This window comes from Astyanax mexicanus, chromosome 5, assembly GCF_023375975.1.
Source record: "Astyanax mexicanus isolate ESR-SI-001 chromosome 5, AstMex3_surface, whole genome shotgun sequence".
Classification (NCBI taxonomy): Eukaryota; Metazoa; Chordata; class Actinopteri; order Characiformes; family Acestrorhamphidae; genus Astyanax; species Astyanax mexicanus.
The window spans coordinates 20414828-20486916 of NC_064412.1; the positions used below are offsets into that span (position 1 = coordinate 20414828).

Genomic DNA, 72089 nt, shown 5'->3' on the forward strand with positions numbered 1-72089 from the left:
AGGTAACCCACAATGACGGTGAGTTATGGTTTGGGGAAACCCCCATTATGCAAATAAGAGTATAAGGGTCCAATAGGAAAGCTGTAACTTTTGTGAAACTACTACAAAACGCTAGAATGTTTTTGTCTGTCTTATCTGTTCAATTAAGGAAACATTCTCTTAAAATATGTAATAAACTCTACCCAAACAAAGTAAAAGCACATTGTTTTACAGCCAATAAGTGGGTTAAATCTTCTGCATGTGGTAGATTTATGTGCTTTTGTCTGGTGTTCAGTCTTAAAACAAATCTGTAAATTCTTGAGAAACTTCTATTTATTCTTGCTCTCAAATATTACATATGTTTTATATATATATATAAGTGGCATCTATTTTCATAGGGCATTGCATTCTACAGTTTTACACTGGAACATTAAAAAGTTACTTAGCAATTGGTTACAGTGTGTTTGAAGCCATCCAAGAGTAGAAACTTTAACACTCTAAGTGTTTTTTGTATAATTGTACAGGAACGCAATGCACTTTATGACATATTATACTTTATACTTACCAAAAATCACCAAAAGTTCTTTATACTTTTATGTAATATTTTATATACCGATTTATTTCACTAATTCTTTTCTTCTTGCTGATTATGATGCTGCCCAGCACTAAAATCTACTTAAATCCAATACATATGCAAATTCTATACATTTATCTTTTACCAAATTGGTTTCATATTGTTGAAAATATTTAAATAGTAGGATAAGAAAGTCAGAGTCAAAGACCATCATGGATTAAAATGATATTTGCCATTTTCCATAACGTTCTGATAGATGAAAGAAAGAAGCTGCTATGAATTGATTATTCAGACTTTATATCAGTGTGGACACTCATGTGAAGAGCATTCAAACACTACAGAAAAGCTCTGGACTTACGACAACCCTGACCAGGAAGAAGGAGATAAGAGGTTAAATGAATAAATGAATTTGAAGTAAGCAAATTCTGGAAATGTTAATTAAAAAAAAAGAAAGAAAGAAGGAATGCTCTCATATTGGTAGTAGTCTCTAACGTGCACTGCACTGCAGGAAATTAGCATGGCTGCATACAGAATGCCTATCATTTAATTTATCTTATGCACTGTAAAATATTCCAATAGGAATCAATAATTATATACAATCCTCAACTCCCTGTTCGTTTGTGTAAGATGGCCTTATTTCGTCAGGAAATGATAACAGAGCCTGAAGACAGAAAAGTAGTGCATTAATACCCCCCCAGCCCCCACCCCTACAAATCGTAGGAAAATGAAAACTGTCTCTCACATCATGCAGCACATGTTATTTCATTTTCTTTCACTGTGGGGTTATTTCAATATATCTGCTAAAAGGAAGCTAGATTGCTGCTTGAGTTTTATTAATTTAGTGATATGATGGAAATGATTATAGGCCCACTGTAAAAAGGCCTTCCCTCAGGAGCGAAACAGAAGATGGGAGTGGGAACGGTGGATAATAAAAATTAAATTAGTCACATGTAAGTGACAATGTGCATATTTTCTAAATATGTGATTCCACTGGTAAATAATACACCAATTAAGGACAAAGTTATGACAGCTCTTTGTTTCTACAACCATTAATATGTTTTTAGCACCACTAATTTTCTAGTTATATAATTTTAGTTTGTTAACTAAAGACTGTAGTCCTGTAGTGGCGACTGGTATAGGTGAACCTTTGGGAACCTTGGCAAATGGTTGGGCCTCCAACATCAGATGGGACGATGCATCAGTTGGAGTATTGACGGTCGTATTTTAAGGTGATGTTTCATTTTATTTCATTTTATTTACTGCATTTATCTGACCCTCTCATCCAGAGCAAATTACAGTGGTGGGCCAATGTAGTGTTAGAAGTCTTGCCCAAGGACTCCTATTGGTGTAGAGCAGTACAGTCATCCAAAGCGGGAACTGAACCCTAGTTTTCCACATAACGGGGTAGCTCACTGGCAGGTAGTGGTGTTATCCACTGCACCACACCAACCACTTCTGTTCAAAGTTGTCCGAACGATGTGGGAAGTCAGCAAGGGCTCCCTGTCGGTGGGCGTGACTGGCTGAAGAAGCTAGCCTGCACCCAAATCAGTAAGATATGCGACAGGCCAGCATCACCCCTGAAGACACCCTGAGAACCAAATGGCGGGACTTAACGTGAGGAAAAAGCAGAAGATGAAGAATTAAAGAATGTAGTCCTGTATCTGTTTCTCTGCATATTTTACAATCATTCCCTCTATTCTTTAATAATTAGGACCCCATAGGACCACCACAGAACAGGTATCATTTGGGCATTCAGTCATTCTCAGAACTACACTGACATTAGTGGACATGGTGGTGGTGTAGTGTTAGAGATTATTGTGTTGGTATGAAACTGTGAATCACACAGTGTCACTGCTAGTGTCACTGCTAGACACATAATAGCCCAACAACAGTGTTGGTAAGTGTGGAAAGTGTTGTTTAAAGTTGTTCTCGCTTATATGAGCTTCGCTGTCCAGATGATGTAAACCTGAGAAATATTACATATCTTACACCGTCTACACCTTGCAGGACTAAAACAGCAGATTATTTAAGGAACCACAATGTTTTATAAAGCAATGTATTCCTCTGCATGGAGGAGAATGTAGAAATAATTCACAGTAAAACTTTTTTTTTGTCTTTAACAATGTCCAATAACATTGTTGTACTTAACTTTCAAAAACGGACACAATCAAACTTCATAAATCTACTTCCCTAATCATTGAAATGAGTAGCTGAGGGGAATAATGCACTAATCCAGCAGCAGAGGAAGTATGAAAAAACACAAGCAACAAGAAATACATTCAAGAAAGTCTCAGAAAGTCAAACACCTCTGTAAAAAACACACATAAGGCTTACAAATGTGTGTGTAAACTAATGAGCCCTTAGAGTAGGAGCAGGGTAGGTGCGAAGGCTTTGAGTAGGTGGTGACATGGTGAAGCTGGAGTCGGTGTACGCTCAGGAATAATTCAGAGCTTTGCGAAAGCTTCCAGGAACAAGAACTGATCTTGAGAGTTTTTTTTTTATTTTACATAATTAGAAATGTTCTAGTAAATCCACTAGCATGTGTTCACAAGTTTATTAGCACCATCTCACCCAATATTTTCTTCAAAATCAAGAGGAGAACCAGCCCTCCATTGCTACAGTAACAGCTGAAAGTACTTGATTACATTTATAGCCACAAGAGCACCATAACGCTGAACAGAGGTTAAACCAAGACCTTTTTAAAATTCATTTACAGTCATTTACAGTCATCCACAGCACATTCTCGCCCATAGCTTCAGTAAGACGTGACCAGTTCTCATCATCTCATCTCATTACTGTGCCTAAACATATAGTCCAACATGTTATTCAACATATGCTTTGAATGAATAAAATATTTTAAACTATTTCTAATTGCTGCAATACATTCTAATAATCTGTACATTTTCACAAACTGTAACCAAGCCTGGCAGTTTCATAGAGAGATCTATATATTACACTGTACACCCAGAAGTTGTTTGAACTCAAATAAATTTCGTCTGTTTTACATAAAATTGGATATTTCTAAACATTACTAAACTATTTTGAGTTAGTTGAACATTCATGGGCACATATACACTTAAACTGAGATCTTGAGTTGAATCAACTTATAATAATTGAGTTTTGTCTGTTGCCATTAACAGCTTATTTTCCACTGGCTTCTGTCACAATCTATTTGCATACTGGGTGTGTCCAACCGTTTCTGACATTCACCATCAGTGTGTAGTGATTCCCCCGGGGCTACCTTAGGTAAACTTGTAAATTGCATGTTATTTAATAGGTGAGTGAAGCCGGAAAGAAAACTAAACACAAGTTCCGGAAAATATTAATTTTAAGTGTATATGTATTTGTTAAGTTCACTGTACTTAAAAGTTATATTACATGAACTTAAAATGTATTAGGCAATCGTTTACAACAAAAGTTTTGAGTTTAGTCAACTTATCGGGTTTTACAGTATAGATAGATAGATAGATAGATAGATAGATAGATAGATAGATAGATAGATAGATAGATAGATAGATAGATAGATAGATAGAAGGGTGTACTTTCTATACAAGGTAAAGAACTATCTGTAAACAGAGCAGTGTAGTAGATGTTGCTAACAATCGTTATGAATTAAGGTTTTTGTACAACTTAAATACTACAGAAATTTGGGAACACTTAACCTGATAAGTTCAAACTAACTCAAAAATAATGATTTGAGATACACACTTAGATCATTTGTATAAGATCAACTTTTGGATATAGTTTTAGTTACGGTGGATTGATTGAGTTGAGTTATACACTGACAGTAGTGATTAATTTCAGTAAAATATGGTAACCTTTTGGGTGTGTCTTATTTTAATGAGTAAAACAACTTTCCTATTGGCTATTGCCCCCATTTATTTGCCTACTGGGTGTCACCCCCACCTTTACTCACCATCCATGAGCAGCTATTCCCCCCAGGTTGCCTTCCCCTTGCTGTAGTGTTTGTTTATAAAATGTTACAGCTGTTTGGTAGGTTAAACTATTGAAGGTTAAAAGAGCAAGTAGTTTTTATTTTCTGCTGCAGAAATAGATCTTGTGTTTGCTGTATGTTGCTACCATACCTGTTACATGGTAGATTTTAAGTCTTATTGTATTTCAGTAAGTTGTGTTCTTAGTTCTGGTCACATTTTTAATCCAGCTTCCAGTCCTGGATATTGTTCTTGCTGAAATTGAAAGGAACAGTTCATGTATTTGATTGGTCAGTTAGCACCACACCTACCAAATTATACAAATTCAGGACTGGATCCTGGATTAAAAGTCCAGATTTAAAAGAGTTCTTTAAGTAATGTTAACATCAATTAAATACAGTTTCCATTAAGTAGTCTGTACTTACTTCAGAGTTTTATTTAAGATCAAATAGTTTATGTTTTTAACACTTAAATTGAAACACTTAAAACACATTTTTTGAATTGCATTATTGTGAACTGTTAACTTGAAAACAATCAGTTAATTAGGTTGAGCTGAATGAAGGTAACTGTGTTCATTCAACTTGTTAACTTGATTTAGTAAAATGAAATAATTCAGTTATGTGTTACCAATTAAAGCAATTTATATAAGTTGGTTCAACAATTCTCCTTTTTTAGTGCAAGTTTGTAAATATGATTTCAGGAATATGATTGCTGAAAATGTGTTAGTGTAATGTAATCAGTTAGTCAGGAAGCGTGTTTCTGCCATGGATTGTGTGCACAGTTCACTTCAGGTCATGCCACATCGTCTTTGTAGTGTTAAGGTCAGGACTCTTACTTGGTCGTTACGAAATACTGTTAGATCTTCTTTTTAAAACATTCTTTATCTTATTTACTTGGGTGCTTTGGGTCATTGTCTAGTTGCATCATTGTTGCAGCTCTTCAGCTTGAGGTCATGGACGGCTGAGTAAAACTAAAAACACTGGAGGTTCTTGCAGGCTTTTCAATCATTAGTTTTTTTTCTGGCATACTGGCAAGATCTGCTTCATGGAGTGTCATTGTTCATAGCACTTATAGTTGAAATGGTTGTTACCAATGTCTGGCACTCTGCAGGACAAGATGTGAATTTAAATATGAATTTAATGTTCTGTGAGAATTGCAAAATAATGTAGCATTTTAAAACTAGCTTATAGTGTCCTGCTGATCCTCGCTAATTAGATATCTTGGTAAGGTAAGAAATCCAATCCCATTTTTTATGAAGTTTTATACATTTTTTTTGCATACGCTATATGTGTCCAAAAGTTTATGGTGATCCTTTGTAATGAATGCATGTTGCTACTTTACGTCAGCACACACTGAAAAAAATATGAAATAACCATGTAATTGATTTAAAGTGCCTTTTTATGGTGGTCTAATGTTTTTTTTTTATTTCTGGTTCAAACCTGTTTTTTTTCAGTTTGCCTGAAAGCAAATCCATTCCCTATTAAAACAACTTCAAATACATAATTTAACTCAAATAAATAATTTACTTTATTTCAGAGGTTATGAAATTACATTTCCTGTCAGTCACACAGTCTCACACTCTTCCCATTGGTTCCTGTCACCACTATTACACATAAAAGGCGGGATCTCCCTCACCATCATTGTGAAGTTGTTCCCCTCAGGGTATCTTCTCTTAGCTACTGAGGTAAGATTTGTATAATGACTGAATGCTTGTATGCAGTGTTGTAGGCTGTACGAGCAAGTTACCGGTTTTGTAGTTGTGCGATTTCACAGTAATGCTGCTTTTGTGTTGAGTTGAAATTTATTTTTTTTTTATTTATTTAATGTTAAGTCATATTGAATTATTCTAGCAATTAAATATTTGTTTGGAAAGAAAGTTTATAAAATAAAGTAACAGAATAAAAAAAAATAATTTAATTTGTTTAATCAAATCTTAAAATATACATGGCTGTAATAGAAATTAATAGATTTTTCCAGATTAAAAAATAGTGTATTTAAAATGTACATTAATTATATATTTTTTTTATTTGTTTTAAAGAACTTTTTGATACTTGGGTTAAATAATATAAAGATTGATTTTAAATTATTAATTTAAAAAAATATTAGATTCTAATTAAATCATAAATATAAGTTATATATTTGGATGTAACAAATTAGAGTCATTTTTTTAGGTTGGTCCAAAGTGTCTTTTTTTTTAGACATCTTGTTTATTCCCTCTGAGGACATGTTGCCAGTTGAATAGGACTCTCTGGAGCAGCTAAACATGAACCTGTTGGCACTGTGCCTAATACCAGATACAGGCTAGAGTTGTATAAAGCCCCCTGCACTGAGCCGAGGAGCACTCCAACCGTTTCCTCTGTAATAATGGTGCTCCATCCAATTACTCTGAGATGCGTTGGGGAGTTGGGGTGAGGTGGGCTGGTGATCATACAATATCCTGACCTCATTAATACTGATGTTGCTGAAAGCAATCAAATCCAAGCAATACTTAAGAATATAGTAGAAGGTCTTTCCTGGACACGAAATATTTTTATTCCAACATAAGAAAGACAGACTCTATTTTAATATCCTTGATTTCAGTGATTGATTCAGTACTTTTGTCCATATTGTGAAGTTTTATTAAAGGAGAGCAGGGCGAAGTGTTACCAAAACCTTTTTTCGTATTAAAGTATTAAATATTTTTCCCAGGGAAGCAAGCTAAAAGACATGATGGCACAAGATTTTGTCTGTTTTTTGTATTTTTTTTTTAAGTCAGGACTTTAAGTCACGATCAGTGTGTGATTAGCTTTTTTTTTTTTAACCTCTCTTAATTTCAACATATACTACAATCATGGCAACATATACTTTTACAAAGACCTATTACAGTAGAACAGGAGTGAAAAATAAACCAGTAAATTAAGCGTAACTATAGTGAAATGTTAGAGGTCAGCAATTGTGTCAATGTGGGTAACATGCCTTTATTTCCCTGGAGTGGGAGATCCATTAACCAACATTAGAAATGGCTCCTAAAAGAAAATTTAGATTGGGGGTTATTGAATTTAATAATAAGCTAGCCGGTAAGCCAACTTAGCAGCCAGGCTCAACTCTGCAGCTGGGATTAATCAATTGCATTGCAGGAATAAAGTGAGCTCTCTGGCTTTTAAAATGTGTCTTAATCACTCAATATTGATATATATACATATATTTTAATACGTAATAAAAAAAATAAAGATGTTTCAATATCTCATGTGCATGTGTTTTATATATATATATATATATATATATATATATATATATATATATATATATATATATATATGTGTGTGTGTGTGTGTGTGTGTGTCAAAGGTATTCCCATTCATTACTAGAAGTAAAAGTATAGCTACTAGGGTTTTAAATACTTTTGTAGGAGTTCAAGTATCAACTCAAGCTTTTTACTCAAGTAAAAATGTTAAAGTACTGGTTTAAAAATGACTTAATCTAAAATAATAATGATAATCTAAAAGCTATAATGTCCATATTACAATTATTAAAATTTAAATGTTTATGTTGAAAAATGTGGGATGCACTAATCTTCCTGTTTCTGCAGTATATTTACCCATTCAAAATTAATGCATTTTATTACAGTGTAAATATATTCAATCATTTTCATACTAGGCTACATACATCTGCTATGTCATTGGTGGAGTGTGACATGACATATGCAGGTGTGATGGATAACATGTATGAACCAATAGGATGTCGGAATGGTGTATGTTTATACTCCCCTCCAACCACAATCAGATTCACTCTATCTGGATGGAGAGATTTATCTGGATAGAAAAGAAAAGAAGCCGGAATTAAAACAAGCAGAAATAAAAAAAATAAGCTGAAATAAAATAGAAGTAACACAGCTATTTTTTTAAATGTAAGGAATGAAAGTTCAGATAATTGTGTGAAAATGTTAAGAGTAGAAGTAAAGGTTGTCGGAAAAATAATTAAGTAAGGTAATGAAGTATTTGTACTTTGTTACATGAAACCTCTGTTTAAAGGCCATCAGAATCCTAAGCCTAGCCCTATTTTGAGTATTAAACTGAATTGGCACTCTGTGTTAATTCAGCACTTCCTGTAAAAATTTTCCCCATTACTTCCTATACGCTCCCAATTTATATACAAAAAATCAATATACAGTTGATTTATCTTTATCTGTGCCTAATTATGATGACAAGCATATGTTTAACAGCTTTTCAGTAAAAGTGAATCCTCAGGTACTGTATAACAGCATCAGAAACTGAAAAGGCTTGAGATAACATCTGTTCCTGAGATGCAGTCATATGACCAGTCAGTCATATTGTGTGAGCCATATTGAAGTTTTATTATATCTTGTAAATTATGCTCAAATAAGTATTTTAAAGGAGCCTAGTAAGCAGATAGTTGTTTTATTTTGTAGTTTATCACCCAACGATATGGGGTGCTAAGAAAATTAGCACCCTATATAGACTAGTAAACATGTATTTATTTGTTTAATTGTCTAAAAAGCATGTTTAAGGCTTTAGAATATTTTTTTTATGTTTTTTTTTTAACACTGATCAACCATCATATTAAAACCACTGATGCAATTGGAGCTGAAGTGGGAAGCATTTATCATCTCATTACAATGACTTCTGTCAATAGATGGCGATATACATAGTATTAGGCAGCAAGTAAAAAGGCAGATAATGTGTTGGAATTGAGAAAAATTGGCAGGTGTTAGGCCTTTCTCTCCAAATTATCTCCAAATTATGGCATAGATTTTGGGGTGTTCCCAGAATGCTATACCAAACAAACTGAGAAAAAAAAGTTTTCTTTACAAATAAACTCTACTGCTTTAAGTACTATGGCCACTGTTTCAACTGCAGGGCAAGATAGTTACTATTATGCACCAATGAGAACCTGTTAGCTTGGTTACATTTTCTTTTTCTATTAGTCTCATTGATTCAAACAACAGTGCTAATGTATCATTTGCATGTCGGCAACCGGACTTATCAAACATCCCTAAAGTGCTGTTAGCATCCTAGCACAATTACCCAACAAACAGGAAGATACCTTAGACGCAGAGATGTTCCTGATATACACATCAATACACAGATCCCTAAGCCCTCCTACTAAACAGTTCTGTGGCCACCAAAAACTAGCTGGGAAACTGTGCCGAGAAAAGCATAGTTAGTTGCGTTTCATGCCCAACAGTGTCGCTCAAGTCTCTCAGACTGTGGCTGCTGATGGCAAGCAGCATGATCCCACGGTTGAGTGTTTAATTAGAAAATCTTAATAATCTACTATTAATTAACTATTAAACCACTGTATGAGTGTTGTGAAAATTCTTGGTTTCAGTGAAGTACTTGCCATACAAAATACAAATAAAAAATCAGGAGTAAAACTGAAAAGATTTTCGCAAAAACGTAATAAAATGCTTAAAAAAAACACTGCATTAAAAAGCAACAACACAAACTCATGCAACACAAGAGCCTATTGTTTTACATATTGTCAAAGAAACAAGATTATCCAAAAGCAAAAGATTAACATTGATATTCTCTGCAGGTGTGGGTCTCCTCACTACTATGGGTTATGAAAACTTAAGTGAGCATAACTTAGAACATCAAGTTATTACAACAAAAGGGGAAGTGGATTTAACTTTTTTATTTTTGTTATATTGTAAGACTGAATAAGCCAGTTTGCTAATTGTTTTTTAAGCAACGGGGAATGCAAACATGCATTAGTATTAATTAAAACATCAAATTATTACAACTAAAAGGGAAGTTAATTTATTAGGTATTAGGTAGCCCAGGGGGAATCACTACACACTGATGGTGAGTGTCAGAAACTGTTGGATACACCCAGTATGCAAATATATTGTGACAGAAGCCAATGGAAAAGAAGCTGTTTAATGACAACAGACTAAACTCAGTTATTATAAGTTGGTTCAACTCAAAGATCTCAGCTTGAATGTTCAGTATATGTACCCACAAAAGTTCAACTAACTCAAAATAGTTGAATATTGTTTAGAAATAAACAATTTTATATAAAACAGACTTAAATCATTTGAGTTGAAACAACGTATGGGTTAAGAGTGTAGCAGTGCTGGTGCTTTATTAATAGCTCAGAATATAATATTTTAAAGGACTTTTATATCACATAATTAATTAAATATGATACATTGTTGCAGTTGCAGACATACATCATTTAAGCCAGCCATGATCCTAAAACTGATTTCATGATGCTCCACTGCTGACTGGGAAAAATGCCAGAGCACACGAGAGAAGCTGCTGCATTAGCGGGTCCGACTGACAACATGAAGTAGGTCAGCTGTGTCTTTCACTCTGTGTTTTGTTTGTATTCATCATTAAGAAAGGCCTTCACTGCATAAAATGTCACTTTGTGTAATCACACCAATCACAATGCTTCTAATCTGATGTTGAGTTTAGCAGGGCTACAGCTATTATTATTATTATTATTATTATTATTTATTATTATTATTATCAGTTGTGAATTGCCTTCTATACAGACTGAATGCTTGAGAGATGTAAGGTGTGATTAAAAGGCTACAAGATGCATTTAAAAAAATAAGCATGTTAAAGTACCAGTCTGAAGTAATGGATGGCAAAATTCCTAAAATTTGGCAGTTGGCTGAACCAGTGTTTTTTCACAGATTCTAACAACCAATTAATAAACAGAAAAAAATAAATTAATTAACACATGGGTCAAACAAACAACTCTAACTGTGATAAATAACATTGATATTTTTTGGTAGGGATGCACCGAATATTTGGCAATCTGAAAATATTAATTAATAAGCACTGGAAAGGAGTGCCAAGAACAGCAGATTTAGGCTCACTTTCACACTCCACTCAAACAAACTAAAATATAAATAAATAAAGCGTCATTTATCATGTTAGGTATATGTTTAAGACCTTACCACAAACTGGCTGTTTATCAGCTGATCTGTTTATCAGCCGAGCTGTACATTGCTAGGACAGGAACATTAGCACTAGCTAAGCTAACTAGCATTAGCATCTGTTTGTTTACCAATGTGTCTGGAGTAGCACTGCTGAAAAGTATAGCACTACTGAGGTAAATCTCTTGTACATAGTTGGTTTGTCTTTTGGAATATTAAAAAAAAAAATGTTTATTAAACAATTTTTGAAAGGTAGTTTTTCAATTGCACTGCAATGTCATTTATTAAATGGTTAACAAAGTATCACATTTAATGAAAACCTGTGGAGAACAAAGTTCATGATTCTGTGATTCTGTATTTGGCCTTCAACCAAATGTTTCATTTTATTCTTTTTTGGTTTTGGGCATTTTATTTTTATTTATTATTATTATTTTGCTTTTTAGGTTGTCTAGCTAGTTTATTCAAAAGTTTTGACTTATATATTTTGCTTGTTACCAGATGCATTATTGTAAACATTTTATTACATAAAAATGAAAATTTTATGGGACATCACTAAAGATATGACACTGACTGATACCAATGAAAAGTAGAAACCCACCCTGGATAGCTGCTGTTTGTCCTCGGGCATCATTTTAGTTTTAGGTTTTAGCAAATTGTTATAGCCTAGGCCATCTTTATGGAAAGCAACAATTCTATTTCTCACATCCTCTGATAGTTTTCTTGCCATAAAGTGCAATATGAGAGAACAGACCGGACCCAAAACACCAAATTTAACAGGCCCACAAGTTAATCGGGCACAATTTGGTCCTTTTTTCTTAATGGTGTACTGTAATGGTAAACTTTTGTTACTAGTGCTTTAGACATTCATGGCTGTGTGTTGAGTTATTTTAGGATATATCAAATTTACACAAGCTGTAAATTTACACAAATTTATATACAAGCTGCAGTGATGGGAATAAAGGTGTTGAAATAATTGCCATTACTTTTTTCAGTAACAAGTAATCTACCTAATTCCTCTGACTCTCACTATAACACGTTACCATTTCCAACACCCCGTTACTGCACGCTATTTTAGCCGCTTAATGAACTTTTTGGTACCACTTTATAATAAGACTACCTTTATAAAGGGTTTATAAATGGTTTACAATTAGTTTATTAATGGTTACTAATTAGGTTGTAAATGCCTTAAAAACCATTAATAATCAGTTATAACACATACGTAGAAAGGGCAACAATGACCTGTTGTTTGCCAAATAGTGAACCCACAGCCATCTATATTGTTAAATTTCAGATCTTTTCAGATACTCACTTACTTTGTCTTCTCCATCTAACTCAACTTGCTTCTCCATCTCCATATCCTCCATCAGTCAACATCAGTTTAACCATTTAACTCCCAAGTTTAATCATTCCACCACTAACTCTTTTAGTCATTTATAATAATGTGGTGTATATTATCATATGAAATAATAAAATTGACATCTAAGGGCTAGGCAATAATTACCCTTACCTTGACATTTTCAGCATACTATCTGAAATCATCCTTGGGGTTGTCACAGATATTGATATAATGTTGCCAGGTGCTAATGTTCAAAGAACATGAAAGTGCTGTTGTGATTCTTAAGGTTGAGTGGCATCTTCTTTAGGACAGCATTCCAGATGTAACCTTCCTTTACTGGTTTGCTGCAGGCAATTTCACTGCAAGTAATGCTTTTGCCGATCAAGATTTTCAAATTGTAGATGAGTATTTATTAATGAGTTACAAACACTTATAACCACTAAACAGGAGCCTTATTGTAAAGTGTAAAACACTTCACTATTTATTAATGAGTTACAAACACTTATAACCACTAAACAGGAGCCCTATTTTAAAGTGTAAAACACTTCACTATTTATTAATGAGTTACAAACACTTATAACCACTAAACAGGAGCCTTATTTTAAAGTGTAAAACACTTCACTATTTATTAATGAGTAACAAACACTTATAACCACTAAACAGGAGCCTTATTTTAAAGTGTAAAACACTTCACTATTTATTAATGAGTTACAAACACTTATAACCACTAAACAGGAGCCTTATTTTAAAGTGTAAAACACTTCACTATTTATTAATGAGTAACAAACACTTATAACCACTAAACAGGAGCCTTATTTTAAAGTGTAAAACACTTCACTATTTATTAATGAGTTACAAACACTTATAACCACTAAACAGGAGCCCTATTTTAAAGTGTAAAACACTTCACTATTTATTAATGAGTTACAAACACTTATAACCACTAAACAGGAGCCTTATTTTAAAGTGTAAAACACTTCACTATTTATTAATGAGTAACAAACACTTATAACCACTAAACAGGAGCCTTATTTTAAAGTGTAAAACACTTCACTATTTATTAATGAGTTACAAACACTTATAACCACTAAACAGGAGCCTTATTTTAAAGTGTAAAACACTTCACTATTTATTAATGAGTTACAAACACTTATAACCACTAAATAGGAGCCTTATTTTAAAGTGTAAAACACTTCACTATTTATTAATGAGTTACAAACACTTATAACCACTAAATAGGAGCCTTATTGTAAAGTGTAAAACACTTCACTATTTATTAATGAGTTACAAACACTTATAACCACTAAACAGGAGCCTTATTTTAAAGTGTATAACACCTCACTATTTATTAATGAGTTACAAACACTTATAACCACTAAATAGGAGCCTTATTATAAAGTGTAAAACACTTCACTATTTATTAATGAGTAACAAACACTTATAACCACTAAACAGGAGCCTTATTTTAAAGTATAAAACACTTCACTATTTATTAATGAGTTACAAACACTTATAACCACTAAACAGGAGCCTTATTTTAAAGTATAAAACACTTCACTATTTATTAATGAGTTACAAACACTTATAACCACTAAATAGGAGCCTTATTTTAAAGTATAAAACACTTCACTATTTATTAATGAGTTACAAACACTTATAACCACTAAATAGGAGCCTTATTGTAAAGTGTAAAACACTTCACTATTTATTAATGAGTAACAAACACTTATAACCACTAAATAATTTTTGACGTGTAAAACACATGAGTAATCAGTCAGTCACATTTAAACAATAAAAATGCAATGACAACAGAAATAAGAAAAAAAGTTTTATTTACACATTACTCCTGAGTGTTAAGGGCACTCAAATTTAAACTGTCATAACTAAACATGCATAGACCTTTTAGCATGGTATTTAAATTGTATAAATAAAATGTATTTGAAATAAAAATATAAATAAAATGTATTTAAAATAAATAAAATTGACCAATACTCAAATTAAATAAGTCTTTAAAGTCTCTTAATCTTAATCTTCACAAGGTCTATGTCTTCCTTAACAAAGAATCCTAATCAAAATCTAAACAAAACCTAAAGAAACTAAAAATATACCTCACATACTGATGTATGTATGTACTGATTTTTCTTTTTCACTCAAACTTGAACCAGTGTGCCCAATACACTTTAAACACAATCAAGTGTACATAACCATTAAACAGGTTTGTTTCTCCTCATGGGGAGGAGGGTACCCTTAGCTTTCATGATTTCAATTTTTTCTTTTAATTCTTCATCTTTCTGAATAGCAGCCTCACAGCGCTTAGCAAATGCCAGCACTGTCTCTCCAGTAGACCTCTTGGCCAGTGTCTCCTCATAGACCTCAGGAGCTGCAATAGCGAGCTCTCCAATCGCTGAAGTGCACACCACAGTGTTTCTGTCAATGCCGTGCTTCTGGAACGCTTTGGTCATGGTCTTTGTCTTTGGCAAGGTTTTGAGGATGGATCTGTAGCGGCAGACAATTTCACTCGGTGTTTGTACTAGGCAGAAAAAAAAAACATTAAGTTACTTTGAAAAAGGTTTCACTACACAAAACCATACGCTTTGTTTCAGCTAGAGCTGGACGATATGATGAGGTTAGAAACAGACAAAAAGGTACCACATTTATAAAGTAATATCAGCTATCTAACTATTTGTATTCAACATCTTACATACTGCACCACATCCAGATAAACAAGACTAATTTCGCAGTCTTTGCACTTAAACATGCAGCTGGGAAAAGTTTTTAAGTGGGGTGAATACAGATGTACAGTATGAGAAGATTGTTTTTGGAACTTTTACTATTTTACTAGACTCTGCAAAAATAAAATGAAAAACATTGAAAATGATCCTTTCATTCTAAAATCAATAGGCAAGCATACTCTTAAAGCTATTGGATTTCAGAGCCTGAACTACCCATTACATAACTGTTCTACTGGGTTGCATCCTTGATTTTAAGCCTGCCATTTAACAAATACTGTCACATGAATTTGTCAAATTAAGAAAGATCCAAAATCTCATGGTTACATGATTAATTTTACGCATCAATTTACAATATTGTTAGCAATAAAATACAGAAGTCAAATGGTAAGAAGTACTTTATTCATCATTGGTAAGCAACAGCATAACAATGTTATTAAAAAGAATTCAGATACCGTATTTTTCGGACTATAAGGCGCACTTAAAAACTTTTAATTTTCACAAAAATTGACAGTGCGTCTTATAATACGGTGCGCCTTTTGTATGGATTTTACTCGTCAGGTTGTAAGGAGCAGTAAACACACACTCCGTGCAGCGTTATAGAGAGTTTCAGTGCTATACAGAGTCCAGAGCCGTGCAGCTCCGAGGCTGGAGCAGCAATAGCATTAGCTAGATGCTAACCGCTAAGCTAGCTAGCTTATTCACTGAGATCAGTATTATCTAAATTTTACTCGTCAGGTTGTAAGGAGCAGTAAACACACACTCCGTGCAGCGTTATACAGAGTTTCAGTGCTATACAGAGTCCAGAGCCGTGCAGCTCCGAGGCTGGAGCAGCAAATAGCATTAGCTAGCTTATTCACTGTTCAGAGATCAGTATTATCTAAATTTTACCCGTCAGGTGTAAGGAGCAGTAAACACACACTCCGTGCAGAGCCGTGCCGCTCCGAGGCTGGAGCAGCAATAGCATTAGCTAGATGCTAACCGCTTAGCTAGCTAGCTTTTTCACTGTTCAGAGATCAGTATTTTCTAAATTTAGTACTTTTAATACTGCTGGAGCAGTATTATTAGAGTTAGATGCTAATCGCTAAGCGTTCACCGTTCAGAGGTGAGTTATCGGCCTGTAAGTCTGTGCTGCTTTGCCTGGCTAGCATTAGCTAGATGCTAAGCGCTAACTCTCTCAGAGGTGAGTTTTATCAGCCTGTAATCTGCTTGTTTACCGTGTTAAAACAAGCTACGGGGGACGAATCGCTAGCTAATATCTCACTGTCTTACCAGAACACGCAGGATTACTCAGTGTAACGCTGTCGTTTAAGTTTGGGTTAACTTTACTAGTTTAGGTGACTAGCTAGTGTGCTAGCGGATAGCTATGCTAACGCTGGTGCAGCAAGCCTTAGTGGACATCTGGAAATCTAAGCTTACTGTAAATAAACTGAAGCACGTTACTCACCCAAATAAACAGTTTTCAGGAGAGGAATCTGTGTAGATTAATATCCAGCACTCGTTTGACTTTGAAAGAGCTAGATTTATATATACTGAGACGCTCCACCGGCAAGCGACCACCCCCGGTGGGGGAAGGGAAACATGGCGCCACCCCTGTTCACTTTGATATAGGCACCCTTTCTAGTGTCACTTAACGCGCCTTATAATGCGATGCGCCCTATGTATGGAAAAATAGCAGAAAATAGGCGTTCTTTGATAGTGCGCCTTATAGTCCGAAAAATACGGTACTTATTGTACTTGGTTGGTCTTGCATAAAATGCACACATTTACTTGTATTTTTTTTAAACATACTGCATGGCTCTCACAGAATTACATTTTAAAATATGTGGCATTCATGGCTCTCTCAGCCAAAAAGATTCCCAAATAGCAACAATGTTAACTTTAGAAAACAAGACCTAACTCTAAACCTAAATAAGAGAATGATCATTTTTGCATTACCTACATATTCTGCAAGTACATAGAGATATCTGTAACAATTATTTGATTCTTACCGCGCTGCCGAAACGTCTTGTGCTCTCTCTTGTGTTTTTTGGCTGCCTTGCTGTGCTTCTTTTTGGATTTGCGCTTCTTGGGGGTTGAAGATGAGGATGAGGATGAGGAAGAGGAGGACATGGATGACGTATTGGAGGTTTCCGAATCATTCACAGTGACTTTGTTGTCCATGCTTTCTTGCATTGCTGAAAAGTACAAAAAAGAACAACAGAGATTTTAGCCTATATGTTTACTTATTTAATACAACAACTATTGTTATTTTACTATACTGTAAATATTAAGTGGCCTATATAGTAAAAAGTAAGGATATGTTATTTTTTACTCCCCCAGTACAGATATCATATAATGTTTATAAAACCAGCTCCTTGGTTAATGTCTGAAATGAAATAATTCTAGCCATGTACCTGTGAGGGCAGACAACTGTCCACGAAGGAAATCTCTCTCTTCTTCCAGTTCTTCAATCTTCTTCTTCTGCCATTCCAACTTCTCCTTAAGAAGGTTCAGTTCTTGCTTCTCCTTGTTAAGAAGCACTACTGCAGTAGGGGCTAGGTTAGAAGCTGAGCATAAAAACAGATATATAAAAATCAGAATGGCACAACAGCTATTATCTAACAAATGACACTGTGTGTACCATTTATTAATTGATCCAAAATCAGTCCATGAAGGGCTTTGAAATACTATTACCAGCCTAAACCACATTTGCAAGTTGCCAAAACACTTTTACCAGCCCAAAACCTTTATACAAACAGCCAAATGGCGAAATGGCAAGTCAGCTGGAAAAAGGAGGTACATACAGATGACGTTTGTGTCAATCAAAGTGCTTCTGGGACAAAACAAATGGAGATGTGTAGCACAGCAAGACATGTGGAGGGGGTGAGTATACTTTAAAAACAATGAACATCTCTGCCTAACTAGCGTTATAGTCCACTTACTTTCGTTAACATCTCCAGGGGGTTTAGACTCAGCCTGTGCATTTTATGTGTTTATGTGTTCTCTTTAAAAAAAAAAAAAAAAAAAACTTCTCACAAGAAAAATGGAAGGGCCATTCCATACAGGGCCGGTGTGACTGCAGGATTTCTTTCCAAACCTGCTCATTTAATCAGTCAGTCTGAACAACTTATAACTTGAGCCTTAAGCCACACTGACCCTTTGCAGACAGGTTTGATACCTGTGGTTTCATGTTACCACCACAACCACTTGATATTAATTTGTAAAAGAGCTTTGCCCATTTGTAGCTGTGTTTTAGGCTGGTAAATGTCTTTCTGCCATTTGTAAATGTATTTTGGGTTGGTAAGTGTTTCAAGAATGTGTTTTTATTTTTGTACATTCGCTGATATATAGACAATACTGACAGTTCCAAATGTGTACAATGTAGCCATAATCACATCTGTTCATCATTTTATATTTCATTTAACTAATCTCTGTTAATCTTATTTCTGCCATTGATCCATAAGCGTCCAAAACCTATGAAAAGGTTAATAAATATGAATACTGGGACCGTTGGCCAGCAGATATATTGTAGAACCAATGTGTCAAATATAAAGCCCAAGCCAAAATCCTATCAGGTCCATAACATTATTTTAACATACCATTAATATCAGCCAGTTTCACAATGTGTTGCAGTACAGTCCCCAGCATTCACTGCAACATGATGTGCACTAAAACCCCTTCCCCCAACAACAGTATAACAGACAACAAAAACAGTTGGCTTCAGGAATAAAGTCTAATATTAGGAGAATAAAGTAATATTTTGTGGAAAATGTAGGCTGTTTTGATATTAAAAAGCATGGATATTAAAAAGCATGGCTTACTGATGTTTTATTGTTACGGTTAGATAGTACAGTGTCCAGATTTTGCCCTGTGGTGTCACCACTAAAGTTTAGATTTAGATCTGCCCAACCCCATGTCCGACCTGAACTCGGCTGGGTGAGGCTCAAAAAAATGATTTATAATGTATAATGTATAATCATAATGTATAATGTACTGTTTTCAATGATATTTTTATTTTACCAAAAGCTATTGCGTGATAATCACAATATAGGAAAAATAGCTTGTTTAGAGAATATTTTATATTCTTAAACACTGTCAATTTTAATAAAGCAGATGAAAGTAATTGTAAAGTATGTTTATGTTCTTGGTCTATTTATAATATTGAAAATATTATATATTCCAAAAACCAATTTAAATTATATTAAATTAGAGGAAAGTCATTCAGACATCATTCTTGTAGCCTAATTTATCGATGTTTAGGCCTGTGGATCATTGTTCGCTTTCTTTGTGTTTTCTTTTTTCGGACATTTGTAATAAAACCTTTTTCTTAAATATAGACATAATTTCGCTCATTCAAATTATTAAAACAAATCTTAAATAATAAGTCTATACTTAATTAAATTAAATTAAATTTTGCTCATTCAAACGAGCTCATAATGACAGTTTATGGGGCGGCACGGATCGGCTGGATTTTTTTGGACCCGATCTATTTGCCACTGGAAGCGGAGGCTTCGGCTGCCCCGTCGACGCGTGTCCGCGTCTGGAGAGAGCTTTTGTACGGCACTAAACCGGTCAAGATACCCTTCCCCGGTCTTAGCAGCGCCTGACTCGACCCGGAGATGGACGCGCAGTTAGCGTCAGATCATAATTACTGCACTACTCCAATGAACTCAGCAGTGACAGATGCTTTAGCAAACGAGAACGGAGCACTAAGGAGAAAAATACACGAACTGGAACACCATAAAAATATTAATTTAAAGGAACAATTAGAAAAATAAAAATAATATTTGAAAGGGAGAATTAGAAAATAAACTTAAAACTAAAAATATTATTTAAAAGGGAGAATTAAAAAATAAACTTAAAAGAAAAATATTATGGAAGAATTAGAAAATACAGTTAAAACAAAAATATTATTTAAAATGGAGAATTAGAAAATACAGTTAAAACAAAAATATTATTTAAAATGGAGAATTAGAAAATACAGTTAAAACGAAAAATATTATTTGAAATGGAGAATTAGAAAATACAGTTAAAACGAAAAATATTATTTGAAATGGAGAATTAGAAAATGCACTTAAAACGAAAAATATTATTTGAAATGGAGAATTAGAAAATGCACTTAAAACGAAAAATGTTACCTGAAAGGGTGAATTAGAAAATGCACTTAAAACGAAAAATATTATTTGAAATGGAGAATTAGAAAATGCACTTAAAACGAAAAATGTTACCTGAAAGGGTGAATTAGAAAATACAGTTAAAACGAAAAATATTATTTGAAAGGGAGAATTAGAAAATACACTTAAAACGAAAAATATTATTTGAAATGGAGAATTAGAAAATGCACTTAAAACGAAAAATATTATTTGAAATGGAGAATTAGAAAATGCACTTAAAACGAAAAATGTTACCTGAAAGGGTGAATTAGAAAATGCACTTAAAACGAAAAATATTATTTGAAATGGAGAATTAGAAAATGCACTTAAAACGAAAAATGTTACCTGAAAGGGTGAATTAGAAAATACAGTTAAAACGAAAAATATTATTTGAAAGGGAGAATTAAAAATACACGAAAAACGAAAAATATTATTTGAAAGGGAGAATTTAAAAAATACACGAAAAACGAAAAATGTTACCTGAAAGGGTGAATTAGAAAATACAGTTAAAACGAAATATATTATTTGAAAGGGAGAATTAAAAATACACGAAAAACGAAAAATATTATTTGAAAGGGAGAATTTAAAAAAAAACACGAAAAACGAAAAATATTATTTAGACTCTAGACAAAAGTTCTGCTACAAATAACAATATGCAACATATAATAATAATAATAATAATAATAATAATAATAATAATAATAATAATAATTAGACAATAAGACAAATCCAAACGCTTTAAGATCTGTTTTAAGGCCTTTGTGAACACTTTTATAGTTAACATAAATACACCATAGTTCTGAAGCATACTAGTATGATCATTCTTATTAACATTATTATAAGTAGTAGTATTAGTACTATTATTGTATTTGACTTTGACTTTGTAGTTAAAATGCACACTAAAGTCTAGCTACTCAACTAAACTCGGGATGAATACATTTGCTTATTTGCCTTGTGTTGAAAGCAATTTCATGTCTGTGGCACTGAAATATACGTGAAGGAAAGACGTTAAACAAGCTAGCTCATGTCAGCTAGCTTAGTAAGCTCTATAGCTAGCTAGCTAACTGCTACGCAGGCTAGAAAAACCGGGGAAAGTTGCAGCGTTACTGAATAGTTTAGTCAACTAGCTTATAGATAACGGTATAACACACAAAACCTACCGTCTCGCTCATCTGTTGAGATTTGGGTCTTTTGTTGACGCTTTGGGAGCCTCTTTGGACGAGTACTGGAAGCAGAAGTTGCTGAGGAACAGGGTTCTTTTTCATGCTGACCGTCCATGATTTTTCAGGCAAAAAATAAACGTTGTCCTTACGGTTTGCAAGTCCTGACGGGATGATGGCATGAGTCATCAACAAGTTTGACTGTGATTGGATGCTTCTGTAACATCGGCTGCGGTTGGATCTATACTTTCTAGCGCCAAAATCTTGTTTAGTTTGTATTTTCAGAAGCAGAGGGCACCTAAGAGATATCCAAAACAGGTAAGCAATCTCTTAACGAATATTTTTGTCATTTGTAAACATGTACGATCTATTTAAACAGCAGGATAAATGCAATGAGATCAAAACGAATGATTATGCAGTCCTATACTGTGTAAAAGCTTGAAAACCCTTATATTTTCAAACTACTCCATTGGTCCGTGCACAACCCAGTACTAACTTCACTCTGTTTCTGGTTGTTATTGCAAGGCTTCATATAAGCTGGTTTAATTTATTTATCAAAAACCTATTAATTCATTAATTTGTTGTTTTCACTGTTCAGACGTTTAACTTAACTATTTTGGATTCTATTATATTGTGCTTTAGTGTATAGTTTTACTTGTGTGAATTGTTTTTTCCATATAAATGAAATGGCTATACATATAACTAAAAAGCTTGTATAATAAGGTATTTCAGAAATGTTCTTGACAATTGTCGGTGTGTACACCTTCAGCAGAATGTCACTGGAAAGAAAGTTACGGGCCCGGATAGAGGGAAAACAAACAAAGCGCAAGACATTGAAGCTAATTAAGTGGTTGCAGAGGAAACACCTTCTGAAGGAGAAGCTCAGATGCCCTCTCTGCTTCCACAAAATGAAAATGTTCTCCGTGACAAAGAAGGACCAGTACATCTGGTATGATAATCTCTGTCATTGAATAGAACATCATCAGACTGCTACAATGAATATAATAAACATAATTCTTATCCCTTCTCATTATCATCATTACTACTACTACTACTACTACTACTACTACTTAAACATAAATCAGTAAATCTAACAACATGTTTAATTGCTTATAAACTATAAATAGTAATGTAGTGTAAGGTTTGTAGAATATATCATGACAAAATGATAGTGTAGAAGCACACAATGATATATGTTTGTAATGTTCACAGGTGCTGTAAAAGAGGTCATAAAAGAGTCTCAAAAACCATCAGAGCTGGCTCCCTCTTTGAAAAGTCTAAATCATCTCTCTTCAACTGGATGAAGTATATTTACAGGTGCTATGCTGTGTTTTTGAATAATGAAAGATATGAGATAGTATTTTTTTTATAAATACATTATAACCACATCAAGGTACTCAAATGGCTACAGAAGTCAATGTTTGTTATTACATTATTTCTCTTTACTACAGATTCTCACAAGGACTGAGGCTCAGGCAGATTGATATGATCAGTGATGACATTGCTGGCAGCTCTACAACTTTGTCTAAAATGGCAAGATGCATTCGAAGGGTCTGCATTTGTGCAATGGAAAGACAAAGAAGAAAGAACAGGCAGTGTCTTGGTGGTCGAAAAGAATTTGTTGTGATAGATGAGAGCTGCTTCCGTCATCAGCGAAAGGTTTGTACACCTTTTTTAGTTTGTTTTAAAAGTGAGCTTCTTAAAACACCATTATTTTGTAGTCCACACATACTAGGTCTGTGACAGTAATGACTGTTTCTGATGATGATTTTCTTTGAAGTTAATTGTGATTCTTGGTTTATTATATGTAACAAGTAAAAGCCTAAAGCAGCCTGTTGAGCTGGGGTGGGTATTGCGAAAGCGATTAATCTTAGTGAATAACAAACAAACTAACGAATGACGCGAGTAAAGAATGAGCCAGTTCTAAGAGTGTTTCCCAAAGAGCTTTGCAAAGTGAAATTAACGAAGGAGTTTAAAAAGCTGTTGACTCCTCCCCCGAAACAGCCCGCTTAATCGAACTACAAACATCGTTTTAACACTGCCAGTATGCAGTATTTATTCACTATTATGCCCAAAACATTTAGAAATGTGTTGTACTTAACAACATTATACATATTCTGATTTTTTTATTAAAAAGGGTGTACTTTGGCATTGATAAAATACTCGTAAAGATACATATATCTAAATAAATAATCAAAAGTCTAATCTATTTTGAAAGATAAACTTTTTTTTCTATTATTAATATACGTTATCCTCTTAAGCTCCAAGCCTATTTTTACCATTTTCCGCCTGAAATTACATACTCACATTTGAAGGCTTATCACTCCAATATTAAATTATTTAGAGTCAATTCTATGAATTAATATCACTTAGAAGCCTTTACACAATTCATTTAAGGCATTTTAATTATTCAATTGAACATGTAATGGCCAAAATATGGTAAAAACCAGGAAAAAATTTAGGCGCTTTTCAGATTTTCTATTATTTTTTTTTATTTTCAGACACATAAAATGAACTATTTATATGGAACAAGGGTTTTGACAGCTCTATATTTTACCATAATGTGTTTACAATCATCATATAAAATTTTAAACTGCTACCTATTACTGGTTAGAAGTTATAGTGATTTGAACCAGTAATGATCTTTTCTTTCTCCAAAGGACTGGAAACTTTATAAGAATAAAAATACCACTTTTATAACTCATTTTGCAGTAAAGTCTGGGTTTTTGTGTGGTCTACTCATATACAAACAGAAATCCGCAGTGTCTCTTTAAGAGCGGCTGTTCTGCTGAGTGGAAAGTCTATTAGAGTCAGTATCTATGGCCAAGCATCTTCCTTCCTTAGCCTTTAAGCTGGCCGAGCTCGCCACCTGATTGGCTGAGAGACCTCATTCTCATACCGTCATGTCCAGTAGGCTCCTCCCTGTCTGGCTGTGGGCCAGAATCGGAGCAGCGTCGAATAAAATGCTTTTAATTCGGAATTAAAGTTTAGATTCCGTCTCACATTATTTCTCGCGCGGGGTGGAATCAGGGACCGTACATCCTACACTAAAATTATGAAAATTATGATTTAATATTTTCATAACCAAGGCATATTTCGCCCTAAATGTTTATTTTCTGAATATAATAATATTCTGAATATAACTGAAAAGCAGAGATTCTAAGCTTTAAAATGGTATATTGGGTGTCTATATTGAACCTATAACTATTCATAAACACAGCCAGATATTAAATATCATATTTTTCTGGCCCGCCGGCGGGCCAGGGCGTGTTAAGAGGTTAAACTAATATATCTTATTTATTATATATTATACCAATATCAATCAATATAGTAATATTAATGTTATATTAAGTTATTATTATTACTATTATTATTATTATTATTATTATTATTATTATTATTATTATTATTATTATTATTATTATTATTATTATACATAGACGTATGCTCCTGTATGTCTATATGTCTTTATAAATATTTATTACTGTTAATAAATAAATATATATATATATATTTTCAAATTATTTATTTATTTACAGGAACACATGATTTTATAAGCAAACATTTTAAACCAACTAGAATAGGTTTTATACTTGGTACTTTTACACTTGGTATTTTATGAGGAAGAGTCACCTGGAATAGTTTTCTCAGCATCTTAAAGGAGATTCTGGAGCTGCTTGAACAATAGCTGCGGCTTTTCATTAATGCTGTGAAGCTCCAGGTCATCCCAAATCACCTCAAATCACCACCTCAGTTGGGTTTAGGTCATGGGATTGTGAAGGCCATGCACCTTTTTGTTTACTAGATAATTCCATATGTGTCAATTAAAAGTTTTCATGGTTTCAATATTAATCTACAATGTAGAAAATATATTAAAGAAAAAAATAATAAAAACATTGAATGAGACGTGTACAAACTTTTGACTGGTACTTATATATTTGCGAGCTGACACAAGCCAAAGTTTGCCCAGATGAACGGCTACAATGTTGGTTAGAAGCACCTGATTAAGGAATAATATTAAATATTACCTGCACATTCACCGATACAATTTACAATACGTATAGGTGTGATTAAAGACATCACAAGCGTCCCCTGCACCGGACCTACAATACCAGAGATTTTCCCAATAGCATGGAAATATATAGTGTTGTGCTGTAATTCCCAGGCTGGTGGGAATTGTATATAAGTGTGTGCATGCCACAGTAACAGCCTGATTACAGAATCCACGGACTTGGAGACTTTGCAGCTTTGCTTAAACCGTGAGCATCATCTGCAGGAATTGACTGATTGCATTCATTGCAGCATTAATGTCAAGAGCTCTAACTTCACTAGTCTGGATTTTAATTATTTATTCGTGAGTTTGATTGGTCAATTCCAATATACCCAGCTAGACTACAAGCTACAGACAAAGTTGTCATTATAATATAATATAATATATTATATTTGATTCAACCACAAAAATAATATTTTTTCTCCCTCAAAATTGGCGGCCCCTGGTGTTTACGGTGCTGAACTGCAAGCAGAATCCCCTTAATGCATTTTTTCTGAATAACGACTGGGTGAGGGCACTCGTTAATCTGCGAGCGAGTTTCCGTAGTACTTTAGTTACGCAGGGTTTTCGGAAACACTCATTTAATTAACGATCAATCTTAAGTACGAGTTAACAACGTTCTTAGCGTTACAAAGCTTTCGGGAAACCCACCCTTGTTCTGCTTCCTAGCTGTTTATATTTATTAACTATCAAACATTAAATACACAGAGATTATTTGCCACGGCCCTCTTAGGAGTTATTAACAAATATCTGTTCCTATTTATAAATAAAAAGACAATAAAAAATCTGATTTGTGTGTAAAATTTAAGTGGATATATTTCTGTATAGTTATTCCTATGTACCTAATTGCTAATATAACAGTTTGGAATAAGATGTGCAATATTTTCTGTCATTTGTATGCATTATACTGATAATTCACCCTATAAAATATATATATTTTTTTTGTTTGTTTTTTTCAGTATGCGCGGGGCCGGTTTGGAAATACCTGGAGGAGGAAGAAATGGGTCTTTGGAATGATGGGAGTCAAAGACAAAAGACGGAGAGTAGTGTTGAAACTAGTGGAGAAACGATCAAGACGGCATCTTGTCCCTCTGATCAGACAGCATGTTAAGGCAGGAAGTAGCATAATCAGTGATGAGTGGAGGGCATACAGGGTTGTGTTGAGAAACTTTGGGTACAAACACTATACCACAAACCATAGCAGGTGGTTTGTGGATCCTCGGTCCGGTAGCCACACACAACATATTGAAAGAGCTTGGGGGATCATCAAAGGACATATCCGTAGACTGAGAGGAAATCGTACAGAGACTTTGTTGAAGGAGCACCTCATGGTACTTGAATGGTCATCCTGGCTTGGTTCTCGTAACCCTGATGGGCCACTTGGACGCCTGTTCAAGGATATTCAAAAAGCCTTTCCAGTATGAATGTCATGATCTATTTTCAAGTGCTCTAATTGTCATTCAGCAACGACTGTTTTAATGTCTGAATCAGTGGGACTGAAAAGTGTGTTTTGCATGAATGAAAATGTTTGGTTGTTTCTGTTGTAACTAGGCTTATATTTCATGTGACAAAATCATATTAGCTGTGTAAATGTTTGTAAGTCATGAATAAATAGTGAAGTGTTTTACAGTTTAAAACAAGGATCCTATCTGGTGTTTATAAAGGTTTGTTACTTATTAATAAATAGTGAGTTAAAATAAGGCTCCTGTTTAGTGGTTATAACTGTTTGTAACTCATTAACAAATAGTGAAGTGTTTTACACTTTAAAATAAGGCTCCTATTTAGTGGTTATAAGTGTTTGTAACTCATTAATAAATGGTGATTTGTTTTACACTTTAAAATAGGGCTCCTGTTTAGTGGTTATAAGTGTTTGTAACTCATTAATAAATAGTGAAGTGTTTTACACTTTAAAATAAGGCTCCTATTTAGTGGTTATAAGTGTTTGTAACTCATTAATAAATAGTGAAGTGTTTTACACTTTAAAATAAGGCTCCTATTTAGTGGTTATAAGTGTTTGTAACTCATTAATAAATAGTGAAGTGTTTTACACTTTAAAATAAGGCTCCTGTTTAGTGGTTATAAGTGTTTGTAACTCATTAATAAATAGTGAAGTGTTTTACACTTTAAAATAAGGCTCCTGTTTAGTGGTTATAAGTGTTTGTAACTCATTAATAAATAGTGAAGTGTTTTACACTTTACAATAAGGCTCCTGTTTAGTGGTTATAAGTGTTTGTAACTCATTAATAAATAGTGAGGTGTTATACACTTTAAAATAAGGCTCCTGTTTAGTGGTTATAAGTGTTTGTAACTCATTAATAAATAGTGAAGTGTTTTACACTTTAAAATAAGGCTCCTATTTAGTGGTTATAAGTGTTTGTAACTCATTAATAAATAGTGAAGTGTTTTACACTTTAAAATAAGGCTCCTGTTTAGTGGTTATAAGTGTTTGTAACTCATTAATAAATAGTGAAGTGTTTTACACTTTAAAATAAGGCTCCTATTTAGTGGTTATAAGTGTTTGTAACTCATTAATAAATAGTGAAGTGTTTTATACTTTAAAATAAGGCTCCTGTTTAGTGGTTATAAGTGTTTGTAACTCATTAATAAATAGTGAAGTGTTTTATACTTTAAAATAAGGCTCCTGTTTAGTGGTTATAAGTGTTTGTTACTCATTAATAAATAGTGAAGTGTTTTACACTTTAAAATAAGGCTCATATTTAGTGGTTATAAGTGTTTGTTACTCATTAATAAATAGTGAAGTGTTTTACACTTTAAAATAAGGCTCCTATTTAGTGGTTATAAGTGTTTGTAACTCATTAATAAATAGTGAAGTGTTTTACACTTTAAAATAAGGCTCCTGTTTAGTGGTTATAAGTGTTTGTAACTCATTAATAAATAGTGAAGTGTTTTACACTTTAAAATAAGGCTCCTGTTTAGTGGTTATAAGTGTTTGTAACTCATTAATAAATACTCATCTACAATTTGAAAATCTTGATCGGCAAAAGCAAAATGGAAAACTACATGCTGGGAGCTGCAGTAATTACTTGCAGTGAAATTGCCTGCAGCAAACCAGTAAAGGAAGGTTACATCTGGAATGCTGTCCTAAAGAAGATGCCACTCAACCTTAAGGATCACAACAGCACTTTCATGTTCTTTGAACATTAGCACCTGGCAACATTATATCAATATCTGTGACAACCCCAAGGATGATTTCAGATAGTATGCTGAAAATGTCAAGGTAAGGGTAATTATTGCCTAGCCCTTAGATGTCAATTTTATTATTTCATATGATAATATACACCACATTATTATAAATGACTAAAAGAGTTAGTGGTGGAATGATTAAACTTGGGAGTTAAATGGTTAAACTGATGTTGACTGATGGAGGATATGGAGATGGAGAAGCAAGTTGAGTTAGATGGAGAAGACAAAGTAAGTGAGTATCTGAAAAGATCTGAAATTTAACAATATAGATGGCTGTGGGTTCACTATTTGGCAAACAACAGGTCATTGTTGCCCTTTCTACGTATGTGTTATAACTGATTATTAATGGTTTTTAAGGCATTTACAACCTAATTAGTAACCATTAATAAACTAATTGTAAACCATTTATAAACCCTTTATAAAGGTAGTCTTATTATAAAGTGGTACCAACTTTTTTTTTTAAACTTCGCGCATACAGAGAAAGGCGCAAGTGTGTGTGTGTGTGTGTGTGTGTGCGTTGTGTGTGTGAGTCACAAGGGAGAGGAGCAATGAGGAGCAACCGCCTAAGCAATGATTGTTGTCTTTGCTGTCGTGCACTCTATTCATCTGGCTTATGAATCACGCTCTGAGAAGGTGGGGGCCGGAGGGGTGGCGGGGTGGGGGTTACGGGGGCGAGTAACACAAAAGTAATGCAGTAGTTACTTTTACTGGTAACTAGTTACTTTTATAGTGGAGTAACTCCATTAGTAACTCAGTTACTTTTTTGGAGAAGTAATTAGTAACTATAACTAATTACTTTTTCAAAGAAACATGCCCAACACTGACAAGCTGTACACTGACTATTTTACTATATAATATGTTAATGTGTTAACATGTCATATCTTTAATGTTGTCCCATGAAAAATATGTTTAAACAATAAAATATTTACAAACAACTTTCGTGAAATTTTGTAGCTTCTTCCCTGAAACCCTTGAATTTGTATAACACTGTAAAAATGTGAATGTAAATTATGGCAAAAAAGTGACACGTAATATAATTAAGTAGATTTTAATTACTTATATTTTGATTAAAATTTATTGAATTTAAGCAAAAAATAAGCACATGCTAATAAAAGCAACAGTTTAAAATGTGTTGGATTTAGTAATAGCGTGGCCAATTTTAGTTAATATAACTCAAAAATATTTATTAAACACAAACTAAAACAAATACTAAAGAAAGTATATTAATATTTACTCAATATTTGAAGAACATTAATTTATATTTACTCCTTATCTGGAGAAAATTGATTAACATTTACTTATTGAAAACAAAGAACTCCTAATCAGTAAAATATATCAAATTGTCTGTATCCTTGCCATTGCCAAAAAAAAAATTAAGTAAATTGTACCCAATGTGTCACAGCTAATTTTATTAAAGCGAAATTGTGTAAAATACAATTAATAAACACACTGCATTTGTTTAATAACACTCAATTTGATTTTTATACTACATGTATTCTTTTTTATTATGTAATGGTAACTTTAAATAATTTAGTAAATATTAATAAACCCCAGTTCCACTTTTTACAGTGTACCTAGATGAAAAAAATTCTACACTGAGTGAAATATCAGAGTGAGAAACAGAACCCTCCGCCTGTCTGTGAGTCCTGGATGTTTAAGGGGTTCTGTAATTTTAGAAACACTGTATTTCTGAAGTAGAGAAAGTGATGAGCTGTTCGCTTCTACTTAATATTTATAGCTTTGTAAGAAATTAGACATTCAGAGCTAATGAAGTGTAGCCCTTCACAATCTATCAGTTGTCTAATGATCATTATCTGTTGGAGAAATCAATACTGGTGTGGTCAAAGACTCTGTGGTGCTTGAACGGACGCGTTCACCCCGCTCTGTCGGAGTCATTATCGACAGTTTAAGTGCACGCCATTGTGGAGACCCTCATAAACTACCATCAAATTGTCACTGTCTGTCTGAGGTTTGTGAGGACACATCCTGTAGCAGTTTGAGTTCAAGGCAGTCCACGTCTATAATAATTCATTGACCCTTCACAAGTCTTCTTTTCTTCTGCGAGTCCTTCAAAGGCATGGAAACAGGTACAATGAACATGACAGGGAGAGATCATCTAGTACAATGACTTCATACATGCCGTAGCTGCACCAACAAGAGACATGATAATCTCAGCATGTTTTGTTGAGTTGTTGGGTTGCATACATGAAGGGTTCAGTCCAGGGGAAATAAATGCAGTTGATGTTAATCCAGTCCTTCAGATGTGTCTCAATTGATTTATGGCTGAAGATAAGTATCTCTATTCAGGCTGAAAAGACTGACGTGACAGCCCTTTGCTCTTACAAAGAATACTAACTCTGAAAGGCGTTGAATGCTTTTACTCCTTCTTTTTTAAACACTGCTGCTGTAACGCTCCTCTTGATCTTGTCTGAGAAAATGGCCTTTAACCTGAAGCTGAATGTTTAAATAAGAGAAGAAATAGAGTAGTGCCCTACCTTAAATGAATATATGTGGAAACCTCAATTTTTTGTGTCCCTAGCTTTTACAGATGTATTACACTTAAAGAAAACATATTAGAGATACATTTATTACAATAAACAAGCATTATTTCGCAAGGTTCTAGGTTATAAATTATAAAATATATAATATATGTATATAGTATTTCAAGCATCACAGAAATGCTTCTGCCCAAAGTCATACCGGAAAAGTGAGGGCCATATTTTAATGTAAATAATATATATAAATATATATGTAACGAAAGGGAGCAGACGGGAGGCGGACGTAAAAGCGGGTAAGACAAGATTTATTAAATAACAAACAAACAAACAAACAAACAAGGAATAAAAGAGAAAACATGAAAACATAAACAAACAGGGAAACAAACCAAGAACTAAATCTAGACAGATAATAACTAAACAGGGCTGGGGATATATCTACAAGGAAAATAAACGTAAATACAAACAAGAAATAAACAAGGAAACAAACTAGAGAAATAAACAGAGAATAACTAATAAAAAAAGAACTATGGGACGTGGAGATAAACTACTAGAAACGTGGCAAGACAAACGACAGAGGAAGGTGCAAAGACCGACCGCAAACATAGACTAACAGGTACTACTTATACTAACATGAAACAATGAACACCTGGGGAAAGGGCGGAGCTACAAATTACACACACGTGACGGAAAACTACTGGAGAAACACACTAGGAAACAGGGAAAACGCAAGGAAATATAGTGAGGACGTGACAATATATATATATATATTTTTTTTCTAGAATTCATCTGCAACAAGCGAAACATGCCTGTGAAATATTTAATTTATATAGCGTAAAAACTAATTTCAAAAAAGAAATAATGTAAAAACAACAACAACAATACATTTAAGGCAAGTTGCTGTCCCCATTATTAAATACAAGGGTCCAGTCACTTTTTTAGCCTGCACTGTGGATGCTTATTCATCTGTTCTAAAACTGAAGCTGAAATAGCGGTGGACCATGCAACATGACAATGACCCATACATTTGTGTAAATCCACCGATGGCTCACCAATGAAATTGCTCAAAAGACAAAATTGAAAAGTTCTGTCACTCAGATCCTAATCTGACAGGGATGCTGTGGGTAAGTTTGAAACAGGCTGTGCATGCAATAACCTCCTCAAACATCACTCACCTGAAAGAATTCTGCATGGAGAAGCAGAAAAATCATTCTCCCAGACTGTCAGAGACAAGTAGATGTTTAAAGTAAACATCTGTTTGAGATAATTTAACCAAAAGGGGGAAATACCAGCTATTAGAGTACACTATGAATTGTAATGGTTTCCCCACAATAAATGTATGTTTTTTATTTTTTTGTTACATTTTTTTAAATTAAAAAAATGAATATGTTTAAAAAGTAATATACTTTTTAATACAACTGTACAAAGCAGCACACATAAACCAAAGAATGCTCAAACTGCATCTATAAATATTACACTTAAGTGTATATTAATTACAGTTCTTAGGTTTAAGCCAGCAGCCCCATCTTTAAAGTGCTAGAAACTTTGTTTGCTATTTGCAATGCTGTGAACATATAGAACAAGACATTAGTATATTGCAGTAATTTTAGTGTTTTGAATCTGGTAATAACTGACACAACAAGCAGACAGGCAGTAAGAAGTAGTGACAGGTATTTAGTTAGCTTGCATTAATTAATAGCAGAGTAACATTTCATACTGTTATGACACATTTAATGCAGTGCTTTTCTCAGATCTTATTTTAGCACTATTTGGCCAGTTACCTTGGTTACTAAAAACATAAAATTATACAGATTTAACACGTTAAAAAGAAGAAAAGATATATAGTTTAGGAACCAAATATTTGTTGTTAGATTCTGCATCATGTTTAGATGGGTTTAGATAGGAAAACATGTCCCAAGTCACGAGTTAAATAAATAAATAAAGAAATAAACGAATACATAAATAAATGAAGAAAGAAATAATAAGAAAGAAATACAGATAATAGAAATAACATGCATAATAAAAATGTGCTTCGGCCTTGTTTAAGAATATTTGTTTGAATAGTTATACTCCATTGTAAAAGTTGCAGCTGATATCCTGTTGTGTTGAACTGAGGATGCAATCAAAATGTAAATCTGTGATGAACATCAGCATGCGACCAATACTCATATTCTAAGCTTGAATGACTCATGTCATAATTCTGGCTGGGAAAAAAAGAAAAATACAGGGATTGAAATTAATATGCATTTCTAGCTCTTATGCTACATTCCATTTCAGTTTGGGTGTCAGAAGTTCCTAGGCCTAAGTAAGAAATTGTAACTGAGACGTTCCTTCAGGTCTGATTTCCTACTTGGAAAGTTAGGAGTCCAGAATCCAAGATGGCTGCCCTTTACATTAACAGCAGTAAGAGCAGTAGTATTATTGGGGATAGTCTTGTGGATTGTATGGTCCCTAGGTTAAGAGTCAGTGTCATTAATTCTGAGGAACAGTAGTTTTCCATTCACACGCTTAACATGATGCTAATTGCTAACCGCTAGTCACGCCAAAATCTTCAAAACATTTCCTGGGTAGGATACTGTGGTGTTTCCTCTGTTGGAAGCCTTTTTAAGCAGCTCCTTGTCTCCTTTGGTATTCAGACGGGTGAAAAGATGGTGTCACAAAATAAATAGAACACTTTACACCAGTTCTGGCATCATTATACTGACTTCCAGTCTCTTTTAACATAGATTTTAAAGTACTGCTATTAGTTTTTAAGGCATTAAATGGATTGGCACAATCATATATTTTTAAGCACTGCAAGTCTGATTAAAGTACATACAGTTAATAAAGAAAAGATGTGGCCAAGCAGCATTTTGGTTTTATGCACCAAAGAAATGGAACAGCTTACCAACTGATATCAGACAAAAATTTATTTGAAGACAAATCTCTATAAACTTTGTTATAATAATTTATGTATTTGTTTATTTTTTTATTGATTCATTTTAATAATTTATAGCTTTGACTTTTTGTAACTTTTAGCAGACATTGGATTTGTATTATATATATTATATTTTTGTATGATGTTATTTTATTTTTTATTGTGTTTCATTTTTTCTAAATTGTTCTATTTACCTGTTTGTATGTACAGGTGCATTTTAATGTATGAAAAGTGCTAAATAAATAAATAAGCAAAGTATTATTATTATTATTATTATTATTATTATTATTTCTATTATTATTATTATTATTATTATAAGTAGTAGTAGTATTATTAAGTTACTATTGCCACTTCCAATGGTCTAAGCAGAAAAATATGCACTAGTATCCAAAACTTGATTTATTATTATTATTTTTTTTTTTTTTCAGATTTTTAAAATGTTCCATCTGTCAAACAGCTGTTTGAATCCTAAAATGAGCCTTGTCAAAGGAAAATGTCTGAATTTAATAATGAAGGCGTTTTAGCAGTCGGGCTGAAAGAAGACAAGAAGTTGGCAATGATAAGTATAGTATGAGGGGAGGTAGCCTTTGGCACGTACACTCTTATGTACTTCAGATCCACTTGGATTGTGATTGGCATGATGGCAGTCTTGGCAATTGGATTCATTGCTTAAAAGTGTACGTTAGTATCTTTGAGCGCACTAAAAAGAAATGCCCACGTTTAATTTGAGAAAAATGTTGAACGCTTTAATGGTACTGCCAATTTCAGCTAATACTCGGGAGCCATCTGTCGCATAGAAGTTGTAGCCATGCGAGAGAAGGAAAATTATTAGTCAAGTCCCAATTTTTTCTTTTTGAACTCTTTAAAATAAGAAAAACACTTTGAACCACATTCATTCAATTTCATTCCAACTCAAACTGCAATAATGTGACAATACAACATTCATGGTTCATTTCCTTCAAAGTTAAGCTCAAAACTAATAATGTAGCCAAGCGCACACAGCACATTTAATAATGCCTCTGTGGAACAATAAAAAGAGGGAAAGGTTAAATAAATAACTCATATCATTAAATTTGGCATCTACTGTATAATAATGCACAGCACATGAGTCAGGCCTTTAGTATAAAGTCGTATAAGAGTTCATCAAATTCACGGTTCAGTTTTTGGGTCATGGCTTATTTATATATTTATTTATTTATTTATTTTCAACTAAGCACACACATGCTTGAGCCAGAATAGGATTGGAGTCAATTTTTCATGGCTGCCACAGAGCATTGTGCTGTCCACGGTCATGTGAACATACAGTATTTATAGATTTCTTACAGAGGTCACAGGAAACTGAAACACAGTCCTGCAGATGTCCACGCTTGCTGCGGAAGCACAGACGTTTATTTTATTCAGACAATCTGAGATGATGAGATAAGATAAAGGAACAGAACAGTTGACATGCTGCAAACAACGTATGGGTTTACAGTGTACATCCGAGGCTCTACTTCCTCAGGAGGCTCAGACGAGCTGGACTCGGGAGCACAGTCCTCACCTCCTTCTACAGATGTGTGGTGGAGAGCGTTGTGTGGAATGGAAGCTGCTCTGCTGCAGACAGGAAAGCTCTGCAGAAGGTGGTGAAGACTGCACAGAGGATTGTTGGAGTCAGGCTCAAGTGCAAAACGACCAGACTGAGAAACAGCTTCATTCCAGAAGCTGCAGGACTCTTAAACTCCACTTAGCCATCACACTGCAGTGACACTTTCAAAGACAATTACATGTTAAAAGAACACTGTCACTTTACTACTCTGCCTATTTTTGTGTATTTATCTTGATATACATTTTATTCGATTTAATTTTATTCTATTTTATTTGATCTTATATTTATCTTATGCTACCAATTGATCTTTGGGTGTCATCTGCACCGTGGGATTGCACATTTGCTCCACCTCATGTACCACATGATGTGAGTGACAATTAAGTCTCCTTGAATCCTTGATCCTTGAGTTAATCTTAAGTTCCTGCAAATTTCAGCAACGATTTTTAGTCCTAGTGTTGCACACTTGAATGAAAATGTTTTTGTTTTTTTGTACAGCTCACGGCACCAATCATTTACGGCTCATTTAAGAAGACACAATCATTATTTTTTGAAATCTTCTATACAAAAATTTTATTTTATTGCATCATCATCATCATCATGCACCAGTTGGTGGTAAAACTAATAAAACCTTGCTTCATCTCCACCAACCACACAAGTCCCTCCCTGCTTTTGTGTTTGACTTAGAAATGCATCACTTTGGAAGTAATGTGCTCTTCAATTGAAGCCAGATTACATTTCCATTATTTTGTGTTGAGATGACTCTGCAGATGACTTCAGAGAATGACCTGTTTCCTGTTTGCCACCATTTAAACCCTCCTAAAATCTTTCCTCAAACATATATTGCATTCATTTATGATTTAATCATTGCTTATGATGAGTCCACACACTTAGTCCAGAATTGCACACTTTACACACATTTGTCTGTGATCATTCTCTGTAAATCCATCATGATTTTTTATTACAATTTACCTAATTGTAATTGTACCATGCTAACTGTGGAAGGAACTGGAGCTGGAAGTGGTTTTTAGGGTGGATTGGGGATGGAAATGTTTGCCTAAAGGCTTATACTGTGTAAGAAACCACACTGCGTTTGAATTTTCTCCTTAATGCACGCCCAAGACTCGCAAAAACAGCCTTAGTCCAATGTAATTATCGTAGAGGCTTAGAAACATAAAAGGCTTGGGTACCGCAGGTGCTAAAAATACTTGCCATTTATGCCTGCTTATTCTGCGCGCTGAAGTTACGCTTTATGACTAACAAAGTTGCTGTCGGTGAGACAGTAGACAAACAGATTAAACCAGCAGGCCCAGGCAGAATAAAGCTTCTGAGCTACACTGGAAGGAGCATGGCAGGTCAAGTCATCTGTTTCCAGCTGTGTCACCCAGTGGTGCATCAGTCAACTTTAACTCTTTAAACTTTATATTTTCTTCCACTCAACACAAAACCTGCCTGTAAGATCCTCTGTTCCAGAGAGATGTATCATATCACAATGCTGCGCACGTACTCTACAGAGTCTGCTTGGCATTGTGGTGGCATTTGTCAAGCGAAGACAACAAACTCCCATGTGTGATGGTGTTAGCATTTTACTGATGCGTGGTATGTTCCCCAATGACATTTAACTTCTTGTTACTGGAAATAATAAACACTAAATACTTAGATTCTGTCACATAATGATTTGGTGCTGTCAGTGTTTATCAGTCACCACCTGTGTTAGGCTGTTTTTAATCACGACCAGCAGAGCTACATACAGTCATATGAAAAAGTTTGGGCACCCCTATTAATCTTAATTATTTTTAGTTCTAAATATTTGGGTGTTTGAAACAGCCATTTCAGTTTGATATATCTAATAACTGATGGACACAGTAATATTTCAGGATTGAAATGTGGTTTATTGTACTAACAGAAAATGTGCCATATGCATTAAGCCAAAATTTGACCGGTGCAAAAGTATGGGCACCCTTATCATTTTGTTGATTTGAATACTCCTAACTACTTTTTACTGACTTACTGAAGCACAAAATTGGTTTGTTAACCTCATTGAGCTTTGAACTTCATAGCCAGGTGTATCCAATCATGAGAAAAAGGTATTTAAGGTGGCCAATTGCAAGTTGTTCTCGTATTTAAATCTCCTCTGAAGAGTGGCATCATGGGCTCATCAAAACAACTCTCAAATGATCTAAAAACAAAGATTGTTCAACATAGTTGTTCAGGGGAAGGATACAAAAAGTTGTCTCAGAGATTTAACCTGTCAGTTTCCACTGTGAGGAACATAGTAAGGAAATGGAAGACCACAGGGACAGTTCTAGTTAAGCCCAGAAGTGGCAGGCCAAGAAAAATATCAGAAAGGCAGAGAAGAAGAATGGTGAGAACAGTCAAGGACAATCCACAGACCACCTCCAAAGAGCTGCAGCATCATCTTGCTGCAGATGGTGTCACTGTGCATCGGTCAACAATACAGCGCACTTTGCACAAGGAGAAGCTGTATGGGAGAGTGATGCGAAAGAAGCCATTTCTGCAAGCACGCCACAAACAGAGTCGCCTGAGGTATGCTTTTGGCCTGCCACTTCTGGGCTTAACAAAAACTGTCCCTGTGGTCTTCCATTTCTTTACAATGTTCCTGTGATTCAGTAAGTCAGTAAAAAGTAGTTAGGAGTATTCAAATCGATAAAATGATAAGGGTGCCCATACTTTTGCACCAGTCAAATTTTGGTTTAATGCATATTGCACATTTTCTGTTAGTACAATAAACCTCATTTCAATCCTGAAATATTACTGTGTCCATCAGTTCTTAGATATATCAAACTGAAAGGGCTGTTGCAAACACCCAAATATTTAGAACTAAAAATGATTAAGATTAATAGGGGTGACCAAACTTTTTCATATGACTGTATTTATTTCTCTGGTTTTACTGTGTTTCTTTTCATGAACAGAGGTGTCAAGTAAGAAGTACAAATATTTTTTTACTTTACTTAAGTAGAAACTTTGGTTATAAATACTTTACTGAACTTTTTACTTCTACCCTTTATATTTTCAGACAATTATCAAAGGACAAAAGCTCTTTACACTTAAAAAAAAACATATTACTCCTATTTTTATTTTAGCTTTTTCTCCAAAATACCCTGTCCAGATAAATCACTTCATCCAGATTCATCCAGAATTTGATTGTAGTTGGTTGAGAATATAAAAAAATGTGTTTTTAAGAGGTAGGGAAGTATACTTTAGGCTCTTTAATCACATTTTACACATTCACTTGAGTAAAAAGCTTGATTTGATACTTCAACTTCAAACCCTAGTGTCTATACTTCTACCTGAGTAATGAATTGAAATACTGTTGACACCTTTGGTCATGAAGTGTTTTGGATAAAGACATTTAGAAGACATTAAAGTGTCTCATAAAAATATGACAGGAGATCAATATAAACATATTCAAGATTTCAAACTGGTTTTCCCAGGCACCAAACACACAGCTGCCGAATGTAATGTAATAACAGGGAGCACATTAAATGTGCTCTCATGTGGTTTAAGATTGTGGGATAATTTGATCTCCTCAGTTCTGAGATTAATAAAGAGCCACAGGTTTCAACTCCTCTATTTTTTTTTTCATTCTCATTAATATGAATTGTGAGTAATAGGTTAAAGGAGTCATTAAGCAGGAGCAAATGAATATGTCATATATTAACAAAGGTAAGGTTAAATTACTCACTGTCAACTTTGTGCATGTATGGAGATGAGGGTAATGAAGGCTTTGTTCAATGTGGGAATTTATTAGCTATTAATGAGCTAATTAAGCATGTTGTTAAAACGAGATCCTTGTGTTGATTAGTCGCCTGGTTGGCTTGTCGCTCCAGACTGTCATCATCCTGTTTGTGTGTTTTGTCAAGTCTTGCTTGATTTCACAGCTTCACAGTTTATTTAATGGAAATAATAATAAAAAAAACACACATGATGATACATATTCTTTTTTTTTTTTAAACAAATAAATACAATGAATTATTTGATTTAAACCAAATCAGAAACTGTCATATTGCCCAAGTCGGGTTAAGACCAAGACTGACCTTCTTTGCACAGCAGTCAGGATTTCCACCAAGAGTGCCAAAAAGGTTAAAGATAGCCTTTGCTATTATCTACATCCATACAAAACGGTCACAAAATGATCAGAGGGGGTTTTTATTATGAAAGTAGATGCAAAGGAGCACTTTTGTGCTGATCACTGCCGTGGAATATTATAGGTTCATGAAGTCTCTTGGCATTAGACAAGAGCATTAATCATCGCTCCATTAACTTGCAAATTCTTTAGTCTTCCTCATCCTTAGCTGAGTGGTTTCGGGTCATTCACGAGCGATTGGCTTTTTGAACGGCTCCTTGAAGCGAACAATAGGAGACGGTTCACTCTGTTACAAAGAGGCGGTTCGGTTATGCTTTGAACTCTGCGTGATTTGAAAGGTTCTGACGAAAGCCAAAGGTGTAACCTTGCAATCTGTGCTGATGATTATTTTCAGAAAAACCTGGTTTTACCAGATATATCAGAAATCTTCTTATTTTTCTAAGTTCATGCTGTGACACATTCCTTTTCCTGATTGGAGCAACTGATATTGCTTTTTGCCACCAAACACACTTCTCTTGTTAGGAAAAAAAAAAAAAAAACTAAGTTGTGCAAGAAGTTAAACTGCAATTGGGTTGTTGCCCCTCACCCAAGATTTAAGAAAGAGAGTTTGGCATCTTAGTACCAAGCATGGGAAACTGTCATGGTGTTTTTATGCAAATAAGCTGTTGCTGGCCGTGCCATGTATAAACAGAGGCTTTACCACACGTTAGTGTTAGCTTATGCTAAATTTCAAAACATGAGGATGCTAGTTTCTGCTTAACTGCAGTAGAAGCAGAAAATGCTTGCATCTCCCTCATCTGCTGACTTGCCACGAACAGTAGGTACAGATCCCTCCTTCAGACGAAGCACGGTGCTCGTAAAACCAACAGACTAAAGTGGTGTTTCTTTAACTAATCTAGTGGATGGGGCTCTGGTGGGGATTAAAGAGTGAAGTGTCAAACTCCTTCATCTGAATCAGAGAAAACAGATGGATGGATTTTGTTAGCGCTTGGAGTGTTTATAGGGGCAGTTGACACACAAGTGGAAATACAAAAGCACACAAACCCTGAGTTCTGCTTAAAATGCCCCCTTTAATATGTACAGAAACACTCTGAAACCCCCATAAAGTCTCAGTATAAATTAAATAAAACTGTCACTGGAGTTTTCATTACCTTTAATCAAGGAACATGTGTGTATCTATATGTATTTGCAGTTGTTTGCCCTAATTCTAAGCGGCACAGTTGGACCTGAATGATCATGTTGTAACTTTGAGGGTAAATTTGCACTGTTTTAACTTCACTAACCAAATTAACTAACTTGTAAATGTAGTTTCAGGGGGAAATGTTAAATTTGAGTGCTTTTTTTTCTAAATTTCTGAAGAAACTATGACACCAAAACATAATAAACAAGTAATAACTCACCATCACTGTGTAGTATTCTCAACCAGGGCTACATCCGCTTTGGATATTCAAAACCCATTTAAAAGAGGAGTGAGGAACATGATTGCCAGTAGGAATTTCATGCTCTATTTTAAATGTTATCTTATTAGTTTCAAATTACTACGGACTTTCATTCAGTTATCTGTTTCTTATTACTGGATAAAATCACTCTGTTCCTCTTGTTCAGGTAAATTTTCTCATTACACAGGAAAAGTATCACAGCATTGAGTTTCCATTGCATTAAATAAAGCGGTAACTTGCTCTTATGTCCTACAACCCTATGAACAGACAACCAACTATTATTTAAAATGCTACTGAGTACACAAGTGAAGATAGCCCTGGTGGGCAACACTTTACAGTGATGGTGACTGAAGGTTGTGTGGACACGCCCATTAAGCAAAAAAAAAAAAAAAAATGATGCCAGAAACTATTAGAAAAAAAAAAAAAAAAACTTTTGTGTAATGTACTTATTCCACTTTATTTAGTGCAATAAATACAGTATTTACTCAAATATATGAGGTAAACTCTATCCAATAAAGTGAAAGCATTTAACATATTCAGGTGCACAATGAATTGTAATTTATAAAGGCTGTCCTAAAGTCTGTTTTAATGCTGAAAATTAAATGATTAGAACATGAATTTCACACAAATTACTAAAATTTAGCATTTCAGGCGTTTATTCAAGTACTTTGTTACACTGTTTAACATTAATCATTATTTATTTTACAGCATGGTTTCCTGTCTGGAAAACTGCCCCACTAGTTTTACTTAAAGTTAAGAAAATATGATGTTTTTCATGGGACAGCGAGGATATACACTGTATACAGAACAATAGACACTAACTGTTCATGTGGAAAGCATCTAGCTAATACCCTCAGAAGTCAGCTTACACCAGATGCCACCCATCTCCACACCAGCTGAGTAATGTGCCTCTTTCCCCACTGATAATCCTGAGGTTATCTGTACATGGCGGAGAAGAAGAAGATGAAGGAGACATCTGCCAGATGTCGGAGCCATTCTCCCAGCTCCTCGTAGCTGGATTTAGTGACATTTGGTGGAGAGCTCTCTCGACAGATTTATTTTTCGCGCCAGTCTATTAATGTCTTCTTTTTTATGTGTCCATCTGAAACAGCAGAGCTTAGGCTGTCGTAGTTGAGATGGGTTTTTGTAAAAGTGAATCATCTGGTGCTTCGGGGGGGAATTTCCTTCTGGAGAAACATTTTTCAAGTTCAAGCTGCTGCAGACCCAGGAGGTTTGCTTCCTCCCGAGATGATTAGCATGATAAGCAGTGCTGAGTATCAGTTTCCTCACAAGAGTTACACTGAGAATGTACAATCCCAAATCCAAAAAAAAAAGTTAAAACATTATGTGAAATGCTTGCATTTACTTTTATATTTACTTTTATTTTACTGCAGACAGAGTGACCCTAAGATTTTTTTTAAATGTTTAATTTAATTTTAATTTGTGAATATACAATAGCAGTCAACAATATGTCACACCCCATTTCATGTAATGTTTTTTATTTATTTGTATTATTTCTGCATTGTGAATTAATATTGAAGAAATTAAAAATATGAAGGAACTCAAATGCAATTATGAAGTAAACAAAAAAGTACTAAACAAGCCAAAATATGTTTTATACTTCAGATTCTTGCAAAATTATGCCCATTCTTGGCATTATTCTCTCTGTCGGCTTCATGAAGTAGAACTTGGAATGGTTCCCAAACTGTCTAACAAAAGTTCTAAAAGTGCTGAGCTCTTGGTAATGGCTTTTCCTTCACTTCACATGTTTTGTATGGGAAACGTAATTTAATTTGTTAAAATACATCAATCCCTGCATTTTAAGCCTGTAACTCACTCCAAAAAGTGAAAAAAACAACAAAAAAAAAACATTTAATTGTGATTTGGTACAGATATTTTAGCATTAGCATCTTCCCTAGATGATTAGCAGTGCTGAATGCCAGTTTCTTTAAAATAGTAAAACATAATGGGGGCACTAAACTCTAAACCATGTATTTTTTTCTTCAACAATATTGTAATATAATATTTAATAAACATTTCCGAACCTTCAGAAAACACTTTAATTATGGTCATTTCCACCTTTGTAGCACCTTTACAAGTGCAACTGTGCTATAGGTGTGGTTGATGTGTCTGTGTGCTTTGGTACGAGGACACGTCACAATATGCAAATCAGTTATTCAATAGATAGTACTGTCCCCCTGGAGACGTCCAACCATCTGGGCCTCACTGGCTCACTGTTCAATCGGCTCTCCCTTCTGCCCTGCCTCTAAACCCATACATCACCCAGTGCCCCTCCCAAACTATCCCTCCCATTTTATAGCCTTTCTTTTTTTTTCAAATTAGATCTGAGAGTGTTTAGTTACCTTTTAAGTGTAAGTAAATGTAATGAACACCATATAACTAATCCTTGCTAACTGTATTTACAGTGAGTAAAAAAAAACTGATTTAAAATATACTGTATATAAAAACTGCTTGAGTGTTCTTAGTCATAATGAAATGCGCTGGTTGTCACGTTCTCATTATTATGAAAGTGAGCTAATTATACTGTGTCTTCTGAATCGGAACAAATGTAAGTGTCTCCACAACAGATGTCCCAGTGCTGTGAGTGGCAAAGTCTAGGAATGCATGCACAGCTTGTCAGGTTGATAGCCCACACTGGCACTGGGACTTCATTTGCCTCATATGATCGACATGACCAGGGCATATTACCTCTCTCACGGCAGCTGGTAATACATTTGGAAGCGGAAAAAAAAGATGAAATATCCATGAGCTGATGAAAAAGTAATAATTCTCCTCCACTGCAGAAGGAGCCAGACGGTATAATGTTGTCAGTACAGCAGACAGAAATCAATAAGGCGGTTCTGATGCACCACAATTTACAGATGACACTTTGCTCATATTGGAAAACATATTGTAGGATCTCCCTCTGTGCTGAAATGTACTCTCGTGACAAGAAGTAAAACACCATACGGTTTGGTAAATTGAACGCTGGGACTGAGTGTTTGACTTTTTTTTTTTTTTTTTTTAAGAGGTAATCTAGGAATGCCGATAGTCAGTTTTTCATATAAACTTCACAGATTCTTCCTCTTAGTCGTGAAGTAAAAAATCTTTATCCGATTCAGCAGTGGCAATGATTTTCTGTTTCTTTAATCTAGAGCGTTTTCTATCCTCCATTAATTCCTTCGCCTCTCGGTGCGACTCACATTTATTTAATATGGGCCCACAGAAAGCTTTGTCCTCTGCATAGAAATAAAGCTGCAATGCATTGATATTCTGAGTGGTAAGAACTTATTCAAGAAATCCCATTTCATGTGCTTTACAATTTGAAAGTCATCTGCTAAATGGTTCTTTTTTGGCTGCTTGATGGGGGGAAAAATAATAAATAAATAAGTCACGTCAGTTAAATCCAGCATGATTGGAGAGCTTTTTGAGAAGAGCGCTGAATAAATAAACAGCTCTGCTGACACATTATGTTGTCTCTGTAATTTGCCTCAGAGTTGTAACTACTGCAGTTTTTATTCCATATGACTGGAACAGGATAGGAGGAAGCACCTTCAATAGGAATGACAAAGAAGATCTGATCTGATCAGCCATTAACCATTAATCTCTCAATGTTCTGGAATAGTTTGTGTGCTTTTGAGCAGAAAAGTGTGAAGTGTGAAAACTCAAGGGCTGATGTGTGAAGTTTTGTTACTTAATATATCATATTAAATCTGCATACAATGTTTTTGTTTTACATTTACATTAATATCATATCATATACTACAAAAGTGCTCAGTCATCCAAATAAATATCAGGCAATAGTCCTTGCTACTGTGTGAAAAATCCCTTAAGAGTTCCTTAAGCTCAAAGATACCCTTCAGCTAAGATACAGCTAGATACAAGAATGAGTGCAGGGAACTAGATACAAAGAATCACAGTATTTCACAGCTAGACGCAAAAACCTGAAGATTAGTGCATGAGTTCACTTATTCTATGTTAAAAAAAAATAATAATAATAAAACAAAAAAAACATGAAGCTCTAAAAGGAAAGAGGTCAAATTCTAATTTGTTTGGGATTTAAAAATCTGACCTACCCCAACATTTTTTTTGAAGATTTATCAATAGAACACATTGCTTTAGATCAATCAGATTAAATTACGTGGCATCTTTTTATTATATAAAAATGACAATTTAAAGTCTCTCTTTTTAAAAAAAAAAAAGCAGTAGATTTTCAGAAAAACTCATAATAATTGTGGGGGAAATAAGGTTAAATATACAATACTATTGTATACAAAACTAGAGATCAGTGGCGTGCACAGACATTTTGGGGGGCAAGTGCTCAGGGGGAAAAAGGGCACTTTTTAGCGCACGTAGAACACTTCATTATAAAAGAAATTACACACACATGTTGAATGAAATTGGACTTTTATTAGTAACATTCTCTAATTTTTTAATTAATGATTTTACTTGATGTGTATGTTACCTGGCTGGTGGGAAGCCTATCTGTTGCCGTGCGTGCTGTGCTGAAGACTCGCTGAACTGAACTGCTGCTGCAGCGCATCTAGTGTGCCTTGCTAGCAAGGATGTAGGAGCAGGTTTGATATTGGGGGGGACACATCTATAATGTAATATAATATAATATAATGTAATCTGCTTATTTGAATAAGCCCATTTTATAGTCTCTTAAAACAACATTTGTGGAATTACCTTTAATCACAAATAAACCATTCTTTTTGTACTTCTGTTTATTATTAGTTACATCCAAGTAAAGGTCACTTTACAACCTAAACATGTTACTCCACTTTACATTTACTGCTGATAAAGTAAATGTCTGAACTATATATAAATATATGAAAAAAAAACTGATGAGGTATCACCTAATGTTTAAAAGAATATAACAGATATTGTTATTATTATTATTATTATTATTATTATTATTATTATTATTATTATTATTATTATTATTATTATTATTATTACTATTATGTATTGGCATGTCAATTCTGTTGTATATTTGTATATTTACATTTACGCCACCTTTTTTCGACTAAAAGTACTTATGATGGTGGTCTTTTACGTAAAAGAATGTAACCTTATGTTTCATAGAGCTTTTTGGTAGAAGTTAATATAAACTATATAAACCCTCCTAGTCTGTTAGTTAAATGAGCTTTTACTAAAGGACCAGATATTTCCCATTAGTAAATCTAAGGGGGTTAAGGGATTTTAACAGGTAAACTCAATAACTGAGAGTTAATTAGCTGATCATATGGATGGGTTAAGAAACTGCTTTAAACTACCTACATAAAGTATTGTACTAAATTCTGTCCACTACATCCAGCTTTTACCTAACTAGTTAAGCTAGCTAAAATAATTTTCCTTCATTATAATTTACAGTAATCCTAGTCTACAAATGACTATCACAAGCTCACAGAGGGTTTGATCTGTGGGTTTTGAGTCGTTTATTTTTAACCAGCTATCAGAAATAATCTCATAATAGTTTACATGGTTAGCTCCGTTACCTTTTAGAAAAATGGCTGTATATCCAGATCTGTTTTAACGTCAGCTCGCTGCACCCCGCTGCTAAATCTAAAAAAAAAAACTTTACAAATCCTCCACTGCGAAGGGCGCCTCTTAATAGTTGTTTCTATTAAGAGGCGGGACTTTCTTCCTGAACCAGCTTCGTGATTGGCCTATGCTTGCGCGACCAAAAAAAAAAAAAACAAAGTTTCAAAAGGGCACTTTGGTTATTAAAGGGCGGAGTTGGTGGTGCTTTAGCACCAACTGATGTCTATGTGTGCACGCCTCTGCTAGAGATCTAGACTTGAGTAAAAGTACTTTAAGTACTTGCTTAAGTTTAATTTCTTTTATCAAAAAAGTGACTTGAGTAGAAGTACTAAAGTATAAATTTTTTTTGTACTTATGTATTACAAGTAGTTTTTTTTGTAAAATGCAGCACCTGATTACTGAAAGTAAAAGTACAGTATTGTGTCCTGTAGTTATTACAAAAAAACAGTGGAAAGTTGTCAGAGCAAAAGGCAGAGCGGGAGCAGCAATGTCTTATTATACGTTCAGCTTTAATCTCTACATTCACTCAATGATGAGCAGCTTTATCTATAGCCGTGACAGAGCATCATGTAGGTTAGAAATTATAATTGTAATGAGTTATGATACGGCACATAAAAATGCATCAGAGTAAGAGGATTTATAGTAAATGTGTAGTGAAGTAAAAGTGGAAGTAGGGGGAAATAATACTCCAGTAGATACAGATACCCAGAGCACTGTAGTACTTAAATACAGTAGTGAAGTAATTCTACTTCATTATTACACATCTCTGCTCTTATTTTAGTCCTCTCTGTTCCTGTTTTATTTCCTTGTCTGTCCAGGTTTCCCCTAAACTATTTGTTCTCCTTATCATGAGCTGTGTAGCATATGGCCCTGTTTTGTTTCTGTCATGTCTCTGCTCTAGCTCCACCTAGTCATTAGTGTTTCCACCTGTGTCTCATTTGTTACCCAGCCCTCTCCATATCTTCCCCTGGGGGTCCTTGTCTGTCTTGGTGTTTATATATAGCCCCTTTGCTTAAGTCTTCCTTGGTCAGGTCTTGTGCGTGTTTTATGCTGTTCATAGTTGTAGTGAGTTTGTTTGTTAGTTTGCTCAGTATTTAATTTTGCATCCAATTTTGTGTCCATCTTCTTGTGATTTTCAGTTTTGCTCTAGTTTTTCAAATTAAGGTCGACCTGCATTTACACACTCCTACCTTAACAATTGTGACAGATGTAATATTTTAAGAATACATTTTGGGAGAATAAGTCGTAATACTGTAAAAAATATCAAACGTTTGGACACATCTCTTTTCATTCAATGTGTTATGACTCTTTTTAGGATTTTTACATTGTAAATTTAATATTGAAGAATATTTTTTAAACAAAAATCGTTAAACAAACAAGAATATGTTTGATACTTTCAAGTAGCTTCAAGTATATTGTGCTTTGATGACAGATCTGCCCACTTTTGATATTTTAATCTCAGTGTTTTCATGAGGTAGAGTCACCTGGAATAGTTTTATCAGTATCTTGAAGGACTTCCTGGAGGTGCTGAAAAATAGTCACTGCTTTTCCTTCATGCTGTGAAGCTCCAGCTCATCCCAAATCACCATCTCAGTTGATCAGGTTAAAGTCAGGGGATTTTCGAGGCCAATCTATTTTTTTGTTTTTCTATGTAATTCCATATGTATCTCTTAATTGTTTTCATATCTTAAATATTAATTTACGATGTAAAAAAAAATTAAATTAAATATATATATATAATAAAGAACAATAATGAGTGAAAAGGTGTGTCCAAAATTTTGACTGGTACTGTACATAAAGAATAAAGTTGAAATAGTTTAATAATTATGTGACATACTGCCAAGGAAAGTTGCATTATTAAAGTCAAACAGTTTGCAAAAAAAGATAAGAATCGCCTCCTTAAAATGAGAAACGCTATGGATTTTGGTAGACACACTTTCATGTCATAATTATATTACTTTATTATCAAAATAATTACTAATATTAATTTTATTCTAGAAATATTACAACTTTATTCTCAAAGTCTGCTGTTTCTATCCATATACCAAACTGAGATGATGGGCATGAATGGGTTACACTTCATTCCTCATAAAAGCTTCATCATCAATTTCAATCTGACATTTTGCAGTGCATAACATACTGTACCTCAACCAGGATTCAGAACCAGTAGGACCAAATGTTCCTCGGCCCATCGTTTCAGAAGCTTTCTGCTGTCAGCTCGCATCCTAATGTGCACCCTGAGGAAATGACATGCTTCTTCTTCTTCTAAAACAGACTCTTCCTCTCCCCCAAAAAACGTATCATTATATGCAAATACTATACTGGAGCGTATCTGTATATGTAGCTGAAAGTGCAGTGCACAGATGTCTCCAGCTACTTTTTGTGATGACACTTTAGATGTATTACAGTGTGCCATGGCAGAAAGGTGACACAACTAAGAAAAGACAAAGAGCAAATCATCATTTTTTAAAGTTTCTATAAGCCTCAAACCGAAAGTGCAGACCCCTGGACAGCTCGGGAGCTTAGCTTCCTTATTCAGCTCCTATAAAAGGGTCATGATGCATTGAGTCTAAGAAATTATTCATATCATCATCATCATATAATATGAGCTTCCATTTGTCACAAACCATGACTCATCTATGACTTTTATATATTATAACAGAGTGAAAAATATTTATTCAGCAGTTTAGTGGATATTATTAGATAAAGAGTGGAGGATTAGAAACATGTTCCCATTAAATCTAGAGTTTAAACAAATGCCTTTGGAAAATAAATTGGGAAAAAAATCAATTTTCTTTTAAAATCAGTGGATGGCTTTATATATATATATATATATATATATATATATATATATATATATATATATATATATATATATGTGTGTGTGAAAAGTGAACAAATTAGTGTAATCTTGCTTTTTACAATGAAACTGTAGTTACAAGAACAAGCAAGATTACAAGATTATGCTCATCCAGCTTACCTAAGCTCTGATTTTCAAACTGGATATAAAAAAAAATATCAGATGATGGTGAAACTATTGCTATGCTAGTTGTGATGCTTTCTGCTCAGAAAAAAACAAGATGGTTTAGATATGGAAAAAATATCCATTCTCTTGCAAAATAAGTGGATGGCTTTGTAAAAAGGAAGTTCAAAGAGTAGTAAATGTCTTAAAAGTGAACAAATTACTGTAATTTGGCTTTTCACACTCTATTGTCGATAATAACATAGAAGATAATGAAACTGCAGTTACAAGAACAGGCAAGAGAACACTTCAGACACTTTTGAAAACCTGCGAGACCTCACATAAAAAATATTATTTACAGATTAAATAAACAATATGCCCTGAATGAAACACCTCACACTTTATTATTACAAGATTATGTAATAAGACTAAGCAGATAATAAGAATAAGCTCTTATTTTAAAAAACATTGCACAAACTGGGTGTAAAAAAATATTATGCTAGTTGTGATGCTTTCTGCTAAAAAAAAAAGCCAAGATAAAGAAAAAAAGATTTGGGAAAAAAACTAGGAAAAAAATATTTTCTCTTATAAAATTAGTGGATGGCTTTATAAAAAGAAAGTTCAGAGAGTAGTAAATGTCTTAAAAGTGAACAAATGACTGTAATTTAGCTTTTTACACTCTATTGTTGATAATAATAAAGAAGGCAATTACACTGCAGTTACAAGCAAGAGAACACTTTAAACACTTAATAAAACATGAGACCTCACACAAAAATATTTTTTTACTGATTTTTCTGTTATAAAATACACAATATGCCCTGAATGAAACACCTCACACTTAATTATTACAAGATTATGCTTATCCAGCTGACCTAAGCTCTGATTCTCAAAACCTTGCACAAACTGGATGTTAAAAAAAATATGTCAGATGATCATAAAACTATTGCTATGCTAGGTGTGATGCTTTCTGCTCAGAGCCAAAAAGCCAAGATAAAGAAAAGGATAAGGAGGAAGCCATGGCCAAAAAGAAGGAGTCAACACAGTTTGTACAGCATTATGAGCTTTAAGTGAATACACACATAAAATACATAAAATAAATAAAATACACAACATGTTTTATATTTACAATTCATCAAAGCCCCGGCTATTCTGATCCCATTTGTTATTTTTTTTTAACCATTTTACAATCTAAGAAAAAGATAAGAAAAGTGTCTCTGTAGCCATGGTGATGGCAGTTTCCCAAATTCGACTCCCGAATTTTCCCCCCACTTAATTGGAAGCTCCCTTCACAGCACAGAGTGTAACTTCATATGGAGTGTCCCTCTGTTGTGGAGTGTTATTGGGGAGGGATAGGTTTTGGAAATGCTCAGGATTTGAATGCCTTGTGGGAACTAATGGAACTATACATACAATACAAAAAAGTTCAATCAAAGATCTAACAGTCCAGCAGTCCACTTTAAGATCTAGCAGTCCATGACCTCAAGCTAAAAAGATGCTGAGGAATATTGCAAGACACTGACTGACCCATTACACACAAGTAAATCAACTAAAGATTTTTATATAAAGAAGAAAATTTGTTCTGAGAAGTCTACATTAGAGTTCTGACCTTAACCCTACTGAGTTGCTGTGGCATTACCTGAAGAAAGCCTGCAGGCATTCCAGATTAATGATGTATTGCAAACCATATGCAGGGAGGAATGGTCCGAACATTCTCTTCAACAGTTTGCAAATCTTATTTGCATCCACAGAAAACTTTACTTATTTTGGACTGTCTGAAAATCAAACAGACTTTTTTGGCCTCCCATGTTTTAGGTCAGTCAGATGTTATAAAAAAATGACTCCATAGCCTCAACTATAGCAAAAAGAACTCTGTATAATAAATGTGTATAGATTCTACAATAATGTGCCCAAAGAAATGTTTTGCATAAACAATAAACTAAAAAAATAAAATCTTTGATATTGAATGATCACAAGCCATTAAGCCAAGCTGAACTGCTTGAATTTGTGCACCAGGAGTGGCATAAAGTTATCCAAAAGCAGTGTGTAAGACTGGTGGAGGAGAACATGCCAAGATGCATGAAAACTTTGATTAAAAAACAGGGTTATTCCACCAAATGTTGATTTCTGAACTCTTTATGAAAATGAACTTTTGAACTATGATTTTTTTTGTTGTTGTTGTTGTTGTTATTTAAGCCATTTCTCATTTTCAGCAAATAAATGCTCTAAATGACAATATTTTATTTGAAATTTGGGAGAGATATTGTCTGAAGTTTATAGAATAAACCAACAATGTACACAAACATATACTTATAAATAGCAAAATCAGAGAAACTGATTCAGAAACTAAAGTGGTTGTTTTGCCAAATGTGTAGTATTCAAGGTTCAGTTCTAGGTTGAGAAGTTGTTTAGAGGTTGAGTTCAGATTTAGGTTTGAATTGAAAGTTAAGCTTAGATAGAGGTCTTGCTATGATGACCCATGCCTGAATGATGCGGGGGAGGGCGTGAACTGAGATTTATGTAGCTTGGAACACAGTTCAGTACGGCCCAAGCCAGGTGCCCCCCAAGACAACATAAAGGACCATATTTTAGTGATTTTTAGTGCAATCAGTGTGTCACTTGTCATTCCCTTTAAGAGGCAGGTGTGCTCTGACTTTGGCGCTTTCGTATCTTAACAGTGCGGAGCTTTGTGTATCTCAGCAAAGGAAACTGACCTGTGTGTTCACGCTGTGAAGGTACGCCAGCAGCCCATTTAAGGGAGCAGCAATGTTATTTTATTCTTTATTCTGTTTGTTGTTGAGGTAAAAGTCAGGTTTGTGCTCTGCAGCGCATTGGTATGTGTGAACTTGTGTTTTCCACCACTAAAATTGCAACACGCCAGACATTTACCTGAACACACCTCACTTCCTTCAGTGTAGATGTATTCCTATTTTAACGGCGCAGGAGCATGGCGAAAAATAGACTGTTGAGGGGGTGTAAGGTAGCAAAGAGAATCGCAACACTTCTTGCGCAGGGTGTATGATTGGACCCAAAGTGTTTACATGTGCAATGGATCAGTTCCTTGTGTTCATTTTACATTTCACCTTAATAGATGCAGCAGCTAAGTTCTCTTAGTAGTACTGATCCAATATTGGAGCATCTTTTAGGATACAACTAGGATAAATCAAATAAGATGGAAAAAAATAAACATGCTGTAATACTCCTCTCTGCAGTCTGTACAGGCCATGCTGACCCAAAAGCATTTTTCAAGTTTTTGCATCTCCCAGGTAATTCAAGGTTTGTGTGTTTGCTTCGGTTCAGCAAATCCTTATACCCTGTTCGTTAATGGTCAGAGCAGGAATTATTTGGGTAGTGTGCAATTCTCAGGTGGTTCTCAGGGTGGTTGTTAGTGTGTTAGTGTGTTGTTCTGGTACCGGTGCTGAAATTCCCTTATTCAGATGTATTTCCAAATCCTTGCAGATAATGCTGGTTGTAGAAGGCAGTGAAGGAACCAAGACCCCAGGCAACTGGACAGGACCAACATGGTGGCCTGACCGGGTTGTCCACCCGGTCCTCCTGTCCAGCAGGAGGAAAGTTGAAATCTGGTGATTGGTCAAGGTAAGGTCACATAGCATTAGTGTTTACTGGCAGAACTACCCTGACCTACATGTTTTGTTTGCTTCCCAAACCTACCAGAATGAATATTTAACTCCTAAAAAAAAAAAAAAGATGTGCCTCTCTGTTACAAGTTGTCTGAGGACCCCCTGCCTAATCCAAGCCTGTGTTCTCAGTCGTCCTCTGAAATATTAGCCAGAAATATTGTTGTAGGGACAGCACAGTCTGTTGCAAGCTCTACACAATTCCTGAAATTGCCGGAATAATGAGCCCGTGCTTTCCTCCTCTGTTCTGCTGAGAGCTCTTTGGTTTCCCCCAAGCCCCTTGTCCTCTTTTTAGAGTAAGAGCATTATTGTAGGTGACATACTGGTGGTAGCGTCACATGATGCTGACAGCTGCTGCAGGCAACCTGCCCACTCACTGGCTGCCCACCGAGGAGTTCTTGACAGGCTTACTCACCAGACTCCACTCTCCACCTTTTATTTGTTTGCGAGACAGTTGAAGGGTATACGCCAGGGAAGGTAACATGTGAAATGCTACCTCAGACATGTTAAGGCAGTGTTTAACACAGCAGTGTAATCTCTCTATGTTAATCAAATGCTACAAGATCAAATTTCAGATTCTATCAATAGATTGGACGTGAAATATCTGAATAACTAAACAAAAAAAAAATCTGACTTGCCATGCTTGTTATATTGTAGTCTTTTGAACCAGTCCAATAAGGGTGGCATGCCAAGGTCTTTCCAGCAAGTACCTTGAGTTGCTTGCAAAAGTATTCTCCAATTTTTCTCCCAAATTTTTCTCCCTGCTAGTCAGCCGTATATCCCCCATCACAAGTGATGCTTCAACAAAAGGAGGCTGAAGGCTAGCACAAGCCTCCTCCTCTTCCATGTGAAGTCAGTCGAACTGATGGAGCATTGCCGAGTTGCCAGCGAGCTCGGAGGAAAGTGCAGCGACTTGGTTCCTATACATCAGCTCACAGACGCTTTGTGCATCACACTAGGAGTGATGAGGGGAAAGGATGGTCATCTACCCACCCAGAGACAGCAAGGCCGATTGTGCTCTCTCGAGGTTTTGGCAGCTGATGGCAAGCTGCATGCCCCCGATCATAAGCCAGATGTATTTCTGGATCACTCACCACCCCTTTATTAAGGATTTAAGAAATAGACTGACACAAAGTAGGCTTTAATTGTGAATGGAACGAAAATGATATGTTTATTTTATTTTATTTAATAAAATATAAATATGAAACATGTCATGTGCAAAAGCATACAATGTTCCATTTACTCTGAAACCCCTAAATAAAATCCAGCTGTTTATAATTAAATCTCAGTATATATATATATATATATATATATATATATATATATATATATATATATATATATATATATATATATATATATATATTTGATTTGTTAGAGAAAACTAGTAAACAAACAGTATAAATACAAAAGATAACGCTGTGGAGAAGTTTAAAAAGAACTGCTCATCACCCTAAACAGGAAACAAGGTGGTGGCAGCATCGTGCTGGTCAGAGTTGATGGGACGATAGATAAAGCTAAATACAAGGCAATCCTGGAAGAAAACCTGTTGAAGGCTGCAAAAGTTTTGGGAAAGGAGCTTCACCTTTCAGCAAGACAATGACCCTAAAACATACAGCCAGAGCTACAGTGGAACAGTTTAGATCAAATCATATTCATCTGTTAAAATTGCCCAGTCAAAGTCTTGACCTAAATCCCAATGAGCTTCTGTGACATTAAAATTGTTTTTTTTGCAGACACTCTGCGGAGCGGAGCACGGCACGGGGTGGTATTGGGCTCCAATCGTGCCTTTGTTTGGCCGCCCGAAGCCACACCTGAGTTTCGTTTTGCCTTTTTTTTTCTAAAAAAAAAAATAAATAAAAAAAAAATGCCTCGCGGGAGGAAAAAAGGGAGGCCCGCCCCCGGCTACTCACCGCCTCTCTGGTGTGACGCCGGGGAATTCCCCTTCGCCGCCCTACTGCGCGAGCCAGAGCCCGCCCCCAGCTTCTCTCCACCGCTCTGCAGCGGTGACGCTGGGGATTTCCCCTTCTCCTCTCTCCTGCCGGAGTGGCTCCGTCAGCGGTGTGAGGACGCCAGCGAGAGGCGGCTGCAGCAGCAGTGGACGCCTCGCCCCGAGCTCGGCTGGTGCGAGTGGTGTCCGGAGCCCAGACACCGCGAGGCAGACTGCTCTCACACCGGCCCGGACTTCTGCTGCTGCTGCGTCTTCCCGGAGGAGGAGGACGAGTTCTGCGCCTCTCTGCCCGGGCTAAAGTCCGACTCCGCCCCGCCTCTCCCGCGAAACTCTTCGGCGGCCAAGTCGGAGTCGTGGAGGGGGGAGAACGGCCCTGACAAGAGCGAGGCCGATCCAGCCCCGGCGCTACCGAGAGCCGCCGCTCATCCAGCCCTGGAGCTACCGAGAGCCGCCGCTCCACAAGCCCCAGCGCTACCGAGAGCCGCCGCTCCACAAGCCCCGGCGCTACCGAGAGCCGCCACTCCACAAGCCCCGGCGCTACCGAGAGCCGCCGCTCCACAAGCCCCGGCACTACCGAGAGCCGCCGCTTCACAAGCCCCGACGCTACCGAGAGCTGCCGCTCCGAATGCCCCGGCACTACCGAGAGCCGCCGCTTCACAAGCCCCGACGCTACCGAGAGCCGCCGCTCCGAATGCCCCGGCGCTACCGAGAGCCGCCGCTCCACAAGCCCCGACGCTACCGAGAGCTGCCGCTCTGAATGCCCCGGCGCTACCGAGAGTCGCAGCTCCGCAAGCCCCGGCGCTATCGGGAGCAGCCACTCACCCAGCCCCGGTGCCACGAGCCGCCGCTCCACCTGTCCCGGTGCCGAGAGCAGCCGCTCCACCTGTCCCGGTGCCCCGAGCAGCCGCTCCACCTGTCCCGGTGCCCCGAGCAGCCGCTCCACCTGTCCCGGTGCCCCGAGCAGCCGCTCCACCTGTCCCGGTGCCCCGAGCAGACGCTCCACCTGTCCCGGTGCCCCGAGCAGACGCTCCACCTGTCCCGGTGCCCGAGCAGCCGCTCCACCTGTCCCGGTGCCCCGAGCAGCCGCTCCACCTGTCACGGCGCCCCGAGCAGCCGCACCTCCCGCCACGGCGCTGCCGAGAGCCGCCGCACCTACCGCCGCGGCGCTGCCGAGAGCCGCCGCACCTCCCACCGCGGCGCTGCCGAGAGCCGCCACGGCGCTACTGAGAGCCTTCGCTGCGCGAGGCTGGGGGACGGAGGCTGGGAGGTGGGCTGCCATCTCCACGGGCCTCTCTCTGGAGGGGGGGCCCAAGCGAACGAACTGCATCCCCCGCTCTCCTCACCCCGCCTCTCTTCGTTCGCTCCAGTCACCAGGTCACGCCTCACCTTCGACCCTGGTGGCTGGAAGCTTAGGGGGGGGGACTGTGGCGTGAGGAGGCGGGGGAGTTGTGAGTCCGCCCCACGCCAGAGCGCAAAGCCATGCCTGTCTCAGCTGGCCCGCATGAGGGCTGATTGAGCCGCCAGTTGAGATAGGCATATATATTCAGCCTCCGTCATCATTTGAGAGGACTTTGACTGGGGAGCTGAAGGCTGAGGCTGCGCGGACGCTAAAACAAAAGAAACTAAAGAAACTACTGAACTATAGAGCCCCACTGGGCTAGCATTATGTTTTGAGTTGTTTTTGGGTGTGGTGGAGGGCATTTAAAATAAAGGTACGTTTGAGTTCATTTACTCCCCGTGTCTGTGTTCTCTGTGAGCTTCCTCCTTCCGGGTCACAGTGGTCACGCCCCTAACCCCAGGGGCCTACCACAATACACATACTGTTTGTTGAAAGCTAGCCAAAACTGCATATTTTCGACTATGCTAGCTAACTCAGTAGGGTAAAGCATAATGTGTAGCTGCTTGTATGTTGAAATGTGATTAAAGGTCTCTTTATATAGCTATTAACTACAAACAACATTTCTCCCAAATTCCAAATACAATTTTGTCATTTAGAGCATTCATTGGCAGAAAATGAGAAATGGCTGGAATAACAAAATAGATGCAGAGCTTTTAGACTTCAAATAATGCAAAGAAAACAAGTTCATATTTATAAAGTTTTAAGAGTTCAGAAATCAATATTTGGTAGAATAACCCTGGTTTTTAATCACAGTTTTATGCATCTTGGTATGCTCTCCTCCACCAGTCTTATACACTGCTTTTGGATAGCTTTATACCACTCCTGGTGCAAACATTCAATCAGTTCAGTTTGGTTTGATGGCTTGTGATCATCCATCTTCCTCTTGATTATATTCCAGAGGTAAGCATTCATTTTTGGGCTTTCTGGATGCAGCCAGACCCACACAGGAAGTGAGACCCAAACAGGAAGTGAGCCAGCCATAGCCTAGGGCTCACTTCCTGTGTGAGTGCTAGCTACCATGTTGGTTGTGACTGCAACTTACATAGCATCTCATAAAGGTTAGGTGGGCTACCACCTGCAAAGACACACACATTCTCAAATGCACCCACACACACACACACACACACACACACAAACAGAGGACACACAAAACACTCTAACAGTCTTAGATGTGCAGATAACACAAATACTCTTTTTTTTTTTTTTTTTCCTAGATTTCACAAAGAAATGGATGATCTGTAAACTTGATGCGGTTTTCAACTTCAGTGGGTGCTCTTCCTGTATGATCCTTTTTTTTTTGGAACTTCTAACATCAGTTCTAGCTGTGCACACTGTGCAATGCGGCACTAATGAGTGATCAAACATTACAGGATTTTGACAGTCATGAAAAACCTGATTTGCCCAGTAGGTTGCCCATCTGTTGTAGATAGAGACAACAGCTTACACACATACACACACACACACACACAAATGGAACACTTGAAAGCTTTAACACTAAAACCACCAGCTATCAAATGAGAATGAAGATGCAAATAGAGTAGAACTTAGATTGAACCAAAAAAAAAAATCCAACACGACTCTACCCGAGCCTGTTCATGTTCTGTCCGAGCCTGACCTAACTACCCAATAAACTGACATTATAAGCCTGAGCCCAATTTACCAAAATTATTGTAATTTTTTGTAAGCAGGGCGTTAAAACCTTTTAACTATAATTCTGACTTGTTTAAATGAGCATAATCTGTTCAGAATGATGTTATATTAAATAGCATGTCATAGCTTTATATAAAATAAAAAATAGCATTAGAAAATAGCATAAAAAACAACATAGTGGCTTAGTGGTTAGCACGTTCGCCTTAGAGAACTGGGGTCTTGGGTTCAAGTTCTTTTCTTGGGTGCTGAAGAAAGTGGTTGTTATATTGTAAAAAATCCATAGGCAAAAACTAGACAAAATATGTGTAAATAGAGACATATATGCTTATATTAAGCAAAAAAAAAAAAACCCTGCCAATTCAATGCAAATTCATCTTAGTTTAGATTTTTTTTAATAAACAGTCTCAAAATAAGTGAAATAAGACTACTACTCAAGAAAAATCACAGTTTGTTTGGCTTTAATTTGGACACAAGAATCAGGATAGCTTTACTGGTGACTTTTTGTGATAATTTTAAGTTCAAACTACTTAATCTAAGGTAAAAATCATAGGTAAGCTTGATTAAGGTTTTCCTAAAATGAACAAAATAATCGGTAATACTTTAAAATAAGATTACCTTTATAAATGCCTTAAAATCATTAATAATCAGTTATAACACATACGTAGAAAGGGCAACAATGACCTGTTGTTTGCCAAATAGTGAACCCACAGCCATCTATATTGTTTCCCTTTCTACATATGTGTTATAACTGATTATTAATGATTTTTAAGGTATTTACAACCTAATTACTAACCATTAATAAACTAATTGTAAACCATTTATAAACACTTTATAAAGGTAGTAGTACCAAATAATCTAACATTTGCAATGTTTAGATAGAAAATCTTGTTAAAGAAATTTTATTGCCATAATTTTTTTTTTTTTTATATTTTTTTGCTGTATGCGCAACAGGTTAGGATCGGGGTTAAGCAGAGAATCTAAAGTATAAAATAAAGACTGTTAACTGCACTGCAACAAAGCTGAGAGAGTAAATCTGCACAAAGTAGTTATAACCTGTATTTTAGAGCCAATGGCTGTCTCTGTAAGCGCACAGAAGTGCTATAACAGATACGTACACAGTGGAAAATGTAGTCCTATATATAAGAGCTGTTCTTGAGCTAATCTTTCATAAGAACATTCCAGTTAATTAAAATGTCAACAAGATCTGAGGACTTTGAGCACTTCATTTTTTTTTCTGTGTAGTTAATAACTAAATGAGGATTTCACCGTGCGGTTCCTTCTGAATTTATACCTGTTCTTTTGAGCTGCGCATTTTATAGCATTAATTTGTGCCCCAGGTTCCTTACAGCTGAAGAGAGGATTATATTTCTTTAAGACAGCATGCACCCTTCATTACCAGGGCAGAGAGTGACATTTCATTTGATGTGAAACATTTGTTCAACACTAAAAAAAATCAGCAATTTAAATGACATTTAATTGGCAATAGGTCACTCTGACATATTATGAGAATTTCGCAGTCATTTTTACAAGCTGAAAAATGTGCTGAGGTTTACTCAACTTGGCAGGGGGTCAATATAGTGTGTTAAAAAATGAGAAGTGATCATCTTTGATTAAATAACTGTAAAATTGACTTGCTCAGCAAACTGCACTCATAAAGGCCTTCAAAAACGACCACGTTCAGATCCGAGTGTTAGCTAGCATGCGGTTTTTAGAACAAGCCCCAGACAGGATTCAGATTTCTACTGAAATCAGTTAATATCTCCGGGGACAATGTGTGTCAGAGCCGGGGACAGATGTCATTATTTCTTGCAAAGATTTCCAACTTCACTGTCAAACTACACAATCATGCCACCAGCATCAACCAGCATGACAGGAAGTGGATAAAGTAGGCATGCATAAAGTAAGAGTGGTGAAGTGAAGGTGCAGATCATTAAAGCTTCACAGAAACTTCATCTCTTAGCATCGCTTCACTGGTCTCTATCTGATGACAGTGGAACCATGACAGTTTGTCACACCTGGCCAATGTCAAAATGGGTAATTGGCGGAGTCTGGAAAATTCTCAGTGGCCCATTAAACGTTTGAGTTGAGTGGAGAGACGTCTGTTCAAATTTGTTGTGGGGCATGCAGTTAAGAAGCAAAATATATCAGCATTGATTATCAATTGGCAGTTGACAAAACCTTAGCAAGTGAAATTATCAAATTAAAAAAAAAACTATTTTGCTTACTGTAGGAACAACGACCTATTTCAGTCTCATTTAAGATTTTAAAAATTTTTTAAAGGTCTCATTTTGCTAAAATCCACTTTTTCTTGTTCTTTGTGAAGTGCTATAGGTCTCTCCGAGTTGTATATGCATGCTACATATATAACTCTTCCTCAGCCTCCATTGTCTGCAGTAACTAATAAAAGAAAATCCACGGAAATGCGAGTTGATCAGAGAGATGTTAGGGAGTCTACGTCAACCAGTTAGCTTATGGCCTCGCCCACCTCGGCTCAGGACCGCCCACAGGCAGCTCTGAACCCAGGCTACAGCATTAGTAGCTATAGCTAAGGAGGAGCTTACAGCTCTGTTTACAGAGTTAGTTAACGTTAGCTATCTTGTGTAACTATAAGTAACTATAGTTTTAAATCGGATCTCTAGTTGGTTGCACATTTTTCTGAGACATTAATTAAACACTAGGGAAGCACGGTTTGACATTGCAGCTCAACTCGACAGAACACCGGTCAAAGTAGGCGTCGTTTGTGTCGGATTTTATGATATAGAGTGGACTCTGGGGCTTCGACATGGTGAAACTGCCCAAGCACCAATTCACCAAGTCTGAGCTAAGAGTTTAGTAGCATTGGCCTTAGGGTATTCACACTGCCATGGGGTGAGTGACTTTAAGGCCACAGGGAGGGTTTTTTCGTGCTGTCGCTGGGATAGTGATGTTGCAGCCGCGGGGGTAATTCGGTGTTTTCTGCTGCAGTGCTGTTAGCCAATAAGAGGCAATATATTTGCATGTATGAATATTCATGAGCAAGAGCCATATCATGTCTTTCTTCAGAGACCACTAATTCTGTGACATAAAGCAGGGCTAAATAGAACAAACAAGACATTTTAAAATGAATAAAAAAATGATGGAATGAGACCTTTAAGTAATTTGAACACAAAAAGACATTATTACTTCACTGTCACTTCACAACCTAACTATCAAACTACACAATCATGCCACCATGTCAGTCCTGACGCTGTCAGTCTGCCCGCTCTGGACTCTGGATTCACACAAAAAAGACTCCAGTTCCCAGCATGCACTCACACCAGACTTCCCTGACTCTGCTAATCACATGACGCCACAGCGTTCCCGCTCTCCTTCTGATTGCACACACCTGGTCTGCTTAGTATAAATACCCCTCAGTTTCCTTAGTTCATTGCACAGAGATGAATCTATTTAGCTAGCTTTTCTACAATGCAAACAATTGTTTGTTTACCGTTTCTACCTATTTTTGTATATTGACTACTCTTTTTTGCCTTGCACTTTTTCCTGCTTGATTTCCTGTGTATGATCCCATTTTGCCTTTCACACTTAGGTATGTTGTTTATTTTTGCTGCATTCTTGTTGCTGACTCTGTCTGACCTTAACTACCCCGGGCTAGCCCACTTGTTAATAAATTGTGCATTTGGTATCTGCGAGTGTCTGTCCTTGGTTTGATGTCTCTCATATTTGAAGGGTGCTTTCTCGCAACAGCAATGTTAAGATCTCTTCACAGGTGTTCAACAGAATTGCTGGCCACTTGAGAACTCTCCAGTGCTTTGTTTCAATTTTACAATATGTTTGGGGTCATTGTCCTGCTGGAAGACCCATGACCCCAGACCTAAACCCAGCTTTCTGACACTGGGCCCTACATTGCAACCCAAAGTCCTTTGGTAATCTTCAAATTTCATGATGATCTGCACATAGTCAAGGCAAGCAGTAAAACAACTTCAAAAAATCTTTGAACATTCACCATTTTTGACTGTAGGTAGTGTGATCTTTACTTTGTAGGCCTCATTTTGTTTTCGGTAATGAGTAGAATTATGTGCTTAACCAAAGGGGTCTTATCTGTTTATCTATAAGGATTTCGGCTTATTCACGTACATTTTGGCAAAATGATTAACTGCTAAAGTCTAGCTTTTTTATATGTATAGTTTATGGATAGTTTGCTCTGATGACACTGATGCACCCTGAGCCTGCAGGACAGCTTAGGTTAGGTAAACTTAGTCATATATATATATAAACACTGCATAAAATACAGTTAGAATTTTTCATTTCTGTTAGTTTGCATTATAAAACCCCCAGTCTTATTATGAGACCCTCTTCAGCCCTGAACGTGAAACCTGTAAAATCTCCTAGAAATTGCCACATTACTGGAATTAAATTTTGGGATAAAGTTTCATTAGGAGCATTCAGTGACTCCTGAGCAAACACTAACACAAACAGACTGGCTGGTTATAAATGTCATATGAAATTATCTTTTTTATTTTTAAAGCAAACAAAAAACAGGTCCTTAATGAGAGATCAGTGAGAATTTATAAATAAGTGGTTATATATCCTTCCTAAACGACCAGAAAAGACAGAAAAGACAAATTAGTACAAAGCAATGGGCTTTCTGCCTGATAGCACACCTCCTATCATCCCCCCGTCAGTCCGCTAAGCTGATTCTGCAGCGTAATACCTCTGACAGCAGGGTGTGGCACACAGTGCTATTTCCAGTTAATTGGCATTTAGGGTTATAAAGGGATTTGAATTGCATCTGGCACTGGTGTTGATTCAGTGCTAGGTCTGATTAAATATCCCAGCCTCCTGTCAGTCACAGTTGGGCTGGCACCAGTTGACTATGCAATATGTGTCTCCTGAGCTCCGCGCCTTACTTCCATCTGCCATTTCCATTATAGCCAGTCGGCATATTCAGACAGGCTACTGTAATCATCTTATTTTCCTTCTTCTTGTTATACAATGGATTCCTATGATAGGCAAAAGACCCTACTTACTATGTCGGCATATAGTTACTGTAAATCATATGTATTGCTAGTATGACGCTTACACTGTAATTTACTGTAGTCAATTCAAAAGAAATGCCTACTATAAAGAAAATAAAAAAATCTGTAAGGGATTTATTCAGTGCATACTTTTCCATAAATGTGAAATAGGTTGTTTTCACACCTGAAAGCCGGGACCAGAGTCTGTATCAAGGTTTAAATTTATAGAATCCTGTTATTTTCTCTTCATGTAATGGCCTGTATTCTGGTATCTACTCCTTGCTCTTGTGCTGGGAGATACTGTATATTGAATCTACTTGCGTCATTCTGAGGAAGATGGACTTCCTGTGCCACCCAGAAAGGGCTGCAGTTAGAACATCATGCTACCAGTAGTGACAAAGAAATATAGTAACATACAAAATAGAAAATAGAGACAAATCTGTCAGGATAGATATGGAGGTAGTAACCACCAGTGATGGCAGATTACCTTGAAAAGTTACTTAATTGATTACTTCATTTTTAAGTTAGATTAACTAGTTTAACTAGATTAATTAGATAAAGTTACTTTATAAATTACATTCAGCAGCAGTCAAAAACACCCCCCACCACCTTAACATAAAAACTTGCTCTGTGAGTTTGACTGTCTCATACAGTGACTCGAAATGCTTCTTCAGATTTGACTTAATGTTTTTGAAGATAGAAGACACTTTGTCAAAGGCACAGTGCAATGAACTTTCTGGCATAAACTTTAGCTGACATAAACTCAAAATATTGCCTGTATTTCCAGCTAGAAAACATGCATCTCTCTTCACCTTCCATTGTTTATATTTTTGTCACTGCCTGATATTGAACGTAAGTTGTTTTTATGCCTAAAATGTGATTTAATTATAACATAGGCCTGACATCAAAGCAAAAATGTTTATTTTGGAAAATTACAACAAGTAACGCAGTAACGCACAGTGATATGGATAAGTACCTTTAATCTAATGACTGGATTGGAAATAGTAACTTGTTCGGTTACTTGTCACTTGTAACAAGTGGTCAGATTAGAGTTACACTCTAAATACTAAATAACCCGTTACTGACATCATCATTGTCCACCAACTGCAAAACCATTCATTCTGTGCACCTGTTGTCACTTCCATTTGCACCAAAGCAGGGGAACATGATTGACAATCACTTATGTTGACTAACTGGGCAGAATGATCCCTGACTGTGATGATTGAAGGGTTCCTTTAACTCCTTCAAGTGTAGTTTAAAAGAGGCTCAAAAGACATGGATGTAAAACTTCTGGAGTTAGATTACATTTTCTGATTGTAATGTTGATAACATCCTGCACTGCTTTTTTTTTAAAAGCTGTCATCTGGAATCTTTTTTGGCATCCTCAATAATGTAAGACCCCATACTAGGACAGTACTGGGTTATTTCAAAAAAAGTGATTTTTTTGCACTGAGAGACACTGTGAGTGATTGGCAGAGTGACATTAAAATGACTAAAATGAGCACAGCCAATTGTATCATGGCAATTTGGAGAAGACAGGAAAATGAACTGTAATTTCTGGAGGGATTTCTTTTTCTGTCACATGCAGAAATGAAGTCTTTTAGCAGAGTGTTAAAGTAGACTGCAGTCTTATTTAAAAGAAAGGCTGTTCTAATGTGACTTTCAGTAGTTAGTTTTCTCAAACACATTTTAAGTGTACATAGAAAAACACAATATTTAGTTGTCTAGACTTTTTAGGCAATTATCCTTTTCTGCCATTTCTGCTTTAAAGATGTGACTAAAGTAAAAGTCAAAAATCATTTTGGTATATTTTTGTTTTTAATTTGGACAAAAAAAGAGTCCAAATTAAAGCATTTTGTCTCATGATAGTTTGACATGCCTGTGTGGGGAAGCAACGTTTTTTGCATATTGTTTCATAGTTAATAGGTAACTAAGAGGTAATTAAGCAGTAACTAATTACTAGTACTACATTAACACCTGAATCCCTTCTATTAACTATCAGGAAGTACTGAGTAATTACTCAGTAGATAGTACTTAACTAATGATTTTAGCAGTTCACTATTAACTCCACAATAATTACTGAGACTTTCATATCTCCTGGAGAACTACTTACTAATTGTGTCTCCTTTATAGTAACTATTCAATAATTACTGCTCAAATCAACATTAACTGCTCAGATTCATTAACCCTCACATGCCACCTAGGAACTATAGATCTAAATCAGTCTACACAAACAATTATTCAATCAGTGGTGATATTAAAGGCATATTTGAATAAAGCAAGCGACACCAATTGTAGTAGTAGGAATATTAACCTTAATAACCTTATTATCCCTCCCCAGTATCTTCCAAATATCAGCAATATATAGAGTAAAATACTACAGTGTGTAGTAGTCTGCTTAACCCTATTTTTTTGGAAGAAGAAACATTATAGTGTAGTGTTATTACATAAGAGACATTAATTAAAGTTAAAGACTCTAAGACTGACTGCAATCATCAACCTTATAAAAGTTCATCTTCAGCCTTGCAGCCTCACAGAGACTTTTACAATGCCCACTATAAGGGTAATTACGGTAATTGCACAGTACCAGACCACTCAGTCTCTTCTCTGGGACTCCTGTGCATGGATGGCTGTAGTTTTTTGCCTGGGATAGAAACTGCTATCTTCTGAGGGCCAAAGCTTAGAAAAATGCTTCACTTTTTTTTTTAGTTTAGCTTTTCAGTCCTGTGGTTTTTAGTCTTTGGTATAAATCGGTCTATGCTCAGATGCACAGAGGGATTATCACTATTCTTTGGAGATACAGTATGTTGAGCTGTCACTCACAAATGAAAGTTTTCTTAGGTCAGTGACTCCGGAGCACCTCTTTATCTACCAGATCATGTGTCAGTGCAGCGCTCAGCTCACTAGTGATTTATTGTCTTTCTTTGTTGCAGTGTAACACTGCAACAGTGTACTGTTGTACTTTTGTTAATAACAGTAGTTTTAACATGACTGTCTACACCTCAGAAGCCAGGATAAATTTCCAGTTTCCACCAACTGTGTTTTAATTTGTAATGATTATACTTCTTCTTCTAAATATCCTCTCATGTCTGTTTGGTCTTTAGATATATAATACATAAGAAAATCTGCTGCATAATCACAAATTGATGTGTGCAGCTGTGATATCAGTCTGTAATATCTAAATGAGCTCTGATTGTAGTGTTGCGTTGCGTTTAATGACTGTTTAATCTGTCTAATAAAACTGTAGACACTCTGTCTCATGAGATTGTTTGCAAATATTCACTGAGCAGAATGCATCATTATTTAATTTGCACGTAAACATACATAATATAGTCCTCTGCAGTACAGTTACAGCTGTAATATCTTATATACAGTACCATTCAAAAGTTTAGGGACTTTTTCGCATTCAGTGTTTTTCTTAATTTCATGAAAACAATTAGGGGACGTATAAAATAATGTAGTAATAAAAAAAAAAAAAGTTGTTATTAGGCGTCCATGTTGATATTTTTGGGTTCTTCTATTGGACTGTTATTCAGTTTCCTGAGTTTGGGGTGGAGGGTGGATGAGAGCCAATAACAGTGGAGCCATCAATTTAAAATTTAACCTATTTAAAGACACCGTAGACACATGTAGTGATGCTACAATACATTGAACTGGTAATTAATGGGTCTATAGTTCAACAGTCAGGGTAATTTGCAGAAAATTTATGTTTGGCACCTGAAAACTAAAAGCACTGCTGGAATAGAACAGAAGCAACAAGTCACCATGCTGTGTTTATGTTTTACTTTAAATCTAAAGATGCAATGGCACTACTGATTAATGAAAAAAAAAAAATATATATATATACATTATATATATATATATATATATATATATATATATATATATATATATATATATATATATATATATATATATATATATATATATATTCAAAATATTAATGTGCAATCATTTTGGGCGACTAAAGAAGGTTGAAAAGGTTGAATAGGCTGTTCTACATGTTCATGATTAGTTTTTTTTTTGTTGTTGTTTTAAACTGTTTATGTCAATCATTCATATCTCAGACTGTCTTTTCTGTCTATTTCCTTGCCAGTGACCTTGCACATTGAATAACCTTGTATTTAAAGAAATCTTCTGACATGTTAAGTGAAGACAACATCTGCTGTCAGCTGAAAAATCTATGTCTGTGGGTTTGTCCTCTGCAGGGCTTGAAGCACAGTGAAATCATAAAGCATTTAATCTTTGGCATAAGGTGAATATGGCAGTTGTGTTACCATTTTTTTTAAAGTAAATGGACCATAGAAATGCTCAAAACGACTTAAAAATATTATTACATAGACTTTCATTGAGTTTTATATATATATATATATATATATATATATATATATATATATATATATATATATATATATATATATATATATATATTTTTTTTTTTTTTTATCAGGGTTATGTAACACACAGTACACTATATCTCCCATATGTACCAGAAAAGCTCCATTATGCTGTCCATACACTACACCACTTTGATTTATCAAAGACTGGGGATCACTAACTGCAAGACTGCAACTAGATTCTTTCTGAGATTATTTCCCATGATGCTTCTAGTGGAGTTTACATACAATACATATTACATATAATGTGTATATTAGTACTGTGATTTATCAGAGACTCACAACATTAGTCCCCATCAACAGTTTATTTTTCTGTCACACTGTTAGTTCTTGACATTTTTTACCAGAATACATTTTGTGTTCAAATATAAGCCTATAAGCGTCTTTTACCCCTTTTTTTGCTACAGCCTCGTATAGCAAAAACACATTTTCACTGCTTTACATTTGCCTTTGTTTTAGACAAAATTAATGCAATAAAGAACAGCGTCCTTGCAAAATGTGTATTTATTAAGCTTGTTTGTATCAAAAATAACACTGCACAATAAAACAAAGTGGTGCAAAATTAAATAACTTTAAATATAATGACTTAAAAGTGCTACCTGTGTTTAAAATACTGTACACATTAAATTAAGAACCATATAAGGCATATTAACTGCAAAATGTGTTCTTTTTCAAATCGTCTGTAAACAGTCACATAAAATATTCTTGCCTTGTGGCTTCCCATAGCTCTCTCCTATTGGCTGTTGACATTGTCACTATTTGCGTGAGCCAAGTCTCAAGACTGCCTAAAACTTTCAATCCTAACCATCTTACACTTAACAATCGAGATGAAATGACCGCAACTCAGCTCTGGCAAGACACTCGTGATTTTATCCGGACTGGAAATTTGTCTGAGACCGTGAAATCGCTAGAAAATCGTTAATTATAAGGTTGGCATTATTTGTTTCTGGAATAATCAGTAACGTGCATTGGTAATAAATGCTGTTAATATCATGGTAAACCCAAAACAACAGCACCAAAGTTCAGCACACTATAATGATTCCCTCGCTCCAATACTCTTTATTTAGTTAATTAGTTAATTACCAGCTTTGGCACACATGATATAGTGACACACATGAAAAAAAAATCACCATTCTGGACTTTTGGCATCATGGACTAAAGTTGAGCACTTGGCCAGAAAGAAAAGTTTAACGCACTCTAATGCGCAAGTGAGGATGAATCTGAATAAATAGTCTGCAATAACAAAAGGTTATGTAATAACTCAACAGCTTTTCTTTGCTCTAGCTGGAAATGAGAAGCTCAATGGTGAGATCCAAAGGTGTTTAATTACTTTTCTCCCAGCATGACTTTAGAACATAGGACCATAAAACAGATCAACACATGCATGTTGCATAAATGCACTGTTTTGAGAGCACAAGATGATGAGCAATTTCTCTATCAATTCAAATGAACAATGGACTGCATTCAAAAGCTTGAACAGAGTACTTTGCTTGGACATACAGTATTTAATGTTTAAATAGAGTTGCTTTCGTCCAGCAGTAAGAAATAAATAAAAAGAACTTCACCTTAGATGGTGATGTTTTGGTTCACATCAATAATGTAGGCGTGCATTATGAGACAGACCATAATGACTCACTGTTGCCCTAAGCCAATGTGCAGCAAGGTCTAACCTGGGATGAGAAATCTCTCTTATTCTGCACAGAGTAACTGGGGTACACAGGCATGGGCACAACATTCTGCTCTTGGCTTGTTCTACCAGCCATCTATTCACCAGTGCCATAAAAAGACAAAGGTAATGTTTACACAGCAGGTAAATATGGACAAAATCCAATCTTTTCTTCATATGTGACACAGAATAGTCATTTTTGTGACTTTGTGAATGCCGAAAAACACTGAATGTCCTATCTTGCACCCTGTGCAAAGTGTACTTTTCCCGTCGTTATGAGAGCAAAGACACACTGACATGCTCTAAACAAAGCTATGTGGTATGCAGTTGATGGCTCATTTAAACATTGCTAAAATAGTGCCCTGGATCTGATATTTTCATTTCTGATTTCAGCCACTTCAATATGTGGTCCTATCCTATACATATTTGATTTACTGTAAAGCGACGGTATACAGGCACTAACAAGAGGGCAGGGTTAGAACGGAGAACATGTGAGAAGACTATTGACTAGGAGAGGCAACAAGGGGATGTAGGATGACAATTGACCAGCAATTTGTGTCCAGTGATTGTGTTTTTAAACAGATTCTCACAGATTTAAAAAAGAGAAGAACTATGCACTATCAAAATAAAATGTTTTTCCATTGGAACAATTAAGTATAGAGTAGAAATTAATGTAATAATGATTGTGGTTTGTGTAAAATGTTTATACTATCATTATGTATTGAAGTGTATTAATATCTTGTGTATTGTAAATAAAAATAATTATTTATAAAGATTATTAAAACAAAACAACAACACAGGGGGAGACAAGAACAACACAGAAGTAAGAATGAGAAAATGAACAGATCAGACGGAAAACAGGGCAGACTCATGACAACCATGCATTAAAATGTGTATCATGTGGATCTGTGCTACAACCTAGTATTACTCATTTTAAAACAAGAGAAGTAAAGGGACCAGGCCAGAATTACAGCTTTTATATCAGAGATTGGCTTTATTAAAACTCGCAGAACCTCCAAACCAAACAGGTGCACACGTTGGGACCTTGGGGTTTGAAGTCTAAGAGAAGCCAATGGTGACTGTGCCAAAGAAAAGTGTCACAACTTAGCCTTTGTATGTATTGTGTTTTTCCTTTCTTTGTCCTTCCCATAATCTTTTCAGTCTGTTTTGTTTCTGTCTTGTTCCCACTTGTCTTATTTGTTACCCCGCCCCCTCGTTTCCTTCTCCAGGTGTTTCCAGTCTTCCAGTTTGTATATATATCCCATGTGTTTCTTGGTTCTCTGTGCTTTTCTAGGTGTCGTCATCACCATCTTGGTGGTGACTGCAGGATATATAGCCTGTTGTTCCTTCATGAAGGTCATGTGAACTACAAACCTGCAGAAACACCTGCACACATGCCCATCACCCTAGCACTATAGCTTGATTCCATTTACACCTGTTATTGAAATTGATTACGATACTAGTGTGACCAGACTAAATCGTTTTTGTTTCTTTTTTTACATTTCCACTTAAAAAATAAATAAAATCAACAGTATCTGGTACGTTTTTGGATCATATATTTTTAAATATAATAAGAAATGGTTAAAATCTATTTTTACAACCTTTTAAACCTCAATTTAAGTAATTCAATCGATCATGTGTGTTTACACCTGACTTTTCTATCTCAAATGACAAAAAAAATGGTAGTAGGACACTCAGGTCATTCAGAGGTTACTTAGCATTCCTTAGCATAAACTATTAACTTCTAAACACAATTTGATGCAACAAAATATCAGAAACCTGATGAACGACACAAGAGATCACAAAAAACTCTCAAACTCACGAATCAGTTCAACTAGCTTTTAGTTTTTTGACAGGTTTAATGCTGTTCTTCCAACCTTATTATGCTGAGTTCACCCAAATGTAACATTTACAATGTCTGCTCTCCATTTTGGCAAACTGGTATTCCTGTGAAACAGTGTTGACCAGTGCACTGCTGTGCAAATTGGTAGCATATAAGCCTTTAAGGTGTTATATAACTTGGACTCTATGGTTGCATAAATGTAATCAGCTCTACTGCAGTCTATTGCTCACACAGTCAAAGAAAAGCTCTTTGGTCTGAAAAAAAAGGTTCCTGAGCTCTTATTGGACTGTGAATGCAATTTCTACTTTATCCAGGTTCAGCGTGCATGACCCTTCTTCAGGAGTCCATATGCAGACCACTCAGGCCTCAGGCTCATCCACCAGAAGTTCTAGTTCACAGTAGTTCTTCTGGTAGCAGATTGGTTCTGACTGAAAGGGAATGATGGGATGTTTAGGTTCATTGTTAAAAAGAAAGAATAATTCACAGAATTTCTGTCAAACACAGTGGAAAGTGTA

General features: G+C 35.7%; 2 protein-coding genes across 2 annotated transcripts; one reads left to right on the forward strand and one right to left on the reverse strand.

Moving 5' to 3' along the window:
* Nucleotides 1-14282: 14282 nt before the first annotated feature.
* Nucleotides 14283-21900, reverse strand: LOC125802181 (coiled-coil domain-containing protein 106-like). Its single transcript, XM_049479339.1, has 4 exons — nt 21735-21900; nt 17836-17988; nt 17431-17616; nt 14283-15240 (listed from the first exon to the last, which is right to left on the reverse strand). The coding sequence occupies exons 1-4, from the start codon at nt 21850-21852 to the stop codon at nt 14918-14920; spliced, it is 780 nt and encodes a 259-aa protein (XP_049335296.1). The 5' UTR covers nt 21853-21900; the 3' UTR covers nt 14283-14917.
* A 1026-nt stretch (nt 21901-22926) lies between these two features.
* LOC125802182 (uncharacterized) lies at nt 22927-27434 on the forward strand. Its single transcript, XM_049479340.1, has 3 exons — nt 22927-23051; nt 23186-23393; nt 26745-27434. Exons 1-3 carry the CDS (start codon nt 23035-23037, stop codon nt 27207-27209), a joined length of 690 nt encoding a protein of 229 aa, XP_049335297.1. The 5' UTR covers nt 22927-23034; the 3' UTR covers nt 27210-27434.
* Nucleotides 27435-72089: the final 44655 nt, after the last annotated feature.

Bases quoted from the DNA above. Each gene is read 5' to 3' on its own strand.
- LOC125802182 (XM_049479340.1), top strand. The intron at 23,394-26,744 runs GTTTGTACACCT...TGTTTTTTTCAG, and splicing joins GCTTCCGTCATCAGCGAAAG to TATGCGCGGGGCCGGTTTGG.
- LOC125802181 (XM_049479339.1), bottom strand. From the start codon at position 21,852: ATGGACGGTCAGCATGAAAAAGAACCCTGTTCCTCAGCAACTTCTGCT. The intron at 17,617-17,835 runs GTACATGGCTAG...TGTACTTTTCAG, and splicing joins ACAGTTGTCTGCCCTCACAG to CAATGCAAGAAAGCATGGAC. The intron at 15,241-17,430 runs GTAAGAATCAAA...TTTTCTGCCTAG, and splicing joins CAAGACGTTTCGGCAGCGCG to TACAAACACCGAGTGAAATT.